Source organism: Neomonachus schauinslandi, chromosome 3, assembly GCF_002201575.2.
Source record: "Neomonachus schauinslandi chromosome 3, ASM220157v2, whole genome shotgun sequence".
Taxonomy (NCBI): Eukaryota; Metazoa; Chordata; class Mammalia; order Carnivora; family Phocidae; genus Neomonachus; species Neomonachus schauinslandi.
The window spans coordinates 135,840,135-135,911,967 of record NC_058405.1 but is presented as its reverse complement, the minus strand read 5'-3'; the positions used below and the strand labels follow the sequence as shown (position 1 = coordinate 135,911,967).

Here is a 71,833-nt window from a genome sequence, read left to right as displayed (position 1 = left end):
TCTGGAACCCAGGCCAGTTCTGACTCCTCTCCTTCCCCCCGGGGCAACCCTATCCTGACTTTTATAAGTGTTTTTCTTGACTTTTTCTCATACGTTTTCCGCTTTTATACACATCCCTAAAAAACATGGTTTAGTTTTTCTTGTCTTTGAACTTTGCATGAGTGGAATAATGCTGTACACATTCTTTTAGGATTTGCTTCACTTGACTTTGTGTGTGTGAGTTGCATCCATGTCCTCGCACCAAGCTGGGGTTGGTACATCTTTACAGACTACAGCATCCCATCGTACAGCTCAGCTTGGTTTATTTAGGGCACGTACGCTATAAATGGTGAGGGACGGTGTGTTGTTTCCAGTTTGGGGCTATTAGGATGAAGATACCTATGCTCATTCTTCTACATCTCCCAAAGCAGAGCATGTGCGTAGGGAGCAGGACTGCTAGGTCGCAGCGCCTGTAGATCTTCACCTCTACCAGCGGACGAATGACCTATTTTCCTAAGTGGTCGTGTCATTCTCACTTTCACCCCAAGTGAAAAAGTGTCTCTGCATCCCAGCTCTCCAACGTTCAACAAATGCTCTGCAAATTCATAGGCAAGGAGGGCCTGCCTGTCCTCTTCTACTAGACCTAAAACCATTCAACAAACATCCTGGAACGTAGCAACCTCCAAACCGGGGGGCCCTTGGAGATGCTTCCACAGGAGCCCCTACCCCAGTTTTGGGGTGTTAGGGGTAGGAGAGACACAGCACAAGAATAAGAATCTCAGGGGCAGGGGGACCCAGGGGCTTGTTGCTGTCCCCCTGGAGCTGTGAACCACAGAGCCCTAGCCAGCTACAGACCCAGGCAGCCGGTCATAAAACATACATCAAAGGCTCAGGATGCCACTGCCTGTGGGTTTAAACAGAGCCCAGGTGTCACCTGCAAGCTCCCTCTTTGCTCCCCGCTGAGCTGTGCACCTGCCCTGACCAGGGCTGCCACCAGCGGGCTCCATGTGACCAGGGGGGCCAGGGCGGAAGGTCAGGATCTCGCTTGGCCTTACCAGCTGGGAGTGCTCACATGAGCTCTGTGACTGGGGCTTACCCCGGGAATGAAGCAGAGATGCTGCACTAATCTTTTTAAAAAGCACCTCATTGTTACCGGTTTCGTTTCTTTCTTTTTTTTAAGATTTTATTTATTTGACAGAGAGAGACACAGTGAGAGAGGGAACACAAGCAGGGGGAGTGGGAGAGGGAGAAGCAGTCTTCCCGCGGAGCAGGGAGCCTGATGTGGGGCTCGATCCCAGGACCCTGGGATCATGACCTGAGCCGAAGGCAGACGCTTAATGACTGGGCCACCCAGGCGCCCCCTGGTATGGTTCCCAGAAAGCACAGGACAAAACCCAAGCCGAGACAGAGCATCTCGTCTCCACAGCTACAAGGCCTTGAACCAAATGTTACAACAAACCTTTGGTAATGGAAACGATCAATATGGTTCTGCTTAACTGTCCCTGGAGCCAGCCTACAAAGTAAGTTGGCCTCCGTCTCCCACCTGCTTCATCTCCATGGCCAACACAGAGCCCAGGAGGCGTCTGGGCCTTTTGTCCAGACCCAGGCTCTTGTGAGAGGTTTTAACAGGGCTTTGGAAAGCTGGATCCAAAGCTTTCCAGCTTCTTCCCCGTGTTATAGAGAGGTGGGGTCAGGCAGCCTGCTGTTGATTCTCCCAGTGGCCAGTCCCTCACTCCCCACTCATTCTAATCTTCTGGTGCCCCTTGTCGCCCAGGAGCCTCGTGTGACCCCCCATGTGCAGAGCACCCACCCCTGCATGCCCTCCGCACACCCCCTCACTAGCATCAGTCTCTCCGGCTCCCACCCTTAGAACTGGACAGCCCAGCCCTCAGTAATCTGATGACCAGCCCTATGGAGGGGATTGAACTGTTTATATGTTACTGTTCTCAGGCAACATGACTGCATTTCACCTGGGCCCTTCTGAAAGCAAAACTGTCCTCCAGAAACGTGGCCCCCACGAGGGGCTGCATGCCCTGAGCCGGGTTCCTGGGGCTCTGCTTGGGGCATCCTGACTGCGGGGACCCTTGGATCATACCGTGTAGGGGGCTACCTAGTCCCCCCACGCCTGAGACCATCCCATTTCCAAGGCATTGGGGACAAGGATACAAGAGAGAGGGCTCCTCTCTGTGGGGGCGCAGAATAAGCTCACTCTGTCCAGCCCAGCCGCAGCACCAGCTGGTGAGCTTGCCAGATCTTTCTCTATCCCCCATACCACCTCCTCCTCTCACCTAAAATGGGAGGAGAGAGGGGGAGGAAATGCTGTCTTTTCCTCCTGCGCTGCATTTATCCTAACTGCAGACCGGCTGCAGAGCTGGGGAGAAGATAAACAGGCAAGTCTGGTTCCAATCTTTCAACATCTCCCAGCGTCCCCCAGCCCGCTCCGTTTCCCTCCTACCTTGTTGGAGGGGGAACTCGGCCTGGCCTCCACCGCCCCACCCTGCATCTGAGACCGTCTCCTTGGCTGGAGAGGTTCTCCTGCTCCTCGGGGGAGCCTCAGACCCCAGCTGAAGCTGTTTCACCTGCTGGGCCTGGGAGTTTTGACAGGTGCTTAGCGTTTTCTAACCAATTCTCACCTTGGCCTTGGCCACTTAGTTAACTGCTAGTTCTACCCTGTCCCCCCCCTTTCTCCAGAGGAATGGCACATTTGGTGTTGCCTCACCCCCCCCCCCCTTGGAGAGTCTGAGGAGAAATACAGAAATGGCAACAGTCTGGAGAGCCACCAAGGAGAATGTCAAGTCTGGACCAAAGCCAATGGGGTATAGGACAGGAGGGGAAAACCTCTGAGGCTGGGACATTGTCTCCTTTCATCTTCATTATAGCCCATGGACGATAAAAAAAGCAGTCAGTAGTCTCCCTTTTGAAAACCGGAAGAATCTGCATCGAACTCAGGCGTGTGGCTGTGTATTACCCACGGGCTTGAGTGAGGAGCCAGAGCTGTGAGGGGGCAGGACCATTGGGGGGAAGGGGGACTGTGAGGGGGAGGGGAGTCCTGGGCCTGCACGGGCTCAAAGGCAGCTGTTCCAGGCCCCGTGGCCAGCCTCAGCCCCAGTGGTCCCTGCAGGGTCTGCAATGTCCAGCCATCCCCGTGGGGTTGCCCAGTCCCCGGAGGACTGGGCTTCTGGGGCCGCCTGTGGGCCTGGCTGGGCAGAACCTCATGCCTCTGTTTTCCTCGGTTCACTCTGCAGTCCTCCCTGAAATTCTGAGCCCTCGCATCGCCATTCAACACACCCGCTTCTGCTTAAATCAGCCAGAGTTGGTTTCTGCTGCTTACAGGTGAGAGCTCGGGCTGATTCCCCAGGGCTCTGGAGCTCTGAGTCCAGAGACTTCCATCCTACTCCTTTCCAAATGCTTTCTGCCTGCCCCAGGCCAGAGTAGACCCCTTCTGCTAGACCAACCGAGCACAGCACATGGCAAAGGGGAAGGAGAAAAGCCTTCAAATCGAGCACCAGTCCTGCCATCCAACACTGAGAGCCGGGCTTCCTCTACCCACGGGCTTTTCCCCAACAATCAGCCGAGCAGACTGAGGAGTAACGTGTCCTACGGACTGCTGAGGGCACCCGAAACAACGAGAAGCATGCCATCCTGAGGAGCCCCCTTATAGCCTCCTGTGTGGCTTTTGACTGATTGATTCAAGCTCAGCTGCTTAAGTCACAAGGTACTTCTAAATGGGATTTTCATTACTAAAAGCCAGGTGCCCAGAGCCTAGAGTTACAATCCGGTATTATGGTCTACACTGCCATGTTAGTAATCACCATGATCCCATTATAATAACAATTAAAAAACCAGGCGAGTATTTCATGGGCTTGCTCTCTTGCATTGGTGGTTTTCTCTCTGCCTATCCTTTAAACACCTGCCTGGCAATGCTCCCTATTTAAACTGAGGCAGGGGTGGGCCAGAGCATCCCTTTGTGCCTTGAAATGACTTGTTTGCTTTTACTCAGTGGAGTCGGAATGTATGATTCCTTAGCCCTTGGGAGAAGTTTCAAATAACAAGAAACAAAAGGTTTCTTAAATCCATCCAGAGATGTGGAGGGGGTCGTGGGCCGTACTTGAATTCAGACCTGGGTGACTTCTTTTGAGTATCTCTGGCCTCAGAATAAAAGTGTGATGCTCCCACACGCAGGGACCTTGAGCAGACAGAAGCCAGGCTCTGACTGTTAGTCCCCGAAGGCTGCAGAATCCATCCAGCACGGGAGGCTGGGCCATCCGTGAACATGTGCGCTCTGCGAGAGTCCAGCCCCCTGGGGTCCCCAGGATCCCACCTTCCTGGCAACATCCCGATGTGTCATCATTCCAGGGGTCTGATTAGCTGTAGAACGTGCGGTTTCCTTGTTCCCAGGATTCATCTGAGTTAACTCTGCTAATTGGGTTTGTATCTGGCAGTGGTGACATCGAAAAAAGGTTTTGTAGTCAATTATGTTCTCCTGGAACACACGGGCAGGGGTTGTCCTGTCAGCGCTCAGGTGGTCTCTACCGTAATGAGCTGCCCCAGACAAAGGCACCAAAGGACATTATTGTCCCTGAGTACCTGTCTTTAGTGGCTTCTGTTGAACAAGAGAGCGGGCTTTACTGCACTTTCCAATTGCCTGTTTTCTGTGGAACACATCTGAATGTGATCAGGTGCATTCGAGCCACTTTAAAAAAATCATCCCCGAGGAAATAAAATGCGCACACGCTCTTCCTGCAGCCGAATGATGGAGGGTTTGGTTTAACTGCACCAAAGCCAGGAAACGGCCACTTACGGTCCCCACTACCCCCAGAACACAGCCACGTGGCACACACCTGGAGGAAGAGAAATGGAATTCTTCCTGCAGGTTCTTTTTCTGGTTGAGAACAAATCATTCTTCCAGTGCTCTAACATCCTGAGTGTGGGTGAAAGCGATGCTTACTTATGTCTTGTGGGAAAGATGGTGTGTTTATAGAAGACTCATCTGGCCGGCCAGGGTGATCGCAGGAAGGGCCAGTGGTCACTCAGAGAACACAGCAAGGCCTTGCCTTTTTTTTTTTTTTTTCCTTTTGCTTTGAGTCTTTGGGGGTCTTTTTCTTTTCTTTTTTTTTTTTTTTTTTAATACCGGGGGTTTCCAGTCCTCTGCCTGGAAGACCTGTTCACAGGGAAACGGGAAAACTCTACTTAATGGCTCAGAAACAGGCCACCAGGGCCTGGGAGTGGCCTGGGAGGAAGTGGGCTCTCTCTGGGCCAGGGCCCTCTGGGCAGTAGGGGTCCCTGGGGGAGGGACCTTTTGAGGAGATGGCTTCAGTCGCAGGCTGTGGGGAGAGTGGGCAAGGTGGTGGTCAGTCGGTGGTGAAGGGCGGATCCAGGCAGGGCGAGCAGCACTCCGTGTGTGCAACGCCAGACCGGCCCCCCTGAGGTCGGCCTCCAAGAGCCCGTGACGGGACCGTAAATGCCATACAGTGTGGCCAAACCACTCCTGCTGTGGGAACTGGAACTGCACATTTCCTGCCTTTCATCTTGCCTGTCAGGGAGGAATCTGTCAGATGAAGCAAACCGCAACCCCATCTCCGGGGCAAGGGGCAAGGCTGTGGCTCCGGGGCCACAGGGAGGGCTGGCGGTGCGCTGTGCTGAGCAGCCTGCCCGCGACAATAGAGAAGAGCCTGGGTGGCACGTCGGACCAGGCACCATCTGCCCGCACCAGGCCAAGTCAGACCAGGCACCATCTGCCGGCCGGGGACGGAGCTGTTGCTCAGACAAGGCGCATGGCCTGTGTGGGGACATATGCTGCAGTTGTCAGAGCCAGACTGCCAATTCTGGGTTCTTTCTGGGTGATGCTGGGAAAGCTGCACTTCGGAATTTTGTCATTAGCTGGGGAGCATTGGGCCCTCCCTTGATCTCCTGCCAGAGTGGATTTCTGGAGAAGAGCCTGGCTTTGGAAAGGCAGAGAGCACAAAGCACAAATTCAGAGAGCACAAAGGCATGCACCATGAACACACCACACGTAATTTGGGGGTGAGGAAACCGAGTTTTAAAACTCAAACACGAGAATTTATGCCTGCAAACAAGTTGTCCTCGCCTCCTCTCCCTGGGGGTGGCCAGGAGAGCCAAAGGGCGTGCACGCGCCCTGCTCTCTTCAGGTGGAGGAGTTACTTGAAGCGGGAGAAAGTGCAGGACACGATAAACACGGGCCGGTCACGGGTCCTTGTCGAGCTAGCACTGCCTGGCTTGCTCAGTTTTCTCCTCAACCCCAGTCTGCTTGGTCCCTCCAGCTCCCCACCTTCACCCCGCATCTTCAGCCCCCACACCGCCCCCCTCCCCGCCAGGCATACAGCTTTTCCCTTCAGCCTCTCCTCCTGGAAGGCATGGGTTATTTTCCCTCATACCAAGTCCCATACAGTGATTCAGGCCATACCAGGAAGCTCCCTGGTGTGTCCCTTAGAATTAACCCAACTGGATTCCCTTGTTCTCACTTTCTTAGCTTAGTTCCTCTGAATCTTTCTTTGCCCTTCCTAAGCCATCTGGGAGGTGGCAGATGATCTCTCTTCATCTCAGGGATGAATTTCCTTCTGCTAGGTGTCGGGGCTCATGCATACAGTGCGAGAGAAGGCTCTGGTTTAGGGCAAAAGGGACACGTAAGCCCTGTGCAACTGAACGGTGGGGGGGGTGGGGGGGTGTTTACCTCAGAGCCAGGACCCTGCAAACACGCTCTTAGGGTGACAGTTCTAATAAATGCACAAGAGCCTCCTAACCAACACGCTACTTAGCTGCCAGGGTAGAAACAGATACAGAAGTATAATCCTCCAAATTTGCCAGCTTCTCTGGGAAACACATGCCAAGATCGGTCTCTGGGAAATTTTATGTTTGAGGGGCAGAGCTCGAGGGGCTGTCTGGGAAGGGTCAGATCCTTCACTTAATCCAGAATTCACTGAATTAGACCTACAACTGGCCTGGCTGGAACCAGACTATTGTAATCAGATCTCAAATTAGGGACCCCTTGTGGTGCATTTCTTCCCACTCAAGATGTACCCTGAGCCCTCGGGGCAGGAGAAGAGAGGAAAAGGCCAGGGAATGGCACAGCTGTTTGTCCAGGACAAGGAGGCCCCTCCCTGTCCTCCTCAGACGCTTCCAGAGTGACGGCCTCATGCTCAGAAAGGCTCTCCTGTGTCTACACGGGCAAGGAGGGGGATGGAGCTGAGGGCGCGGGGGCTGCAGTACAAGCATCTTGTGGAAGCGGGAGGTCCCTGGACCCTGCCTCATGCCCTCTGAGCTCAGGTTCCCCAGCATCAGCCAGAGCTGCCTCTATCTTTCTGGAAATGAAAAACAGGCAACATAAAGTTGAATTCTACAAACAATTTTAAATGCTTCTGAAAACAACTTTACAGAAAAATAGAAAAAAGCAGTCTGTACAAAACTGGCACATTTTATGAGCCCATTAAGAAACAAAACTAGTTTTATTCCTCTGACATTTTGCACGGATTAGGAAGGGGGCATAAAGGCATGGCCTCACACTCAGTTAGGAGGCCAGCTATCTGGAACTGTATGGAATTTCCACGTGCCTTCTGAAGAGCACTGTCTCCGATTCTGAGGGAGGACTTCACATGCGGGCTCCTTCACCTCATAGTGATGTTTCTCAGAGCGGGGCTTCTCAGACCTGTCTGCTGGAGATACTCTAATGGCAGGGAAGGATGAATGCATCCCCAAGGGGCTGAGGAACTGTTCGAAGGCACCGTGAATAGCACCCATCATATCTGAGGTCTTGTATCTTAGACACCCACGTAAATTTTGCATTTGTATTTATTTTCACAGAAAAATCTGGCTTTAAATTCTTCATTGGTTGGACCCAGTCTGCAGTCCGGGGAGTGGGCCACATGAAGACAGGAACTGGAAGCCTGGACCAGGGTCAAGGCCAGGAGCTCGCTCACAGGCTAGGATTGGACCTGAGCAAGGCTGCATTGCCCACAGTAGGCAGGCTAGGGAGAAGCAGGAGGTCCACTGATGGGATGCTCAAGGGTGGTCTTCATTAAAGGTAGAGACTCAGGCACTGGGAGTTGGGAGGTGCCATGGCCAGGTCAGGTAGAGTCATGGGGACAGTTCTTGGAGGATGTCTTTGTACCTCAGAGAGCTCCTGCCCAGTGCAGTCTTTGCTGAGGTAGGAGGAAACTTCCTTAATGGTGCCACCCACATTCAGCTGGTCCAGGTTTTTCAGGATCTCTCCTAACAGAATCAGTCCTATTCCCTATTCCTTCTCCAATAGTCCTTAGAATTCCTGTCCAACCACAGAGGACATAGACAGGAGATGGGAGAAGTAGGCTTTGGTCTGCCTCACCTGGCGGCCCAGCGGGGTCGTGTCTCATCACCCTCCCAGGACCAATGTCATCCTATTTTTTCCTCAGCATCACGAGTTGGCTTCTGGCTGGAATTCTGACAGCTAAACACACACACTTCTTGGTTTACAAGTTGTTATTCTATCACTGTAAGTATTAGTCAACATTTGGGTTTTAGTCATAACATAGCTAATGCATAATTTTGTTTGCTTCACAGCAAATTAAATAAAGAATTGGCAGCACATTAAATAAATGGTTAAATTGATTAATTTTTTCCTTCCAAGTCTTCAAGTAAAACTGGAGTTCCAGACAGATGCACATATCTATCCACGAGCTCCAGATACACCTGAGGTCTGCCAGTGTGTCCAGAATTGTGACAAATTAGGTGGTACCACTAACACAATAGGTTGGCACACACAACACAGAGATGCTGGAAATTTAAATAGTACCGATCATGGCCATAGAACAGGCTAATGTCCTTAAAATAGTGCTTGAATAAAATTCAGTCTTGGCTAGCCAATCTTTAAAAGTCTAGCTAGGTAACAATGAAGCTGACCAATGTTTTAAGTTGTCGTAAGGCCTCTATAACAAAAAGATAAGGTAAAACTCCCTAAATATTCAAGCGCATCCAGACTCTCTGTCACTGAACTACAGAATACTAAATAATTCTCTCAGTTGTGCAGCAACACACAAGGCCCATCCTGTTCATCTGTAATTAGCTAAGTGGTCCCAAAACCAAATTAAGAAGTACTTAAGAAGATGATGAAAATGAGTCTGGAAACAAGATCCCCGTTGGTCACTACACTTGGAGATTTAGCTTACATATCACAGGCTTGCTTTCACTAAAGAAACCTGCTCAGACATTTATGTCTTTACCGGTTTTTGAACTAAACTAGAGCATGCTTGGATTAGTGTCATGTACAGGATCCTCATGGCGTATTTCCTTGATGTATCAGAAATTCTCTTTGACTTTTGCCAGATTTTTACCCTGTAGGATTCAGAAGGTTTTACTCACTTTGGAAAAGACAAAGGGCTGACCCCAAGATTACTAGCTCTTTGATAGTGGGTCACTTTTTAGACAAAGGGATGTTTGAGTCTTTGTTAGAATCATGCCCTAAGGATTAGGGGACAACTGAGGGAAGAGGGGGTGTTTGACTGAAAAACTCCAACACTATTCTTGAATTCCTTGTATTGTCTGCTTTATGATATTCTGAAAGGCATGACAAACTTTTCTTTGGCGATTTTTATTTTATTTAAAAGATTTATTTATTTATTTGAGAGAGAGTGCACAAGCAGGGGGATGGGCAGAGGGAGAGAGAGAAAGAGAATCTCAAGCAGACTCCCCGCTGTGTGTGGAGCCGGACACGGGGCTCAATCTCAAGATCCCTAGATCACAACCCGAGCCAAAACCAAGAGTCAGACACTTAATCGACTACGCCACTCAGGTGCCCCTTCTTTGACAATTTTTTTTTTAAAGATTTTATTTATTTATTTGAGAGAGAGAATGAGAGAGAGAGCATGAGGGGGGGAGGGTCAGAGGGAGAAGCAGACTCCCTGCCGAGCAGGGAGCCCGATGCGGGACTCGATCCCGGGACTCCAGGATCATGACCCGAGCCAAAGGCAGTCGCTTAACCAACTGAGCCACCCAGGCGCCCTCTTTGACAATTTTTAAGGGGAAAGGATTTACTGCTCCTCATTTTTCACTGAGTAATAGTCACTATCCAGCAAAACACAAAGTTTCAAAGGCTCCATACAGTTACTAATTTGATTACGTTTCTTGCACCCGTGCATTCATTCCACTGAAAGATAAAAGAAAAATTCCATTGTGAAAAATGCTTGCAGGTGAAAAATAATGTTTAGGTAACCTTTTAACCAATATGATTATGGCTTTGAGGAAAATCATCAAAAAATGAAATTTAAAAATGTAAATTAGCTGTGTCTGCTGAGATAGACATTATAAAATACTGTAATATTAGTGCAAGTTTTTTTTGAAGTGAGTTCTTCATTAGTTTTTGATAATTCCTGTCACTGTGTCAACAGTAGAACATCCTTGGTCCAAATTAAAACTAATTAAAAGTTATTTAGGGAACACAAGTGAATAACAATGTTTAACAGTTAGCACCTCTCAGAATAGAAACTTAAGCAGCTGACAAAATGGAAGCTGAAAAACACTCATGGTTTTGACTCTTCCAGATCACAGCAAAAACTGGTTTGCTTATATAACCGATGCAAACCCAGGATCCTACATGGGTCTAGTCTTGGCACTGGTTCAGACCTGCAGAAAAATATAATTGAAAACAATTCAAATCTTTCTCTTAAGAAAATGTCAAAGGTGGGAGTGTGTTTTAAATATCCAGCAAACTCCTTAAAGATACTGTTTGCACCTGTCTCTCGATCTCTGGTTCTCTGATCAGAGACCCAGCCTGAGGCTTCTCTCCCACTCCCTCTTTTCTCTGCCTCTGTTTTTCATCTGTCATTCAGCCTGGTCTCCCGGGCTTCTTTAGTTTTCCATCCGATTGCTATTACCCAGGATCTGTGTGACAAACTTCAAAACACGCCCCTCGTTCCAGGCAGGGGGCAGGGGTACACGTTAGATTTTGTATCCCACACATTGTTCTGTGTCTGCTGCAGAGGAATTTTGCCACCAAAGCATTTCCTGAATGAGTCAAGTGGTTAGACCCTGGAGCTGCAGGGGCCGAGGCCCTGCTTCAGTCCCCGTGAGCTTTGCTTTGTCTTACATCCACAGCTCACACTTGACCGTGACTCCGCAGTGTCAGAATGTCCCAAGACGACGACGTATGCTGCAAGAGGATTTTCAGATGTTTTTTTCTTCTTATACTTTACGTATTTATAAAATCTTTCACTTAAGCTTTCTTTTTATTTTCTAAGCTTTTATTTATTTATTTTTAAAGATCTTATTTATGCATTTGACAGAGACACAGCGAGAAAGGGAACACAAGCAGGGGGAGTGGAAGAGGGAGAAGCAGGCTTCCCGCGGAGCAGAGAGCCTAATGCGGGGCTTGATCCCAGGACCCTGGGACCATGACCTGAGCCAAAGGCCACACACACACACACACACACACACACACACACACACACACACACACGTATTTTTTTTTTTTTTCCTTTTAAGTCAAAGTGCAGTTGCTCTAGATGAAGCAAGGGTGGGAAACAAGAAGCACCACCCTTAGGGCACGTGCTCCCCTTCCACCTTCTCCTCTCTGCCCCCTCTCTCGTGGCCACCTCCGAGGGGCTTCTTGGAGCACACTTTGGACTATGAGCATACAGATGGAGCAACATAGAGTCAGCAATAGCCGACTCCTGTCCTGGTACTCTGCTACTTACAACCTAAGTGGGCTTGGCCACCGGGACGCAACACCCACCCACTGGGTTGCTGTGAGAGGGAACTGGTGCACAGTGGGTTCTCAGCAAATGGCGATTTCCTCCCTATCATCAGTCGCAAGGGAACAAAGGAGAGAGTAAAGGTCCATGCGGGCAAATCCATCCCTGCCGCTGGAAAAAAGCAGCCGCAAGATGGGGTGGACCGGACCCATGGTGAGTGGGCCGCAGTCTGTTTGGTAGGTCCTCAGAAGCATTTATACGATCCGATGAGTACAGATCCAGCACGGTCGTATGAAAGTATCAGCCTGGGGCGCCTGGGTGGCTCAGTCGGTTAAGCATCCGCCTCCGGCTCAGGTCATGGTCCCAGGGTCCTGGGATCGAGCCCCGCATCGGGCTCCCTGCTCGGCGGGAAGCCTGCTTCTCCCTCTGCCTGCCGCTCCCCCTGCTTGTGCGCTCTATCAAATAAAAAAATCTTAAAAAAAAAAAAAAAAAAAAGGTCAGCTTGTCTGCAGGGCACTGAGCTGGGCTGGGAAAAAAAGAAGAATTAACAGAAACTGATTACTTCAGACTGAGACAATGACAGAGGCAGGTCACTTGATGTGAACTGGATAAAATCTCAGAGCCCGAAGAAGTCCGGATTTTCAAATGCCCGTCCTGGCTCCTGAGCCGTCACGTACAGAGTTGCTTGGGAATGTAAACCCTGTAATATGGAAGCGCAGAGTTGGACTCTCTTAGGGGCTGAGAAGTGACCCTGCTGAGGGGAGACCACGGCTCCAGGGTCCCGGGGAATGCACCTGAGCAGCCTGCCTCCCGGGAAGGAGCCTGCCAGGCTGGCCTGCAGGGCATTTCCGGGTGACCGGAGCCGCGACAGAGCCCGGTGATGGCAGACAGTGCTCCAGCCCAGACAGGGTCCGGCCAGAGGGCCTCGCGCGCTCCGCGGCCACTTCACCGGCCGACTGTCGCCGCCTGCTGGCGACTGGAAGGAGGTGCTCAGCACTGGAAAAGAGGATTTGTTTGGCGGCCGGAGGCCAGGCCCCTGAGAGCTGCACCAAAATATAGACGCAGACTCAGTGTTTTCTCCAAAGACGTGACCTGGGGAGGATCTACAACCATTCCACTCATTAAGCCACACAAGAAGGTGGACTTTTACAAAAGTGATAACCTCATTCATGCCTGATTTAGTCAATGACAAACACGTTTATTGCTATAAACCAGGTACCCTGCAAGGCACTCGGGGTGATTGATAGTCACACCTCATTCTACCCCCACATGACATTATCCACTGGATCTTCTACCCTAATCATTGAATTAGGCTTTATATCTCGTCATTCACTCATGAACCCATACTGACTGAAGGCCTACTATAATGGCAGGCTCGGGGCCAGAAGCTGAGCATACAGTGGTGAGAAAAACACGTACTGACTCCCCACTCGCTGGTCTGCTGTCTAGTAGGAGAGACAGACATTAATCAGATCATCACACAAATAAACGTAACAGTATGCAATAGGTATAATATAAAAATATAACTGCGATAAAGGATTAGTCTAAATGACTTTGATCGATTCTAAAATGGAAATTTGGGCTATTTGATATGCATTAAAATTATTTAAAATGTTTCATTCGGGATGCCTGGGTGGCTCAGTCCATTAAGCGTCTGCCTTCAGCTCAGGTCATGATCTCAGGATCGTGGGATTGAGCCCCATGTCCAGCTCCCTGCTCAGCGGGGAGTCTGCTTCTCCCTCTCCCTCTGCCTGCCGCTCCCCCTGCTTGTGCTTTCTCTCTGGCAAATAAATAAATAAGATCTTTTAAAAAAATGTAGAGCCACGCTATTTGACTAGGAACATATTTATTATATACTTTGTAAGTTATAGAAAGGTAGGTATAGTAAACCCCATTTTTGAAAACATTTTTCTGGGTGTTTTCTTTGAGCTCCCTACTACATAATCAATTTATTTGATTGTTACTGTTGGATCATTATGATCATCATACAAATATGCTGTTATTTTTCCCATCCCCCCCCCCCCCAAAAAGGGCATACAATGGAAAAACTTGTGTTGGCTCTATTTCCTCACCACCTCATTTTTTTGTTACCCTTTCAGTAAAGCCACTCTAATTGCTCCCCTCTTAAACCTACTCCAGTCAGGTTTTGTATGTGTCAAGGTCCCCAGTGGCCTTCATACTGCTAACCCCAGAGGCATTTCTGTCCTCCTGTCATGGGCTCCCTGAGCAGTATTTAACACAGCGGCTGCTCCCTCCTCCTTGTATGAGTTCTTCCTCTGGCTTCCAGGACACCATTCTCTGGGATCTCCTGCCTCATTGCTTCTGCTTTCTCAGGCTTTTCTACATTCTTCCTCTTCTTCCCAGTTATTATTTTTTTAAAGATTTTATTGATTTATTTGAGAGAGAGAAAGCATGACTAGAGGGGAGGGGCAGAGGGAGAGGAAGAAGCAGACTGCCGGTTGAGCAGGGAGCCCGACGCAGGGCTCGATCCCAGGACTCTGAGATCATGACTTGAGCCGAAGGCAGACGCTTAACCAACTGAGCCCCCCAGGCACCTCTCTTCCCAGGTTTGTTTTTTTTTTTTTTAAAGATTTTATTTATTTGACAGAGACACAGCAAGAGAGGGAGCACAAGCAGGGGGAGTGGGAGAGGGAGAAGCAGGCTTCCCGCAGAGCAGGGAGCCCGATGTGGGGCTCGATCCCAGGACCCCGGGATCATGACCTGAGCTGAAGGCAGACGCCTAACAGCTGAGCCACCCAGGTGCCCTCTTCCCAGGTTTTTAATGTTAGTTCTCTTCTCTTCCCTCACTCCTTTGACCGTATCCAGTCATGGCTTTCAGCACCATCTGCCCTCGCCTAGACCTCTCCCCTAAACTCCTGACTCATAAAGCCAACTGTCTACTCAGGTTTCTCATAGACATTTCAAACTCAGCATGTCCCTAACAGAACTTATGAGCCTCCTCCCCATTTAACCTGCTCCAGCCACAGCCTTCCTTAATCCACTTGTTGGCACCTAAATCCTTCCCAATGCTCAAGCCAGAACCCTGCAAATCATCTGCAGTCATCATCCTTTCTTTTGTATCCAGATCCAATCCTTCAGGAAATCCTCTTAGCCTGTGTCAAAATATATTTCCCCAATCCAGCCACTTCTCATCACCCTCCCTGCAACCACTGTGGTCCTGTCTGCCCCCACCTACCACCTGGATTACTGCAGGAGCACCTCCCTTGTCTTCCCTACAGTCTCTTGCTACCACAGGAGCCAGAGTGATCCTTTATGACGTACGTCAGACCACGTCCCTCCTGGTCAAAACCCTGCAGAGGCTCCCAGTCTTGCACACAGTAAAAGTCTACAAGACACACTGTGTCCTCTCTTCCCCGGCTGCTCTCCAACATTATCTAGCCATCTCCCCGTCGCTCACTCTGCTCCAGCCTGGCCAGCCTCGTTGCGATGTCAGGAGCACACCAGGTGCACTCCACTTAGGGATGTCTACTGCTGTTCACTCTGCCTGGAGTGTTCAACCCATGGATATCTGCACCTCCTTCAAGTCTTTGCTCAAATGCCTCACCCCTGCTGAGGGTGTTTTAACACTTGTGCTTCCATGCTGCAATCCCCTCTCTAGCCATCCTGATTCCCCTCACCCTGCTCTACCTTCCTTTTTTTCCATAACATTTTCACGATAAGATACTAAACAATTTATGTTTAAATTTATATATATATATATATATATATATAGTTTATTTTCTCTAACTAGAATGCATTTTTCTTGAGGAACAGAAATCTTCATCTGTTTACTAATGTATCTCAAACGCCTAGAACTATGCTTGGTACATAGCAATGCCCAAGAAAAAAAAAATTCACTTTTTTAAAAAAGATTTTATTTATTTGAGAGAGAGACAGAGAGAGCACAAGCACAGGAGGTGCAGAGGGGGAGGGAGAGGCAGACTCCCTGCTGAGCATGGAGCCCAACATGGGGTTCGATCTCAGGCCCCTGGGATCATGACCTGGGCCAAAAACAGACGCTTAACCAACTGAGCCACCCAGGTGCCCCTAAATACGATGAATTTCACAAAGCATATGTATATCAAAATCATTACATTGTATACTTAAAATATCTTACAATTTTGTCAATTATACCTCAATAAAGCTGAAAAAAAGATTAATATTCTCCTGAAAGTAGCATTTCCTTAACAGTAGTTAATCCATGAAAGCCTATAAATTAACTCTTAATTTAAGTAATATAAAGGATTTGGGATAGTGAAAAATGAGTGAATAAATGAATGCATGGAAAGGGTCTGAACAGATAAAAACTAACCCACTAACGATGAAAATTTCTAGTTAGAAGGATAATGGATAATCATTTTTTCTTGTTCATCTGTTTTTAATTTTTCTACAACAAACTTGAATTACTTAGACATTTTGAAAAAATAAGTTTACTACTGAGGATAACAACAGTTTTAATTATTTTTTAGTCTACAGTTTCAAATGTTCATCTATAGAAGAGAATTGGTAAGATGGTAGAAATGTGGGAAAGGCACCCATTTACATTACTGTGAAGCCATTATGAAGCTCCTGCCCAGACAGTGGGAGAAATTCTGTCTTGATTTGGGTTCCCCCAGAAGCAGACCCTGTAAGGGGTCTATCTGGGAGGTACAGAGTGAACAAAGTGGACAGGGAAGTGAAGGAAGCCAGTAAAGGGAGGGCTGTCCAGCCATTTCCACCATGGGCAGTGGGGACTCCATCCATGGATGAACTCTGAGTCACAGCATAGAGCGTGTCTCAGTTTCCCCATCTGACAGGTGAGGAAACTGGGGTATTTGTCCACCTACAGCAGTTGAGGGCTGTTTCTGGAGCCATTAATGCTCTTGCATTTCCAGCTTGTCCTGTGTATTCCTGTAGCCAGAAAAAATCCCTTGGGCAGGTGTTGGCAGTAGGCAGAGTTTTCAGAGTAGAGGTGAAAGACAAGGGCATATGGGGCAGGGGAGGGAGGGCCCTGAGAGGGTCTGCTATGGTTCCTTCATTAGACCCTGACTTTGCTCTGTGGGAGGAGCTCCCTTGTCTGTTGTTCTCTGTGGCTCCTCGCTCCCCTGCAGGTCTTGCTTGCCCATGCATCTCCATGGCCACATCCGAAGTGGGCAGCAGGGAAAGTGCCTTCCCTGGAGTCTGTACAACTGTTGTAGCATGTTTGGGTGCCCAAGGACTGTTTTAAGGCCTGAACAACCTAAGTTTTTCTAGTCTGGGTTCAAGAACTCTTTGGCAATACAATTCCTTCCAACACTTAGTGAGCTTCTGAAATATTTGTTTTCAGTCATTTCCATGTGCCAGTATGCACACATAGGGTTCTTCACTAGACCTAACTCTCAAGCCTGATTTACTTCTTTGCATCCTAACCCCCATGCCTCTCCCCTTCAACTTAATGGCAACCAACTTGAAGCTATCTGGAAAAAAACAGTCTTTTTTTTTTTTTTTTTAAAGATTTTATTTATTTATTTGAGAGAGAGAGAGAATGAGAGACAGAGAGCACGAGAGGGAAGAGGGTCAGAGGGAGAAGCAGGCCCCTTGCTGATCAGAGAGCCCGATGCGGGACTCGATCCCAGGACTCCAGGATCATGACCTGAGCCGAAGGCAGTCGTTTAACCAACTGAGCCACCCAGGCGCCCAGGAAAAAAACAGTCTTGAGTGTGAAGAAAGCATCCTTAAACTGCATTGGTGAAACTATCTGCTTAAAAAGAAGTCTTAATGGGCTTTTGTTGCTCAAAGCCTTTTTTCTATGTTATCACTTATATTTTGGGTTTCAAAGCAGAAGGCTTCAAATTTCTGGACTTATTCTATTTCCTTTCATCTCTCCTCTTAAAGCAGCCGATTCTTGCCTGAGCTTGGCCCTTATGCTGACACACTAAGCAAAGCAAATAAGAATAATTGTGCACTATCTTTGGGTTTTCCAACCTCTTTTAAAGCCATGGCTCAGTAGACATTTTGCTCACCAAGTAATTGAGGACGACAGTTTTATTAAATAATTTGCTATTATATAACACGGGTTTTCATCTTGTCAGCCTCCAATACCAATCTTCTTGCCTCCCTCTGCAATGCTATTTTTTTAGGGTTTATTCTTAACCTCAGAACCCCAATGGAAGGGAGTAAATTTTGTAGTAATACTAATAACACTAGCTACTGTATAAATAAACCCAAGAAATTCAATGGCTTAACCCGATGAAAGTTTTGTTCTCACTCATGAAATAGAGCTGGGTGGTGACAGGTCAATGGATGTCCTTCTCCATGAAGTCATTCAAGGATCCAGGATGTTGAAAGCAAAGTCACCTCCAACATGTGGTTTCCAATGGGCTCATGTCCATTCCAGCTAGTCAGAAGACTAAAGAGCACGAGGCTTAAAGATGGCAGAGCAGGAAGAGTCTGAGCTCATCTCACCCCATGGATACAACTAGGTAACACCCACATCGGTGTAAATAAGCCAGAAAATGACTGGCAAAACAGACTCTCCACAGCTAAATGTAGAGAAAAGGCCACATCAAAGAGGATAGGAAGGGCAAAGAGGTGTTGGGAGCCAAAAGGACCCTTGTAATTGGCCACAGGAGGGAGAGATGCTGCTGGCATGGAGAGAGGAGAGAAACAGACCCTCACCCTAGGCACCCCAGGCACCCCAGGCACCCCAGGCACGGCATGTGGAAGACGAATCCCCATAACATTTGGCTTTGAAAGCTCGAGGGGCCTGGCTTCATGAGTTTTTTATAATCAGTGGGACTTAACACCTGGAACTTGAAAAAATCAGTGGACTTGGTTCTGGCAGAGCCAGGAAAGTGATAGGAAACTGAGTCCCACCCTTAAAGAGGCAGCAAAACAAACAGCCCTGTGGAAACACAGCATAGAAGCAGCAGTTGGAAAATGCCTGGGGTATACAGGAGGGAGGTTTTTTTACTAATCTCAGAGCATGTGCTGGAAGAGCAGGGAAGTTTGGGAGACTTCTCCAAGAATAAAAGAGCTGATGGGCACCATTTCCCTCCCCCACACCCAGCCTAGATACACAGACACCTGCAGGAACCAACAGAGTGCCAACACTTTCCACCTAGCTTGCTAATAGCACACCCTGCCCCTATGCTCTCCTGCAGACTTGTCCCCTCCACCCCAGCCTGGGCAGTTTTCCCAGGCACATGCAGCTCCCCTCCCACAGGGGACCAGTGTGGCCCTTCTGGCACTGCACGCCCTGCTCCCGAGTTCTCCCGCAGAACTGCATTCTCCAACATGCCTTTGGTCAAAGCCTATCTGAAGCAGTGCCACAAGGCTGGCAGTGTGCAAGCAGCCCCAGCAGGGGCCAGCACCACTCCAAAGTGACTCCTGCCCTGGGCAGAGGGGAAGAGAACCACACACACCAGTCAGACTTCAGCCCCAGCAGTGGGTTGGGAGCCGAGAGTTGGTCTGATTGCAGGCCTGGCCCATCCACAAAAGCTTCTCAGAGGACAACACAGGGAGAGTCCTTGCATTTTGGGGCTACTGCATCTCTGGCAAACACCTGGTCTGACTTGACTCAAGCCCAAGATGGCCCCAGACTGGCCCACTAACAACACAGGGTTGGCATGCTTTTCCAACTGATCCAGGCAGGTGCCCCAGATAGATAATTTAAATTAATGGTCATAAAGATACTCACTGGACTTGAGAAAAGACTGGAGGACCTCAGCGAGACCTTCAACAAAGAGACAGAAAACATAAAAAAGAACCAATCAGAGGTGAATAACTCAATAACTGAAATTAAAAATACAAGAGAGGGAACAGCAGATTAGAAGAAGCAGAAGAACAGACCAGGGACTGGAGGACAGAGCAATAGAAAGCAATTAAGCTGAACAGGAGAGAGAAAAATGAGTAATAAAAATAAAAATAGATTAAGAGAACTTAGTGACACCATCAAGCATAATAACATTCACATTACAGGGATCCCAGAAGAAGATAGAGAAAAGGGGGCAGAAAATTTATTTGAAGAAATAATAGTTGAAAACTTCTCAAATCTGGGGAAGGAAAAAGAAATCTAGAGCCAGGAGGCACAGAGAGCCCCCAACAAAATCAACCCAAGGAGGTCCACACCAAAACAAATAGTAATTAAAATGGCAAGAAGTACTAATAGAGAATTTTAAAAGCAGTAAGAGAAAAGAAAACAGTTACATAAGGGAAAACCCAATAATGTTATCAGCTGATTTTTCAGCAGAAATTTTGCAGGCCAGAAGCATGATATATTCAAAATGCTAAACAAACAAACAAACCACCAAAAAACCCTGCAGCTAAGAATATTCTATCCAGCAAGGCTATCATTCAGCATAGAGGTAGAGATAAAGAGTTTCCCAGATAAACAAAAGTTAAAGGAATTCATGAGCACTATATCAGCCTTACAAGAAATGTTAAAGAGGACTCTCTGAGAAGAAAGGAAAGACCACAAGCAGGAGTAAGAAAAGTAGGAAACGCAAAAGTATGTCTATAAAATTAAGTATATCTATAAAAATCAGTCAAGGGATTCACAAAATAAAAGAATGGAAAGTATGACACCATATACCTAAAACATGGTGGGGAGAGGAATAAAAACAGTGCTTTTAGAATGGGTTCAAACTTAAGCAACCATCAACGTAATATAGACTGCTATCGGTGTAAGATGTTACATATAAACCTAATGGTAACCACAAATCAAAAACCAGTAATAGATATGCAAAAAATAGAAAGGAAACCAAGTATATCACTAATGAAAGCCAGGAGACTATGAGAAAAGAGAACAAGAGAAGGCGCAGAGAAGACCTACAAAAACAGCCATAAAACAAGTAACACAGTGGCAATAAATACATACCTATCAATCATTACTTTAAATGTAAATGGACTAACTGCCAATCAAAAGACATACGAATGGATAAAAAAGCAAGACCCATCTATATGCTGCCTACAAGAGACTCATTTCAGACCTAAAGATACATACAGATTGAAAGTGAAGAAATGGGCTAAATGGGTGATGGGGATTAAGAAGGGCACTTGTTGTGTTGAGCACTGGGTGTTATATGTAAGTGATGAATCACTAAGTTCTACTCCCAAAACCAATATTACACTATATGTCAACTAACTAGAATTTAAATAAAAATTTGGAAGAATAAATAAATAAGTAAATAAATAAATAAAAAGGAAGGAAAAAAAAGTGAATGAGTGTAAAAGCATTTATCATGCAAATGAAAGTGAAAAGGAAGCCAGGGTAGGAATACTTACATTGGACAAATTAGACTTTAAAACAAAGACTGTAACAAGAGACAAAGAAGGACACTACATAATCATAAAAGGAACAACCCAATAAGAAGGTGTAACAATCATAAATATTTATGCACCTAACATGGGAGCACCCAAATACATAAAGCAGCTAAAAACAAACAAAAAGGAAGTAATTGACAATAACAGAATAATAGTACAGGACTTTAACACCCCACTTACATCAATCAATTATCCAGACAGAAAATCAATTAAAAAAATCAGTAGCTTTGGGGCGTCTGGGTGGCTTAGTCGTTAAGCGTCTGCCTTCGGCTCAGGTCATGATCCCAAGTCCTGGAATCAAGCCGCGCATCGGGCTCCCCGCTCCACGGGAATCCTGCTTCTCCCTCTCCCACTCCCCTTGCTTGTGTTCCCTCTCTCACTGTGTCTCTCCCTGTCAAATAAATAAATAAAATCTTTTAAAAATAAAATAAAATAAAAAATAAAAAAAAGTAGCTTCGGACCAGGTGGATTTAACAAATATATTCAGAACATTCCATTATAAAACAGTGGGACACACATTCTTTTCAAGTGTACATGGAATATTCTCCAGAGTAGAATCAGATCTTGGGCCACAAAACCAGTATTAATAAGTTCAAAAAGATTGAAGTTATACCATGCATCTTTTCTGACCACCACACTATGAAACTAGAAATCAACCACAAGAAAAACATCTGCAAAGGACACAAATACATGGAGGTTAAATAACATGCTACTAAACAATGAATGGGTCAACCAAGAAATAAGAGAGGAAATCAAAAAATATGTGGAGACAAATAAAAATGAAAACACAACAGTCCAAAATCTTTGGGATGCAATAAAAGCTATTCTAAGAGGGAACCTTACAGCAATCCAAACCAACCTCAAGAAGCAAGAAAAATCTCAAATAAACAACCGAACCTACACCTAAAGGAGCTAGAGAAAGAAGAACAAACAAAACCCCAAACCAATAGAAGGAAATAAGATCAGAGCAGAAATAAATGAAATAGAAACCAAAAAAAAAAAAAAAAAGAGAGAGAGAGAGAGATTGATGAAACCAGGAACTGGTTCTTTGAAAAGATCAACAAAATTGATAAACCTGTAAACAGACTCATCAGGAAAGGAGGAAGGAAGGAAGTCCACCAAGTAAACAAAACCAGAAATGAGAGAGGAGAAATAACAACTGATACCACAGAGATACAAAAGGATTATAAGAAAATATTACAAAAAATTACATATCAACAAATTGGACAACCTAGAAGAAATGAATAAATTCCTAGAAACATATAACCTGCCAAAACTGAATCAGGAATAAATAGAAAATTTGAACAGACAGATTACTAGCCATGAAATTGAATCAGCAATCAAAAAACTCCCAAGAAACAAAAGTCCAGGACCAGATAGCTTCACTGGTGAATTCTACCAAACATGTATTTATTTATTTATTGGAGGGGGTGGTTGGGGCAGAGGGAGAGAGAGACAGAGAATCTTAAGCAGGCTCTACCCCCAGTACAGAGCCTGAGGCAGGGCTTGATCTCACAACCCTGAGATCATGACCTGAGCTGAAATCAAGAGTCTGATGCTTAACCTACTGAGGCACTCAGGAGCCCTTCTACCAAACATTTAAATAATTTTGTTCTTTAAAGAAAATTAAAGAATTCTATTCTTCTCAAACTATTCAAAAAATTGAAGAGAAAGGAAACTTCCAAAATCATTCCATGAGGCCAGTATTACCCTGATACCAAAACCAGATAAAGACACTACAGAAAAAGAGAAGTACAGGCCAATATCTCTGATGAACATAGGTGTAAAAATCCTCACAAAATATTAGCAAATTGAATCCAACAATACATTAAAAAAATCATTCGTTACCATCAGGTGGTATTTATTCTCAATATACAAGGGTGGTTCAATATTTGCAAATCAATCAATGTGATATATCACATCAACAAGAGAAAGAATAGGGGCACCTGGTTGGCTCAGTTGGTAGAGCATGTGACTCTTGATCTCAGGGTTGTAAGTTCAAGCCCTGTGTTTGGTGTAGAGATCACTTAAAAATAAAATCTAAAAAAAAAAAAAAAAAGACAAGAGAAAGGATTTAAACAATATGATCATTTCAATAGATGCAGAAAAAGCATTTGACAACTACAATGTCCATTCCTGATAAAAATCCTTAACAAAGTAGGTTTATTGTACACCTGAAACTAATATAACACTCTATTAATGATACTGGATACTGTATTTTTTTTTTTTTAAAGATTTTATTTATTTATTTCAGAGAGAGAGAATGAGAGAGAGCACATGAGAGGGGGGAGGGGCAGAGGGAGAAGCAGACTCCCTGCCGAGCAGGGAGCCCGATGCGGGACTCGATCCCGGGACTCCAGGATCATGACCTGAGCCGAAGGCAGTCGCTTAACCAACTGAGCCACCCAGGCGCCCTGGATACTGTATTTTTTAATAAAGATTTTATTTTTTGAGAGAGAGAGAGAGCACAAGCAGGGGGAGCAGGGGCAGAGGGAGAGGGAGAAGCAGACTCTCTGCTGAGCAGGGAGCCTGATGTGGGACTCGATCCCAGGACCCTGAGATCATAACCTGAGCCGAAGACTGATGCTTAACTCACTGAGCCACCCAGATGCCCGATACTGGATACTTTAAAGTTTAAAAAGAAAAGACTAGAAGAGCATGGATGCGCTCTGCTGAAAGGTTTGTCAGTCTCAAAATTTCTCCTCACATTTCATTTTCTAGAATCCAGTCACATGGTTCCATCTAGATGCAAGAACCGGGTGGAAGGATGTATTTTTTCCTAGGCAGTCAGAGTGCAATACCTTGGAAAGGAGAGAACCAATTTTTTAGTGGACAGTGAGCAATATCCCACAACTTAAACAGAAAAAATATAAATAATGTCAATGTGTGGCTCTCTCCTGTACCTTCCAAGCCTTTTCTCTAATGCTCTGTTTGGACTCACCAGAATGGGCAGATTTGTCAGGAAGCTGTCCTTGGACTTGAGACGAGGGACCTTCCTCACCTGATTCAGTTTGGGGAAAAAGGAAGGAACAGGCAGGGTCTCTTTAAATAACTGCTTCCTTTCCTGTTTTGGTAAAAATACTCTTCAGACTGAGTAATTACTAACTGCTGGCTTTTAGGGTGGTGGTTGTTTTTTAACAAAGAAATTGAAAAGCTGAACCACTCTACTCTTTGCTTCCCTGAGTGAGAGTAGGCAGAGAATGGATGGAAGAGAGTAGGAGCCTGGAACAAATGTTTATGCAGTGGGACACTTTGTCACTAATTACGCTTCACTTGAATGACAGTACGTGGGAAGTGGGCAGTTAGCTCCCGCTAATGGCGCGCCATGGGACAGGTACTGCCTGATACAGAGACAGAGGCTGGAACAGCCACTCCAGGGGCCAATAAAACCAGTTTTATGGAAGAAGCCATCTTTGTTAAAAACCAAACCCAACCAAACGTGGAATTCTCTGACAGTAGATTCGGCACCAACCCCGCTCTTCTCAAATTTATTCAGCACAAAAGCCCCATGCACTCTCAGTCTAGAATGAACCAAGCAAATGAACTGTCCTGTGTGTGGAATGTGGACTTCCGTGATTTAGGATGATCAGCGTCTTACACAAACAGCTGATGATCTACTCAGCCCTAGGGACGCTGATCCAAATCAATCCACATAGATGAGGGTCTGGTTTATACAAAAAGGAGGGGGTTGCTCAGCATTCAAAATAATTCATTGTCTACTCTAAGTTGTTTCTTTATTATTAAACCTAACTCATGGTGCATTTAAAATACAATGCAGTTCACCCTCAACTTATCAAGGGTATAGCAATTATGTAAAGTGAGGCACCCTGTAATACTGCTAGGCCCTCAGCAAGTCCCTGGGCTCCAGGGCTCTGGGCAGCCCAGCTGTCACTGCCACAAACAGGTGGTGTAAGACAATAGCTCCACTGAGCCGACTCACTTTCCAACCCTCTAACAGCCAAGCTTCCAGCCAGAGAGGGCTTGCAAGCAGCGCAGGCAGGCCACCACTCACCTCCAGTCCACACCAGCGCCCACGGCCCATGGAGCCACAGCTGCTCCTCCTGCTCCTTGGGTTCTGCTCAGGTGAGTGCCGGGGTCACGGGGCTCTCCTGTGAGGCTGAAGCATGAGACGTCCCTGGACCTGTGTCTTGCTTCTGGGGACACAGAATGGCAGGGCTTCATCAGCCTGAGGCTCCTCTGTCAGTTTCTCACTCTTGTTGGCTTGATTCAGCTTGTGGATACAGATTTCTAGTTTGTGTTGTCCAGTGAAAATGGGAGCTGCCTGGTCAGAGGCTACAGAGTAGACAGGCAGGCCCCGCCCGCCATCAGTGCCTAGGGTCGCCTCACCCGTCTGATCAGACTCAGCACCCCTGCTACCATCCAGGAGCGGCTTTCATCTTGGAGCAACTATAGGGACTCAGAGTGGCATCTTATAATTGCAGACAATTTGGGTAACAAGTCCTTTTACTGCTCTGGGAGAATTCTGGTAATGAAGAGGACTGATTGACAGCTGCATGTGCTGGAGAGAGAAACCTATTAATAATTGTAACTAAACTCTTTCCATAAGAGATCAGATATTTGGTAATTTTTTTAACTTCTGCAGTTAAAAAAAAAGCTCGTTTGAATGCACTTCTGCCCTACTGTTTCACTCTATGTAGGTTTGGGTTGGAATTGAAACTATAAAACCTTGCACAGCCCTTGACCTGCATTCCCCTCTGGAATGTGTCACCACACAGCAGCTGAAACGCTACCCTTAATCCCAAACTTCCGGTAGAGGGAAGTAGGAGATGTTTGCTGATTGCTTCATTTAAAAGTTTACTGGTGATATCATCTCACCTGAGAAACAAGACGGCTGACATTCTGTGATTTCTCTTCTCTAATATTGCTCTGACACACACACATACCTTCTGCGCAAAAAAAGGTAAAGAGCTTTATTATTAATGTTTTTCAAGAGCAGAGTTCAGGGAAAGAGCCTAAACTCGGATAAATTACAGCCTGTGGGATTTGGACTTGATCCAAATAAAACTGGCCTTTGTTGGTGTGGTGTGTGTGTGCACGTATGTGTGTGCGTGTACGTGTGTGCGTGCTCACCTGCAGAGACTACACCCGATGAAAATTCTTAAGTGATATGCTTACACATAAAAATCCTTAAGCGATCTCTCTGGACACCAAAGACCTTGGGAAAATGCATGTTTACCTATCTAAAAAGGTATGTAATGTATATTTAGATCAAACCTAGAGTTTCCCCGTATCAATTCACATAGGGGCTCATAGAAATTTAGAGCTAGCTGAGGCAGTGCCACAACTTTAATTTGTTATTACAGGGAAACCGAGGCTGAAAGACATGAACTGACCTGCCCGGGGTCGCTTCGTTTACAAATGTTGGAATGTGATCCATTGGAGACTGTTTATGCTGTGCCTAGTCAGAAAACCCAGCCTGAAATTGCCAAAGGTAGCAAGAGATACAGCACCAGGTTGAGATAAGAATTACCCAAAGTAACTAGTAACATTTCAGAATTCCTTTCGACCAGTCCAGTAGGCTGTTCCTCCATAAAAATGCAAATTGAACCAGTACGGTACAAAAAGAACACTTTGAAACTGTGGCTGGTTCAGTTCTTTGTGGCCAAAATTCTCATTCACATCAGGGCACTTTTTCTTATGTTAGCTTACCACATAATGATCTCTGTTCTAATTACGCAGCACCTTGGATTACAACCTCTTCCTCTCTTCCATCTCTGGAATCCTAAGTACTTCACTGCCATTTTTCTTATGGCATATTACTTTCCAACTTGTTCCTAGCTATTTATGTAAATGACACATGTCAGTCTCCATGAGGGTAGAAAGATAGGATTCGTATCAGATTCACCTCTGAATATCTCAGAGCTCTTAAAGCAATGCTTTGCACACAGTAAGTGCTCAATAAATACTTGACGAATGAAGTAATGTGGACACCATCTGAATAAAGATTACCATATGATCTTGCTGAAAAGACTTTGACATTATTTATTTGTCTGTACGTTTATCAATTTACACCCTGTCTTTAAGAAAGTATTTACTGTGATTCATTGACTCCATGAAGAACTGGTCTGACTACCCAGACCACACTGGAGCTGGGAACAGAATCACAGAATTCTGACTTCAAGTCCTATGTGTTTTCTCTCACTCTGCCTTGCTCTGGGGAGGAAAAAGGAAAACAACACCACCACCACCAATGAACCCAATCTGAGACATGGAGACCTCCACAGAAATTCCTTAGAAATGCATTATGGAAGGAACAGGGTCCCTTGTTATTTGTGAGACTGAGAGAGGAGGAAGCGAATGTCACTGGATTTCTGACGAGGCCTGTCTCCCCGGTCTTCCCCTTCTCCCCAGTGGACCATAGAGTTGGCCTGCATAGTTTTCCTGCTTCATAATGTGGACCATCTGCTCTATCTGATGCTTTCTAGTATGTTCTTCCTGTCAAAGGGGAATAAACAGTCACTTAAAAATAAGCAGCCCAGGCAGTGCCAAAGCAATAGCTTCAAACTCAGTGGCCAAGGCACTCGGTGGCCCATGCCAGGGTCCTGCCCTCCCCCCGCCACCCGTGGGCCAGGAGGGGTCCAGGGTGGACAGGTGTGGAGGACAGAGGATTGCCATGTCCCAGGGGCTCAATGGGGTGACAGCAAAAACTGGGTCTTTGTACAACATGCAAACTTGAAGGGCGCTGAATGCAGGTGGCAGGTGGTTTGGGCGAGATGTTATGTGTAAGTGCCGAATGGATTCTTTTGGACTCAGGAAGTTTGGGAAACTAGAAATGAGGTAGGTGAGGTCAGAGGTTCCATACCTAGAGTCCAGGAAGGTCATAATGCAGACATTTAAGCTATACTGAAAGCTTTAAAAATCCAAATGGAAATGATACATTTATCTTTAGGGAGGTAGTAAAGAGCACAGACCCTGGGGTCAGACTGCCTGCTTTTGTAGTCCTACTTCCGACTGGGAACCATGAACACATGCCAAAACTGTCCAAATGTCAGTTTTCTCACTTGTAAACCAGGAGTAAAGACTTATCTCCTAGGATTATTGTAAGGATTCAATAAGATAATACAAATAAAGGGCCATCAGTGAAGCTCTACCAACAAAATACACATTTTTGTGAGGATGCAAATGTTTCAACTCATTGCATAACACTGGTTATTTCAAGATGATCCAAAGTTCTGGATGTGAACTAGTGGTTGAGAGTATGGGCTGTGGGCTTGAAACCTGACTCCACCATTTATGAAATCTGGACAACTCACTCAACCTCTCTAAGGTTCAATTTCCCCCTCTATAAAGCGAGGACAAGAACAGTACCTACCCCACCCAGTTATGAGGATTGAAAGAGTTAGTACATATAAAGCACACAGAAGATTGTCTGCACATAACAGCTGGATATGCTATTATTTTTATTAGTTATTAAGAATAGAAAAAGTAATTACTTTTTACTTATTTTGTTGACAAACTTTCAAACTGAAGATTCAAGGAGAAAAATAATAAAGAAAAATAATAACGTGTCTTAGAGGCAATAGATTAACACTACTGGGGAAAAAAGGAAAGCATCTCACTCATTCAGTTTTTAAAGTTGTCTTGGCCAAAGGAGAAGGTATGGTGGCTTCAGCAATAACCTGCGGAAAGGAGGGATCTGGTTACGTGCATTAGGGCAAGTGGATCTTGTGTCTGCTTCCTCTCCTAACCCTGAACAAGCAATCCTCAATCCACGTAAGGCTTAAGTTACAAAGTTATGAAGATCCTTCATAAGGCACTTGTTGGAATTGGGAATGCTTTTTCTCATTGGAACAATGCTAGGACAGTGGTGTAATTTCCAGGACAGCCCACGACACACTCATGGTATCTCGAGTTAGTGCGGGAACAGAGCGCAAAATGGCAAGGCTCGCTCCAAGCTCTGCCCTAGCCACAGAACCTTGGACAAGTCTTCCAGCCTCTCGGATCTCAGGTAAGAATGCCGGTCTGCCTGCCTCACTGGAGGCTGGTGAGCCCCGTGTAACACTGGACAGAAAAGGGCTGTGGGGTCCAAGAGTAGTAGATAATATTGCTCAGCATCCTGAAGGAAAATGTAGTAAAGATTCTCAGGAGTCACTCATGCTCCATAGTAGCCCCAAATCCAGGTCAGAAAAGCACATGATTTTTACTCTATGTCACTTAACAGGGACGTGTACTCACCAGCAGTGATTTTTTTTTTTTTTTAATTACAGGAAAATACACATTACATAGAATTTGTCCTGGTAAAATACACATTACCTAAAATTGCCATTTTAAAGTGTATGATTCAGTGGCATTAAGTACATTCACAATGTTATACAACCATCACTGCTATCTAGTTCCAGAACATTTTCATCACCCCAAAAGGAAACCCTGTACCATATACCCATTAGCAGTTACTCCCCTTTCTCCCATCCCCTCAATCCCTAATCTGCTCTCTCTGCAGATTTACCTATTTTGAATATTTCACATAAGTGGAATCCTACAATATGTGCTCCTTTGTGTCTGATTTCTTTCACTTAGCATAGTATTTTCAGGGTTCACCCACGTTGTAGCATAAATCAACACTTCCTTTTTGTGGGTGAATAATATTCCACTGCATGGATATGCCACATTTTGTTCATCCATCTATCTGTTGATGGGCATTCGAGTTGTATATCGAGTTGCACTATACATAATACAGCTATTATGTATAGTGTTTCCACGAACACTGGTGTACAAGGTTCTATGTGGACAGTCTTTCTGGGGATATGCCTAGGCATGGAATCACTAGGTCATATGGTCACTCTGCATGTAACTTGTGTGCCGAACTGTCTCCCCGAGTGGCTGCACCGTTCACATTCTCACCAGCAATATATGAGGGCTCCATAATCTCACCGATATTCACTGCTTTCAATTTTGTGAATTCTCGCCATCCTAGTGGGTAGGAACCGGCATCAATTTTTGGCTGTTCACAGCATTTTGAGATCCGAGGCCGGCCGACCTGAGATTTCATTACCCCGTGCCAAGACCCTGAAATACGGAGATGGGTTTTTGTGTGGATTTTTCTTCTTGCATGTGTGCATCCAGCAAACCTGATTCCAGCCAGCGGCTGTATTAAGGAATGTCATCTGTTTAGAGCACAAGTGTCACAATAATCTGGCACACCCCACTGGGAAGGGACCACACCAGCAGCTGTGACTGGAAAGGAACTTAGGACCATAAAAGCTGCATTGGGAGCCCTTGAACAAGGGGGTCCGTGTGCCTTCCATTTGCTGGTCACGCCTCAGTGACTCATGTTAGTGTTGGTGGCGGCTGGGGAGCAGAATCTGAGTGTATGTCATTTGCTGTCCCAGCTGGCCTCGTCCTGGGCTCCGAACATGAGACCCGCCTGGTGGCAAAGCTATTTGAAGATTATAACAGTGTGGTGCGGCCAGTGGAAGACCACCGCCAGGCTGTGGAGGTCACCGTGGGCCTGCAGCTGATCCAGCTCATCAACGTGGTGAGACAGTAGCACTCGGGGCTCCCGCACCCCTCACCCTGGCCTCCCCTCCTTACCTCTGAAGATGCGGTCTTATCTTTTCTCAGGATGAAGTAAATCAGATTGTGACAACCAACGTGCGACTGAAACAGGTATGCAGCTCGATAAGTGCATTGATGTCGTTTGTATTCACCCTGGGATTGAACCTGGGCCCAGGGGGAATCAATTTGGGTAACAGGGATGCATACCAACATGATGCAAGTAAAATTTCGGTGTTGTGGGATTATGGATCATATTTGTTGGTGCGTGTGTGTGTGTGTGTGTGTGTTTTACTTAGTGCTTTGTTAGGCTACCATAAACAAAGCCACAGACAAACTTATTCTCTTGCAGTTCTTGACGCCAAAAGTCCCAAATCAAGGTTATCAGCAGGACTGGCTCCTTCTGAGGGCTGTGAGGGGGAATCTGTTTCCAGGCCTTTCTTCTTTGCATATAGTTGGCCAACATCATGTCCCCATGGCATTCTTCTCGAATATGTTTCTGTCTTCAAATGTCCCCTCCTGGGGTGCCTGGGTGGCTCAGTCGGTTGGGCGGCTGCCTTCAGATCGGGTCATGGTCCCATGGTTCTGGGATTGAGCCCCACATTGGGCTCCATGCTCAGCGGGAAGCCTGCTCCTCCCCTGCCTGCCATTCCCCCTGCTTGTGCTTGCTCTCTGTTTCTCACTCTCTCTGTGTCAAATGAATAAATAAAATGTTAAAAAAAAAATGTCCCCTTCTTTAAGGACACAATTCCTGTTGGGTTAGGGCCTACCTCAATGACCTAATTTTAACCAAATTACCTCTATAAAGACCCTGTCTCCAAATAAAGTTATATTCTGAGGTACTGGGGATTAGGACTTCAACATACGAGTTTTGGGGCGATACAGGTGAATTCATAAAATTGTGTCATCTGAATAGGCTACATTGGGCATGCATGACTTTTATAATGTAGGAAACAATATAATATTTTTAAAAGATGATATTGTCTGCTTGAGGGAAATGTTCACAATAGGGTCATTCTCTTTTCCTGGGGTGGGCAGTGTGGCATGGTAGATGTGTCACCACCCAGTCGTGTGACTTGGGGTACCTTTGTTTCCTCATCTGTAAAATGGGGTCAATAATCACTCTTCCTTCATAGGATTATTGTGAAGACTAAATCATGGATTTATGTAAAATGCTCAGAATGGTGCATGCATGGAGTCAGTACTATAGAAGTGTTTGCTTTTATCGTTTACTAAAGTGAAACGTGAATTCTGAATCAAATCTTTTTACTGGAGCACAATTTCTGTCAATATCCAAACTATCATATACCATCAGAACTCTTGATAACTTTAGATATTTATTTGTAAAGATTTTATTTCTTTATCTTAGAGAGAGAGAGAGAGAAAGCAGGGAGGAGGGGCAGAACAAGAAGGAGAAAGAGTCTCAAGCAGACTCTGTGCAGACTCAGTGCTCAATCCCACGACCCTGAGATCATGACCTGAGCCAAAATCAAGAGTCGGCTGCTTAACCGACTTAGCCACCCAGACACCGCTTGATAAACTTAGATTTTTTTTTAAATGTTTTTAGCTCTTTTTATTAGTGAAATGTCTTCATTTCTAGCAATGGGTGGATTACAACCTAAAATGGAATCCAGAGGAGTATGGCGGCGTGAAAAAAATCCACATTCCCTCAGAAAAGATCTGGCGCCCAGACTTCGTTCTCTATAACAAGTAAGCAAAACAAATAGGCTGGAGAGGGGGACATTCCTGGGGCAGGTGGAGCCCAAGTGCCCTATCCGAAGGCCTGCCACTCTCAGTATGCTTCTCATCACTGTTCACATTAAATAACCCTTAAAAACCAAGAGCCAAGTTGACATGCTAGGGGTGCCATATGGTGTCTCATGTTATGAATAGAAACAATTATCAGAGCCAAATTGAATCGGGGCTGTGGGGTGGGGGACATTTAATCCCTGAGAGCTCCTGAAGGGTGTATGGCAACTATCCAAGGAACCCAAATTCATATAATTGAGTTCCTTGGAATTAAATGCCCTTCCTACCAATAGGTCTGAACCTCCTGGGGTGGTTATCCATCACATCCTCACGGCATCCCGAGACATCGCGTGCTGCTGATGGCCGGGGAGGCCTGCGTCGCCCATCCACCGGGCTCCGTGACAGACTGCATGTTGTGAAATTATAATGTGATGCAAGACACTCTGGTCTAATGACAGGTTCATTATCATACGCCCTTCATTTGTCAGAGAATGTTCATTTCAAGGAGCATCCTTCCCGGGCGGGAGCATCCGCCATCGGGCTGGAGGATGTGCAGTCTGACAGTCTACACACAGCGCGTGTCTATGCAAGCGGGCTGTGCCTTCTCGCACACTGACCAGGGAGGGCAGCAAGGGCTTGTGAATGGAAAGGACACCCTTTACGGCCGACCCTCCTACTTTGATTTTCTACTACATATTTCCCAGTGATACCTGAGACTCAAGCTTGAGCCCGATTAACCAATCATTTGTGTAAAGTTTTTGAACAAATATGCTGATAGAGCAGAGTGTCTGGTGTTAGTAAGTTTCTCTTTCGGTAAGAATCTAAGAGAAGCAATTAAAGTCCTCAGGTCCTCTTGACAAGCTCGCTCGGGAACACCCTGGTGGGGAGAGAACCCAGTTTTACTAGCTTATAGAGACAGATGTAGATGATCCTGTGGCCCTCTGCTCTTTGGGGCTCTTTTGGGAAGGTCCAGAACCGCACAGTTTTCTGGAGAGTGCCTCAACTCCACTCCAGGGAAAAAACCACTGATTTATGAAGTGAGGCACCAACATATGCCATAGGTCCCTGAAAGTTCCCCAGGGCAGACCCCACCCACCTCTTCAATACCTATTCTAATGCCTTTGGCCGAGGCCCCAACTCACAGGCTGTTTGGGGTCAAGTGGACTGCCCACTGAATAAGGCCCACAGAAACGGCCTGTTATTTTTTATTACCTACCATGGTGGATTATTTATTTGTTATTTTCTAAAAAGATTTCACTCATTTATTTGAGAGAGTGAGAGAGAGAGCACAAGCGGGGCAGGGAGAGGCAGAGGGAGAAGCCGACTCCCCGCTGAGCAGGGAGCCTGACTCGGGGCTTGATCCCAGGACCCTGGGACCATGACCTGAGCTGAAGGCAGATGCTTAACCAACTGAGCCACCCAGGCGCCCCTCTACCATGGTGGATTTTTAAAATGAGAAATTAGTGCCAACACTTGAAAATTGAACAGTATTACATTAAACTCTGGAGTTCTAGTCTCTGTAGAAAAATCCCTTATTCAAAAGCATAGAAACTTTGGATTAAAAAAATTCCAGATTTCCAGGTTCCAAGGAAGAACCCCAATATCTGGCAGCATCATCCTTCCCTCACAAGAGGGCTCCACAGCAAAGCTGAGTGGCACTTTCCTTAGAGGAGAGAAGGCTCTCCTCTCACCCCTCACCCCTTCCTCACCTGCCTGACCCAGGAGCACTCTGAGTTTTCGACTCTACCCCACTGAATTCTAGATAGTTCTGAAAAAGATAACAGAGCCTTTCTTTAACCTGCTTACCACAGTCATGAGCCACTGGACTTTTTATTTAAAATTCCCGTTTTTTTTTTTCCCAGTTAACTTTCAAAGTATATTGGGGAAGGGATAGATGGAGATTAACATTACAAATACTACTGAGGACTGGGAAGAAAACATCTGGTATATAGTATCACCTGTTATTTCTTTAAAGCCGTAGATTCCTAGGTTCTTCTCTGGATATTCTGATTTAGTGCTTAGATGGTGCTGAGAAGTCTGTATTTTAAACAAGCACCCCAGTGATTATCAGGTAAATTTGGGAAACGTTGCCATGAAAAAAAAGTGACGCTCCCCGAATGAAAGCATCTATAATTAGCACCTGGATAATTAACAGCTGTCTCCTGCTAACATCCCCACGCAGAACTGACGGCTCATCCGTCACTTGGAGTCATATTCCTCTTTGATCCCAACTGCAGTGCAGATGGCGACTTTGCCATTGTCAAGTTAACCAAAGTGCTCCTGGACTACACCGGCCATATCACATGGACACCCCCGGCCATCTTCAAAAGCTACTGTGAGATTATCGTCACCCACTTTCCCTTTGACGAACAGAACTGCAGCATGAAGTTGGGCACCTGGACCTATGACGGCTCGGTGGTGGCCATCAACCCGGTAGGTGCTGACCTCGCAGGATGGGGCTGGATGCAGGAGGAGTGTCATCCAGGTGTCCAGCTCTGTCCCTCCAGAATCCCAGTCTCTCAGCACCAGTTATACCTTTGGGGATCATCGAATTCAACAGTTCGGTGTGTGCACATGAGAACCACCTGGGAGCTCACATACATTCCTCTGCCCGAACTGGGTCCCAGGAATTTTGGCTGAATCAGTCTGGGGTGGGAGTAAGGGACCAATATGTTGTCAAGTTCCTAAGTGACTTGAAGGTGTGTTCAACATGGAGGATCCCAATGGTCCAAACCCCCCTTATTTTATAGGAAAGACCCCAAATTGGAAGTGACCCTCCTGGGTCCCATTCCAGTCCCAACAGCACTGCAATCTGTTGCTTTATTACAGCTGAGTTTGAAACCCACCCCTCCTCAAGGGGGACACAGCTGGGGTTTCAAAGTTTCATTTTATCTTCTCAGGAAAGTGACCAACCAGACCTAAGCAACTTCATGGAAAGTGGAGAATGGGTGATCAAGGAATCCCGGGGCTGGAAGCACTGGGTGTTCTATGCCTGTTGCCCCTCCACCCCCTACCTGGACATCACCTACCACTTTGTCATGCAGCGCCTACCCCTCTACTTCATCGTCAACGTCATCATTCCCTGCCTGCTCTTCTCCTTCTTAACTGGCCTGGTGTTCTACCTGCCCACAGACTCAGGTGGGTGCCATTGCCATGGCCGCTGCTGCTGACGCAGACACATCTTGTGCTGCTATTTGGGGGGAAAGCAGAAATAATCATGGGCTAATAAACAAATACAGGCAGACACGCCCAATCATCATCCCTGGGAGGACGCATTTACTGAGTGGCCATGTTCCATGGTGAGTCACTGTGGCTAGAGCTCACAGCTGGAGCAGACTACAGGGCAGGCAGAGTTGAACATGAGCCCGGAGGCGCACATACACAGCTCAGTCTAATGTGAATAACCACCAGTACTTGCTTGCTGAATACCTACTGTGTGCCCAGAAATGTGCTGGGTAAGGCTTGCGTCACAGACACTCCTCATGTCACTTCCCCTATGAAGCCACTGACTATATACTGATTAATCCAAGTCTTGCCTCTTTTGCTCACTGCTTGCCACTTGAAAATAGCTTTTGTGTGTCTGTTTTCCAGATGGCAGTATCTTTATACACAAGACCATACTTCCCAAGTGGCAATTCTTTTTCACATATCAGCCAGAGCAACTTCCTTACCTCCTACTGGGTAATTACATCTGTGACATAATTTCACCAAATACCAACAATCTGCAGAAAAGGGGAAAAGGGTACAGGAGTGCCTGCTTGAAGTCACTGCTCATAAACAATTTAGGGCAGACAAGTAGGGAAAAAGAAAGGTGGTACAGACAGTCCTCAAACTTATGACAGGTAACAATTATATCAAAATGATAAACACACACACAAGTCTAAGTCCAGCTTTCCAACAAGGAAAAAAAAGATTCATATACACTCACTCATTCAACATATTTGTTGAACAGTTGTTATGCGACAAGCCCACAGTAGAGAATAAGGCAGAATTCGCCCCACAAGGGTTCCTGATTGGCTCACTCAGTAAAGCATGTGACTCTTGATCTCGGGGTTGTGAGTTCAAGTCCCACACTGAGTGTAGAGATTACTTAAAAAAATCTTAAAAAAAAAAATTTGCCCCACAGAATGCACATTGTATTTATGACTGTATTTATTTTTAAATAAATGATCCCAAACACAATTTTTTTTCAACTTTCTAATCAAATGAAGCTTCTTAAAGTGAAGAGAGAAAATGCCAGTCAGGGCAATATGGAAACGAATCAGACTTTCTGTAAATGTGAAATGGTTTATGCTTGAAGAGCATTTAGAACAGTGAGAATGCATGATATATGCGAGCTCTTATTCTCATTATTATTAATCGAGAAATTTGATGTAACTCGATCAATATTTCGTATTTATAATTCTGTCCCCTTTTTCACTTTTAAAGACTTTCCTACCCACTAGGTAGACTTGTCCTAACTAGGTAGAATTGGTCATTTCTTGTTTGCATCCACTCTGTATCCTGTAGATACTCATAGCATCTGGAAGCATCCAGTATGGGAGGAGAACAGGGTAACACACGGGTGTCCCAAGGCAAACAGCAGGACCGGGCCAAGGAAAGTCCCTTCCAAAGGCTCTCTAACTGCATCTCAGGTGGTCAGTCCCCACAAAAATATTCCCATTCAGCCCCTCCCTCCTCACTTGCCATACCAAAACTCTAACAGGGAATTGTTCACACTGAAATTGTAGGGCCTGGTGAAAAGAGGTTGGGGCAGGGAAATCGCTGATCCCTTAATATGAAAAACAGAACAAGAAAAAAACCAAATTGTCCTCTTAGATGAATGTGAAAAAGTAAGTAGTTCATTGGTTTTGTCCTTTTCTTGGTTTTGGTGCTGCAGCTTCCTCCTATAACGAGAAAACTACACGTGTACTTCTGGTTTGCCCATCCATCTGCTGGGTAACAAGTAGGTCAGGTTCCGTTTTGGGAGGCTGATGACATTCTGCTGCAGACAGAAAACTGCCACCCAGAGTCTAGCCCGTCACACAGCTGGGTGTACTTGGTTCCCTGAATTCCAAGCCTCAGAATTCTGGGACATGAGATCAAGCAGCCACTGGTTGTTCGGCAGCCTCTCATGGAAATGCCTGCCACTTGCCTCTGTCAGCAGAGCTAAGGTGCGTAAGGTCTCAAAGGACCAAATTCTGCCCAGGAAATTTCCCCAGCGTCACGCAGGTCACATTGCTCTCACCCTTGGGGTCTGTGGTATATGAGCTGGCTGGGGCCGCCATAACAAAGTACCCCAAACTGGGCAGCTTAAATGCCAGGAATTTATTTCCACGTGGTTCTGGAGGCCAAGGTGGCAGTAGGTTTGGTTTCCTCTGAGGCTCCTCTCCTTGGCTTGCAGATGGCTGTCTTCCCTGTGTCTTCACCTGGTCTTTCCTCTCTGTGGGTGTCTCTGTCCTAATCTCCTCTTCCTAGAAGGACACCAGTCATCCTGGATGAGGGCCCTCCCTAATCAACTCATTTTGACTTAAGGCCTCATCTCCAAATACAGTCACGGGGGTGCCGAGCCTTAGGACTTCCATGTATAAAATTGAAGGGTACGACGATTCAGCCCATAACACATGAGTGGCTGTATTTCTTCTTCATTTTGTCCAGGAGAGAAGATGACGCTAAGCATCTCAGTCCTGCTGTCCTTAACCGTGTTCCTCCTGGTCATCGTGGAGCTGATCCCTTCCACCTCCAGTGCCGTGCCCTTGATTGGGAAATACATGTTGTTCACCATGGTGTTTGTCATAGCGTCCATCATCATCACCGTCATTGTCATCAATACACACCACCGCTCCCCCAGCACCCACGTCATGCCCGACTGGGTACGCAAGGTGAGTGAGCAAGGCCCTGCAAACTCTTGCCCGTAAGAACATCTCTCCTTCCACGTGGCCAGTGGAATTCTGGTTAACCACTGTGGGTACTTAGGAACTGAAAGTCCTTTCTGGGGAAATTGAGGGGATTTCCGGAAGGAACTTTCTTTAGCCTCTTTCTAGGAATAAATAACTCATGTAGCCTCCCCAGGCACAGAAGAAAAACAGAATTAACAAAGCCCCCTCCAAATTCAAGCTTAAATAATCCCTTTGATTAGAGAAGGTGAGTAAGTCACTCTCTTTTTAGTCAAATGCTGTGAAATTCTTGAGATTTCTGTTTGTATGTCTTCCAATCTCTGAACAGACTGCTTATTTTTTGCTGGGAGAAATTATCTGCTGAGAATAGAAGAACTAGAGATGGAGGGAGTGCTTGACAAGAAATTGTCAAGAAGTGAGTGTCACTGAGGAACTTGGTCTCAAATATTTACATTATTGAAATTTAAAGTGTGTTAACATTTCCAATATGTCAGTTTTTAAATAAAACTTCACAGAGACACTAGCTTCCAGGGTCTTTTCTGTAGCAGGCAAAAGATTTGTCATGAACTGACAGAAACACTACTGCTTGCAATGTATTTTTTTGGGAAGACAATCAGTCCCTGTATTTATAAAGACTCACATGACTCCTGTCAACACCTATGTTGCATTTCTTCAGGAACAAGAAATGGAAGAAAACAGAGTCGCTGTTTTGGAGACTTATATATTCTTTTAGCCAGAAAGACCTTTTCTTTAACCATATTATCCTGCTAACACATGGCTTTGAAAACAGCGGGTACCTATAGCAGGGCTGGAAGCTTAAGCATCAATGGCTTCTCATTGAGTCCAATAGCTGCACACAGGCTCCCCCCAGTGGCGAACTCCTCACATTACAGAATCATCTCTACTCACCGTAGTAATTTGACAGGCCACAAGATATGCCTGAAGAAATCTTTAAGAAAATTTAGTAGAGTCCTTTTGTTTTAAGGACAAAGAGGCTAAGGCCCAGAGAAGCCAAATGACTTGCCTAAAGTCACGCTGCTAATTCAAAGTCAGAGTTTGATACTTGCCCTGTTGGCAATAATTCTCATGCATGGATTTCTTCTTTATGTTAGGTTTTTATCGACACTATCCCAAATATCATGTTCTTCTCCACGATGAAAAGACCATCCAGAGAAAAACAAGACAAAAAGATTTTTACAGAAGACATTGATATTTCTGACATTTCTGGGAAGCCAGGGCCTCCACCCATGGGTTTCCACTCTCCCCTGATCAAACACCCCGAGGTAAAAAGTGCCATTGAAGGAGTCAAATACATCGCAGAGACCATGAAGTCAGACCAGGAGTCCAATAACGTAAGTTCCGTGCCTTGAGACCCACACCTCCAGGCTTAAATGATCAAATACTTGAGCACAGATGGACGGGTTTGTCTTGACGGGTAGGTTGGCATTCACGAGGCAGCTGCTGACCTCCGATGTGCCTTGGTGACCACCTCTAAGCCGCCTTCGTGAGCCATCCCATTGTGAATAATCTATTGGAATGATAAAGATCACCATGCCAGCCAAGGGATGTTGAGGGCTTTGAGATCTGCAAATTGTGTGGACCATAGACAATGCATAACGTGAACACTGTGAGTCTAATGACCACCTGAAGGAAATTCTAACACTTTTCTCTCTCCCAGGCGGCCGAGGAATGGAAGTATGTTGCAATGGTGATGGACCACATTCTCCTTGGAGTCTTCATGCTCGTCTGTATCATTGGAACCCTGGCTGTGTTTGCAGGTCGGCTCATTGAATTAAATCAGCAAGGATGAGCAGCGCTGAGCACTAGGCAGAGCAGAGAAAGGCGGGGAAGACAGAAATATCTGTCTGCTTTGATACAAGCTCACTTATCAGACATCAAATTTTCTGTATTTATGATTAATGATAATGATTTTTATTTACATAAGGTGATGGCCTCAAGTATTTTCACAGTACTTCTTCAATCCGGCTCTATCTGCCTGTAGAGTGAGCCCTTTGTAGTACATGAAACGGGATCACTAACAAGATGTATTCGTTTCCAAAGGCATCTGGAAGAGTTTTGCCCAGAATAACAGGTTTTCTATTTTTTTTTTTAAGCAAAGAATGTGTCCTTTGCTTAAAAGTCAGTTTTGTACATGCAAGTAAGCCCATCTGCCAGTCCCCAAAAGATAAAGCATTTGATTCAGAGAGAAAAGGAAACTGTAGAAAGGCAACCACTAAGTTCTAAAACAGCCACCAAAATGCAAATTGCATCAAAAACGCATGCTATAAAGCAGATTTCTAGAGCTGGGAGGTGAGGGAGGGGCTTCCCAATCTAACACAGCACCTGAGTATGCTGCTCAAGGCTTGAGGAACACAGCCAGCTAGCTTCCTGAGCTATACTGAGTGTGAGGGCCAGGCACTGTGGGAATTGTCTCAGGAATGTGGTTTTATTCCATCCTCCTGACTTTCATAATGTCCCTAATTTTACAAATGAGAAAGCCGAACTTGAGAAGCCTAAGTTCATTGCCCAAACTAGCAAGGACAAGAACTGAGAGTTGAACCCAGACCAAATGTGGATTCAAAGCAGCGCAGGGCTGGGTCAGTTCATCTGCTCATTTGCTCCCCTGGCCCCTGCTCACCTGATCTAGGCCATCCTGTAACTCTGCTCAGGGTTTGGAGAGCTTCAGTCTTAGTGTCAACCACCTTTCTGCCCTTCCCAATTAAACCTCCTGCCCTTTCCCCCAGTCCTCATCCAGTCCTGCTTGGGGTTTTTGTTCTATCAATGAAATCAGACATGTATGCACATACCACCACCATTCTTAAAATTCCAGACAAGTGAACAGGAGAGAAAAGGATGTTTCTTCATAGCCACTTTCCAGCCACAATGTAATTCACTCCAGAAGTAGAAAGTGGGCAGCCCTGGGCTCTGGGTGGCCTCTCCGATCCCAGGTGGTTTCGAGCTACCTCTCCATGGAATTCTCGAGCACACACCCATGGCAGGACAGAGTGCTTTCATTTTAGAGTAAACTCAAGGGAAAACAGTTTGGTGGTTCCTCAAAAAATTAAACATAGAATTTTCATAGGATCCAGTAATTCTACTCCTAGGTATATACCCAAAAGTGAAAGCAGGGACGTGAACAGACATGTGTATGCCAATGTTCACAGAGCATGAAATCACAATCCCAAAAGGTGAAAACAGCTCAAGTGTCCAGCAGTGGAAAAGCAGTATATACATACAATGGAATATTATTCAGCCTTAAAGAGGAATTCTGATGTATGTTACAATATGGATCAACCTTGAAAACATACTTGGTGAAATAAGCTAGACACAAAAGGACAAATCTTGATTCCACTTATATGAGGTACCCAGAAGAGGCAAATTCATAGAAAAAGTAGAATAGAGATTGCCAGGGTTTAGAGGGAGGGGTGAGTTATTGCTCAATGGGTAGAATTTCAGATTGGGAGGATGGCAAAGTTCTGGAATGGACAGTGGTGATGGTTGTACAACGTTGTGAATGTACTTAATGCCACTGAATTGTACACTTAAAAATGGTCACCATGTTAAATTTTATGCATATTTTACCACAATTAAAATAAAGAATGAAAACAATGGTAAAACTGTAACTGTCATGTTATATATATTTTACCACAATTAGATGTACAAAAAAGAATCTGCTACTTGCCTAATCTGGCCTAGTCTCCCAGGACTGACTGTTGATTCAGAGAAGGACCTGAAAAGTCACTTCCATTCTCAGGACACAGAGGCTTACAGAAGTAACCTCCCTCAGGTCACAGAGCGATTTGGTGACACACCAGACCTCACTCCGCTCTTGTGCTATGTCCATCACACCAAATAACCCCTCTCCCAGCAAAGCAAGGCCCTCAGGCACATTCCCTCCTGGCCAGGAGAGCCAGCCTGAGTGGACACCACAGTGCTACAGCGTGTAGTTCCATCAGCCCCTAAATATCGATCCCATCAGTCTGTCACCACATCAAAGGCTTTCACCTTTGGACTCTCCTCCCTTAGTTTGGGCTGGTCTCCAGAAGACCACTGACGCAATGGGAGGGGAGGCAGGGGGTGCTGGGATCTGTCTCCCCCCGGGGAGGCCTTTGCTGAGGTCCCGGCCTGCTTGTAGCTCTGTGGATGAGCGTGTCTGCATAGCAGGAGGACTTCCTGGGAAGTAAGGAGCATCCTGCAACTGGGACACAGGCAGGTACGTGCATTTACAGACTGAAACCAGCAGCAGAACTGTTCAGAGCTCAGCTCTCTAAGTCTTCTCTTTTTCTACCCTTGGTTGTCAGAACTGGGAGTTTTTTTTTTAAATCAGAAATTATATTAACATTTAAACAAATCAGATGGGGTCATCAGGGAGAGATTTTTGAGGCTGGGTGGGAGGTAGCAGTGTTGGCCCCCGTCACTAGGGACCACAGTGCTGCTGTATTCCTCCTGGGGGGTAGAGGGTCAGGCAGAGGGGCTCAGGCAGCGGCCCTCTTGCCCGCTGCCCAACTGATTTCACCCCACTCTAAGAACCGGGTCCTGTCTTCAAGCCTGAGTTCCCCGCTCCTGGTTCTCAAACCACCATGTTCAAGGTCATCTCTCCCATAGCTGCTGCTTGAGTTCTAGCCCCACATTGATTCTTGAGCCACCGTAGCCGCTTGAGGTCTCTCCCACCACACCCTCCCTCTGCCTCTACCCAAATCCCCCAAGCCCTACCCCGCAACGCCTTTGGGTTTTCCAAGTAAGCCTCCTTGCTACTGGTTAAGGGCTTTCCCCAATACCACCCATGTTCCAATCACTGCTGCCCGAGGTTTTGTTCCTACAGCCCGAGTTCTCCAACTCTTCCCCCGCAAATCGCCCCATGCTGCCACCCACCATTGCCTGGGTTTACCAATTACCCCAGCCATGGTCTCTTCTGCACCTCTGCCTGGGTCCGACCTCTGCCAGTGCCTTAATTTATTCCCACCGCCCCTGCCTGGGTCTGTCCTGACTGCAGCCCAAGGAGGGTCTCAACACTCTCCCTCACAGCTCTTCTCCCCTTTGCTGCCTGCTGATTTACCCTCACCCCCAAGCCGGGCTGATCGGTCTTTCCCCTGACTCATGCCCTCGTCCTCACTGTCGCCGTCACCACTGCCGCTGCAGGAGCCAGGCTGTCGTCCTCATCCTTGGGCTCTGGGGCTCCGCGTGTGCAGAGGTAAGCAGGGATGGGGTGGGGCTGGAGCCCAGGGATGCCTAGTGGGGTGCAGCCACAGAGAGGGGTCAGCAGGGTCCGAGCCTGCCCCCCGGGAGAAACTCTAGCAAGTATGCTGGGTGGGCCTCCACTGCCAAGTGCAGGCTGCCTGTGGGCTCCGGTCTGTTGAGGTCAGCTTGGGCCTCCTGGAGGAGCCAGACCAGGTCTGCCTCTTCGAGGATGGCAGCCACATGGAGTGGGCCGTGGTCCTTGTCATTTTCAGCCTGCAACTGTAGCTTCCGGTCCTCCTCACTTTCCTCCAACTTCTCTAAGCTGGTTCTTGGGTCGATGTTGGGGATGTGTTTTGGGCCCTGAGCTAGGTAGGGGTCAGGGGCTCCTTGGGGCAGCCAGTGGGGACTGGAGCCATGCCTGCAGCAGGCCAGGAGCAACAACTCAGTGTGTGCCACACACTTCTGCAGTGTGGACCCCTCCACAGGCTGGCTGCTAGCTGCCGGGGTGTCTGGCCCAGCTTGTTCTGTGGGCCCAGGTCCTCAGTGCCAGCCACAAAGCCTAGCAGCAGATCCAGGAAGGGCTCGTGATGAATCACTTCCAAGTGTAGTGCCGGGGCCCCATCTTCAGGGGTGGTAGCTGAAGACGAGGGGTGCCCACAACAGCCCCGGCCTGCCTCTGCCCAGTGCTGGTCCTCCCAGGGTCACTGGGTCTGGACCCTGTGAGCCCAGGTCACTGGCACGCCATTCATGCACACCCACAGCCTCTGCAAGCCGGTGCCCTGGCCGTGACACCCCAACCGCAGCCCCTAAGTCTTCTTTTGCATTGGTGGTCTCTGGGAGGAGGGGGCCTAGAGAAGTGGGACACTGTCTCAGTGTCCCAAGGCTGCATAACCAAGTGCCACAAGCTGGGTGGTTTAGAACAACAGAAATTCATTCTCTCCCAGCCCTGGAGGCCTGCTGTGGACTGAACTGCATCCCCCCAAAATTTGTACAGTGAAGCCCTACCTCCCCCGCCCCCCCCCCACCTCCATGTGATGGTATTTGAAGATAGGGCTTTGGGAAATTTAGGCTTAGATGAGGTCATGAGAGTGGGATCCTCATAATGGGATTAGTGCTTTTGAAGAAGAAACACTCTCTCTCTCCCGCTTGCTGCCCCGTGAGGGCCCCAGAGTGAAGGCGGCTGTCCACAAGTCAGGAAGAGGGCCCTCACCAAAGCCCACCCACGCTGGCATCCTGACCTCGGATTTCCAGCCTCCAGGACTGTGGGAAAATACATTTCTGTCGGTTAAGCCACCCACTCTGTGGTATCTGGTTATGGCAGCATGAGCTAAGACAAGGCCAGAGGTCCAAAATCACGGTGTTAACAGGCTGATTCCTTCTGGAGGCTCTGAGGGGGAATCAGTCCCATGCCTCACTTGTAGGTTCTGGTGGCTACTGGCAGCCCTTGGTGTCAATTGGTTTGTGGCAGCAGGACTCCACTCTCTGCCTCCATCTTCATGTGCCTTCTTCTTGGTGTCTTCTCCTTCTCTGTTCTTTAGAAGAACACCTGTCATTGGCTTTAGGGCCTACCCTAAATCCAGGATGATCTCATCATAAGATCCTTAACTTAGTTACAACTGCAAAGACCCTATTTCCAAATAATGTCACATTCACAGGTACCAGGGGTTAGGACTGAGACACGTCTTTTGGGGCCACTAGTCAACTATAAGCACTAAGCAGGAAGGAGGGTGGGAGAGAGTGGCTGTGGGAGGATGGGAAATCCTTCTAGGAAACGCCAGAGGGGGCCAAGTGTGGAGAGGGCATGCCGAGCTAGACTCCTGCAACCTCCCAAAATAGACTCAGCACTTCACCCCTGCACCCTCAACCCACCCCCACTCCCCTCCCCCAACCAGGAGAGAATCGATAAGCAGCTGAGCCAATGCAGGGTGCTCTGTGGCCTGCTGGCCCTACGCAGGGCATTTCAAATGCCCAGGAGAGAGCGGAGTCTGTAACCTCCAGCCTCCTCCACCACAAAGCTTGAAGCTGGCAGCACCCAGAGGAGCTTTGCAAACAGACAGGAAGCAATGGGAGGAGGGTCTGCCAAAGCCCTTGGTCAATCAACGAATGAGGCGAGGTCCTCCCCTCAATCAGCCTACAGGGCCTGGAGCACCAGGAGTACCCCGGCCAGGGGAGGCCTGGTAGGAAGGCCTCCTTCCAAAGCCCATGGCAGCCGCGTCAGCAAGAGGCCCCCTAGTGGCAGGCCAGTGGTGAATAGAGGCCACCGCGGGCTTCAGTAACAATCCTTTACATTGGCCTGAAGCTTTACAGCTCACAAAACGCTCTCCCCTCTTCCACCTCCTTCAATACTCACTGCACCCCATGAGGTGGAGGTTGCACTCAAATTGTTCCCTCTGGACACGAGCGACAGCTGAGGATTAGAGAGGAAAGTGGCGGAAATGTCTCAGCGAATACAAAGCAGAGCTGCTACCCGCAGTGTGGTATTCTGGATTGGAGTCTGGGACAGGAAAAGGACCTTGGTGGAAATGAGGTGAAACCTGAATAAAGTCTATTATTTAGTTAGTTAGTATTGTACCAATCTTAACTGTTTAGTTTTGACAAATGTGCCATGGCTATGTGAACACTGAAGGATGCTGGGTGAAGGGCATTTGGGAACTCTCAGTTCTATTGCTATGGCCTGAATGTTTGTGTCCCTCCAAAACTCAAGTTGAAAACTTGTGGTCAATGTGATGGTATAAGGAGGTACGGCCTTTGGGAGGTGACTGGTTATAAGGGTGGAGCTCTCATGAATGACATGAATGACCTTGTTAAAGAGGCCCCCGGGAGCTAGTTCACCTCCTGCACCACATGAGAACAGAGCAGGAAGGCTGCAGTCTGCAACTCTAGAAAGGGTCCTCACTGGAACCTAGCGATGTCATGTCAGCATCCTGATCTTGGGCTTTCCGCCTCCAGAACTGTGAGAAATAAGTTTCTGTTGTTTATAAGCCACCCAGTCTCCCAGTCTGTGGTATTTTGTTATAGCAGTTTGAACAGACTAAGACAACTATATTTGCAACTTTTCTGTAAATCTAAAGTTGTTCCAAAGTAAAAATTTTATTAAAAAGCAAAGCTGGGAAGGGAATGGAGTAAAAAGAAAAAACCAAAAATGGTACTTGACTTTTTTCAACTCAAGTTCAGGAACCCTTCCACAATCTTCTATAGTGGCTGTTGACAAGGACATGAAGAAATTGAAACCCTTGTGTGCTGTTATTGATAATGTAAAATGGTGTAGCTGTTATGGAAAACAGTTTGGTATTTCCCCAAAAAGCTAAACAGAATTACCATATGACCCAGCAACTACACTTGTAGGTATAGGCCCAAAGGAATTTCAAGCAGGGACTTGAAGTGCTGACTCTTAATTTCAGCTCAGGTCATGGTCTCAGGATCGTGGGATCAAGTTCCATGCCAGGCTCCACACTCAGCACAAAGTCTGCTTGAGATTTTCTCCCTCTCCCTCTGCCCCTCCCCGCCCCTGCTCTCTCTCAAATAAAATTTTTTTTTTTTTTAAGATTTTACTTATTTATTTGGGAGAGAGTGAGCAAGCATGAATGGGGCGGGTTAGGAGCAGAGGGAGGAGAAGCAGATTCCCCACTAAGCAGAGAGCCGGAGGTGGGTCTCCATCCCAGGACCCAGAGATCAACCTGAGCCAAAATCTAGAGTGAGCAGCTCAACGGACTGAGCCACCCAGACAACCCTAGGTTCTGATTACTATACATACTGTGTGTTCTTATTCAAGATATACACCTGGATTTTGGCTATTTCATAGTTTATTGTTTGCAGCTCCTGGCAAAAGAAGTTGCACATCCCGGGGCGCCTGGGTGGCTCAGTCGGTTAAGCATCTGCCTTCGGCTCAGGTCATGATCCCAGGGTCCTGGGATCGAGCCCCGCATCGGGCTCCCTGCTCAGCAGGGAGCCTGCTTCTCCCTCTCTGCTGCTCCCCCTGCTTGTGCTCTATCCCTCTCTCTCTCAGATAAATAATAAAATCTTTAAAAAAATTAAAAAAAAAAAAAAAGAAGAAGTTGCACATCCCAAGTTTGAAGGCCTGGACTCAGCCAAAATCTCAGCTAGACTTTGACCCTCATTAAAACTTGAGATTTGGAAATGGCTGTTACCTCAGATTTGTGGCCTCCGTATGAGGCCCTGAGGCATTTTTATAAGCAGAGCGTCCGATACTGGGAAACGTTCGTTGGATTTATTTAGGGCTCTGAAGACCACCCCCCCAGCCTGGTGTGAGGTAAATACCTTTTTTGTTTTGTTTTAGATTTTATTTGACAAAGAGAGAGAGAGAGAGAGAGAGAGCATAAGCAGGGGGAGCAACAGAGGGAGAGGGAGAAGCAGGCTCGCCGCTGAGCAGGGAGCCCAATGCACCAGGACCCTGGGATCATGACCAGAGCTGAAGACATGCTTAACCGACTGAGCCACCCAGTTGCCCCTAAGGTATCTGTTTATAATACATTTTAAATGTTGCCTTTTTTTCCTAGTAATCATGTAATTTAGGAGAAATACCTTTAGGAAAACAATGCACCACTGATAATAATCCTATCGTACAGTGATAGGATTTTTTGGTTGGTGGGCCATTCTGGGGGAGGATGGTTAAATGGCACGATATACTGCACTGTAATTTGAGAAGAGAGGGGCAAACCTAGAGCAATACCATTTTAGTTAAATAAACTAGGCAGCAGCTCCCTCTTGTGCTGAAAGGTAAGTATCACAGCCACTGATTTAAGAGGGAAAAGCATCCCTTAATACACATAAAACTTGCTTAAATGAAGAGCTGCTCCCAAATATTTTAAGTCTAAGAAAAGCACAGTGCTTAGTAACTCATTTTAACCAGAACACCCACTGCCAATAAGATTTAATTAATTCTTCAGACATTGACTGAGCACTTACTGTGTGGCAGTCACTAGGGACGCTAAGCTGATCACACAGTTGCTGCTCCCAAATTGCTCACAAACGCTTGTCCACTGAGATGCTACCTTTCTCATAATGCTTTTTCTGCTTCCCTGTCAACTATGCCCCCTGTCTCCTCTGAACTTCCCCCTGGCACCCTAAGATTGGGTCTTCTTGTGCCTCTCCCCTCTTCTTCCGGTTATCAGGCAGCTTCTTGTCTCATCACCCTACTGGATTGGAACAGCTTTGAGGGCAACAGACACATCTGATCCGCTCAGTTTTCCCACAGCCCCTCATTCTGCATTTGTCCAGTTGGTGTCCAAACACGTATTTGTTCAATTGAATCTAATTCAACCAAATCAGAAAGCAATAAAGCTCACAGCTAATGAAAAGCAGGTTCCAGGGTGCCTGGGTGGCTCAGTTGGTTAAGCAACTGCCTTCGGCTCAGGTCATGATCCTGGAGTCCCAGGATCGAGTCCCGCATCAGGCTCCCTGCTCAGCAGGGAGTCTGCTTCTCCCTCTGACCCTCCTCCCTCTCATGTGCTCTCTCTCTCTCTCTCTCAAATAAATAAATAAAATCTTTAAAAAAAAAAAAAAGGAAAAGAAAAGCAGGTTCCAACGGAGAACTGTATTTTGGCTGCTCTGTACACATAACTCTCAAAAACGGAGATGTAGTCATTGTTTGGTTGCTGCCAAAATGCAGGTTGAATTCCTCTAATCATTTTTCTGTGCTAGAAGGATGCAAAGGGAAAATAAGACTTATTTTATCCTAGAATCTGTGATGTCAGCAAGGGTGCTCCATACCTTCCTGTATTCACGACAGGATGCTGGACTGCACAGGTGTTCCCTGTGGGCACCATGTCAGGTCCCCGAATGCCTGCTCTGGCCAAGCCACCTGGGGCGGACAATGTTTGAAAGCAGTGGTTCCCAGACTTTGGGATTTCACATAAAACGTATTTTTAAAATCTTTTTTCAGGGACTGACAGGCGTTGCCAATATCATATTTTACTGTAAATAGTTTTTTATTTTTTATTAATTTTTAATTTTATTTTTAAAAGATTTTATTTGTTTCAGAGAGAGAGAGAGGAAGAGAGAGAGAGAGTACAGAGGAGAGGGAGCAGCAGACTCCCCGATGAGCAGGAAGCCCGACGCAGGGCTCAATCCCAGGACCCTGGGATCCTGACCTGAGACAAGGCCAAGGCTTAACCCACTGAGCCACCCAGGTGCCCCTGTGAATAGTTTTTTAAATCATCATTCGAGATCTTCATTTTATGAAAAAAATTAATTTTAACGCCAAGAAGTAAGAAAGTCATAATCTCTGAAGAATTTTTTTTAAGATTTCAAAGTAATCTCTGTACCCAACGTGGGGCTCGAACTCACAACCCCAAGATCAAGCATCGCACACTCTACTGACTGGGCCAGCCAGGCCCAGAATTCTTTTTCTATTGACTACATTTAACTCTAGATCTGGACCACGCCCTTGGATCAAGGAATTGGAGAAAGTGGAGTGTGCCCGAAGGCACACCCCTGACACTCACCCTCTGCCCCCCCTTTTCCTCCACTGGATTCCAGAGTTTCTTTTCATTTGCTAATTCTCTCACTGGGGGTTGCCTTGTATGTGAGAATGATCAAGAAATCGCCTCCTGGGGAACAGGAGCTAGAATGGAAACCAGCTGATGCCAAAACCCCAGGGCAAAGGCGGGCAGAAGATGGGTGTCAGGTACGCGTCCTTCTGTGCACCCCCTACTTTCTCTCCACATCCAAGTGTGTGGTCTGGTTGGCGGGCAGCAGGGGAGTTCGTGGGAGGGCCTTGTACAGGTGAAGGGGAGGACCGGGAAAGAGAGATAAGGGAGTTGATCCCACTTTGGGGAGTGGCATTTCTCTCCTGACCATGAGGTAAACAGCACAGAGTAAGAGCTTGCAGCTGCCTCATGCTTTGCTTTCTCAAAAGCCTTTCAGATAGCTTCTCCCAGATCACCACCACACAGCCAAGCCGGCTAATTTCAGGAAGGGGCTGAAGTTGGCCTTCTCTCCTTCCCACTCCAGGACTCAGATTAGAGAAGGAAAGGTGCTCAGTGGCTGCTCTCAGACAGAGCCTAAGGGGATGCTTGCACATGCGTGTGTGTGTGTGTGTGTGTGTACAGGAGCCTAGCCCACATTGAAGGCCTGGGGGCAGCAGTAGGAAAGAAACCCACTGGGAAGTGCTAAAGAACTTTAAGTAGCTTGCATCCCTCCCGGCACTCCTTCAATCACCCTACACACACCACCCTCTCCCCAAGAGAGACGTCCCTCTGTGAGGGTATCAGAGGGGCTGACGGCCCCACGCCCCACCAAGACTGAGAGGCCAGCCCTCCCAGGGCCCTGCTCCTGAAAAAAATGACAGCCTAGGTGCTCACATTAGTCATGGCTCTGCAGTGTCTGGGGAGAGCCCCGCCACAAAGGGCAGGTGTCCCTCGGACTCAGGACTAAGGCCTCGGAGCAGTTACACCTCCTGAGTGGCCCACAGAAGCCCCTCCGCAGTGTCCACTCCTTCCCACAGCCTGAGGCTTTGCAAACATGTATGGCCTAGTGTGGCCATGGCTCATCTCCCTCCTTTTCTCACCATCTTTTCTCACACAACAGGAGAGAGAAAGCTCTTCAATCACCGTTGAGCTGGAAAAAACAGGTGAAGAAAAAGACCTGCTAGTCTTCTCTGAGCACTCCGGGTGAATAACTTGTGCTGAGAACGTCAGGTTCCAGACCTTGGTCTCAGGTACCAGCCACCATCCTCCCACCTTCATAGCATTGAAAATGCAACTCATCACCTTGACCCTTAGCTTTCCAATCTCCTCTTCATTCTTCCCCCACATAGGGATGGTTCTGTCATTAATTTCTTAAGCAAACCTCCAGGCCCTGAAATGGAGGGGGGTCCTCATTTGTTCCTCAGCAAGACCTCTTAGTCCCCTTTCCCTCCTATTTCCCCAGACCCCTCCATCCCTTCCACCACCTCCCTCCCCCTCATGCTGGTCCTCTTCCCCTTCTCCAAAGACCAGCCTCAAAATAGCACCAGGGACTAGCGGGGAGAAAAGCACCAGTGCAACAATTTCCAGGAAGTAAACCCTTCGTGGCCTGAGTTGTAACATTTTATCATTTAACTTCCTGTGATGCAGTGCTCTTAAACAAGAGTTGCCAGGTAAATTAGAGAAACCGTATGTGCCGCTTTGTCCGGGACAGCGTGGGCGCGCTGGCGGTCCCGGTGGGATGACTAACAGCACTCCAGTGTTCGACCTCACAAACTTATAACGTCTCTTCCACTTTAATTTCAATTCCCGTGACAGCCTTATGCAAGGAGATTTTATTATCTTCATTGTGCGGACAAAACAATTTTCAGAAGAAATAAGTAAGTAACCTAATTCCTAATAAGGAAGCGAGGAACCAGCAGCACCAGGATTCACGGGCAGGTCTGGCCAACTCAAAGCCCTTCTTGGCACAAAGCTCCCCTTTAAGAGGGAGGCTGTGGAGCTGGTACAAACGGAGGTCCCCAACTTCCACAGGGGCTCACCCCCTTGACTCGTCATGGTCCCTTCAGGACTTGGAATCAAAATTGTGCACAAGCTTCTTCTCCAAGCAATGGATTCTGCCCACCCACCCCTCAAATTTAGCTGAAAGAGATGAAGGATTTCCGCTAACCTCACAGGGAAAACCCAGCTGGGGTCTGGGAAGACTGTTCATACCTTAAAAGGACATGCTTCTCTAACCGGGTGATGGGGCTTACGGAGGGCACTTGTTGCGATGCGCACCGGGTGTTGTACGGAAGCGATGAATCACTAAATTCTACACTTGAAACTGTTACACCGTTATGTTAACTAACTGGAATTTAAATACAAATTTTTAAAAAAGGGCATGCTTCCTGTGGTGACACAGAGGTACCAAGAGGAAGGGTGAGAGAGGGTGTTAGAGGCAACAATGAGACGGGGAGAACAGCTGTCTGTCCTTCAGTCCTAACATGGCAGTTTGGCTGCTCAAGAAAGAGGACAGGGAAGGGTCCGCCTCTGGCCATGCTTGTAACTACAGTAATCTTATTCACACGGCAGGCCTAGAATATGCACTTGTTTGGGTTTTTTTTAAGATTTTATTTATTTATTTGACAGAGAGATAGAGAGCACAAGTAGGCAGAGCAGCAGGCAGAGGGAGAGGGAGAAGCAGGCTCTCCACTGAGCAGGGAGCCTGATGTGGGGCTTGATCCTAGGACCCTGGGATCATGACCCGAGCCGAAGGCAGCCGCTTAACCAACTGAGCCACCCAGGCGCCCCTAGAATATGCACTTGTTATGTGGCAGGCAAAGCTAGACATTCCCTAAACTTGATGGCGAGCTAGACAGAGGTGGCTCTACCCTCCTGGACTTAGGGTCTACTGGGGAATCAGGCGAGTCGCCTGGGGAGGGGGCAGACCAGTTTACTCACCTGGCCCAGCCTGCCTTCGCTCCCTTCTTTGCCTATAATGGCATGCGTCCTGGCCTCCTCGGGACCGGAGTTCTAGCCCGGGAAGGTCCTGCACTGGCTGGGTGGGCAGCAAGAGGCAGAGAGCTCCCGCGGGGCAGAGACGCCCTTGAGCCTGAAGTGTGGCCTCTGATCAGTACATGCCCACTGATTAAGCTGAAGTGTGCCTGGAGCACCAGCCTCAGCCTGGCCTCTTGCCACACACCTCACTCTATGCTTCAGCATCCCCAAGAGCTGGGCAGTCTTTGTGACAATTTTAACACATGGGAAACTGAGCCCTGGGTCACTGAAGTGACCGTCTACGTGGCACAGGCAGACCTTGCTCCAGGTGTGGGAGCTGGGATGTGAACCTGGCGGTCTGGCTCTCGCTGAACCCAGGCCCAGGAGGGAGGCTCTGTGAAGGGCCAAGGCGGCACGCTCCTGGGGCTGGAGAGCAGAGACAGCAAACACTGAAGGGTATTTACCATGGGTGGGAGCCATCCTAGGTTCCCAGCATATAGAGTCAGTTACGTACCACCACAACCCCATGAGCTGGGGTTTCACGGATGACAAACAGGGGGAAGCTAGAGAACTTATCCAAGTGACACAATGAGCAAGTGGCAGATAGGTCAGGGCTTCTATGTCAGCGCTTCCTGACTTCTAACGTGTGTATGAATCACCTGGGGAGTCCTGTTAAACTGCGGGTTCAGACTCAGTACGTCTGGGGCTGGGCCCCAAACTCTGCTGCGGTCCCATGGGATGCCGGCGCTGCTGGTCCAAGGGTCATGCTTTAAGTAACAAGGCCTTATGCTATCTCACCTCCTAGTAGTTCAGCTGGTTTATTCTCAACTAAGCATTTCCAAATGACTCCATGTGTTAGCAGTTATCATTGTAGCCAATTTCCATTGAGCTTATTCTGTACCAGGATCTGCATTAAGAACTTTCCATTAAATGAAGTAGGATACAATTAATGTCCTCATCTTATACACGAGGAAACTGAGGCCCAGAAAGTTTAAAGAACTTGCTCATGGTCACAGAGCTGGGCCCACTTGTTCTTGCAAGGTGCCTGCAAAGCAGAGAAGTGGAAGCATTGTTAGCTGCTGTTGTCTGTGGACAAGACCCAGGTGGAGAGTGTTCAGTGTTGTAAAGCAAGGCCTAGAATCCGTCTGGTTCTCCTAACAAAAAAGTCCACTGCCCCTTCCACCTGCCCCTTCCTTAACCTCAAATGAGTGATTCCGCTAAGAGATGTCTTCCCTCAGACACAGCTGAAGGAGTCCTTAACCAAGCCAGCATCATCCCTCAGGGACTTGAACTAGCTTGCCTCACTCAGCTGTCTCCCTTTTCAAAGTCCATCATGCTGGTTAGAATCCCTGGAGGCCTGTAGCATGGGGGGGGGTAATCGGAGGCCTCCAGAGCTCCGGGGAGCACCTGTCCTTGCAGACCAGAGTACGTCTTCACCGTTACTTATCACTAATTCAATTCAGCAGCAATGGGGCCAGCTACTCAAGCCCAAGACCCGATGTGAACTTCCAGTGATTCCGTGCTTTTCCTGCCCTGACCCCTTGGTCCCCAGCTACTCTCCCCTCTCCTCTCCAGTATCAGTACTGAATTCCTCGGTTCTTTATTAAGCACACCTCCCTTCTTTTCTCAAACTGGCTTTCCAGAAAGGATCCTTTGAATTCTAAACTGATGCCAGATAATGCTCAAACAATTGCATCAGTTAAGTCAGGTGCGTGGTGGGGGTAGGGGGGATGGGGACAGAGGTCTCAGAGATCCCACAGATTCCTGCACTTGGGAAGTTTACAGCTTAGTGGGGGTAACAGATACAGGAGGAATTTCAGTAGAGAGAGGGAACTTCTCAGATGTAGGCACATCAAGGGCACTGTGGGGGCCCAGAGGCATCAGAGGAGATACCATCACAGGTGAATGCTGAAGACCGGGTCAAAGGCAGCCAGTGCAAAGGGATTCCAAGCAGAAGCAACAGCATGAGCAAAAGCACAGGAGCACAGACAACTCAGGTATCTTATACTTCGGGGCAAAAAACAGAAAGCAAGGAGTGGCCAAGAACAAGACGGGAGAACAAAATAAGGGTAATGTCAAGACGGTCCCCGAATGCCACATCAAGGAGCTCGAACTCGCTTCTCCAGGCAGTCGTGCTCAAATCCTACCCGAGGGTCCATTTTGGAGGGCTGAGCGCGGGCAGACATCGGAGCTCCCACCCTGCAGTCCCCACTGTCACTGCATCATCCCTCAGGGACTTGAACTAGCTTGCCTCACTCAGCTGTCTCCCTTTTCACTGCCTCCCTGCCCAGCCTCACTGCCAGGCCCAGTACAGCGTGAAGAAAAAGTCCTATTGCCCAAAGGCGTGCAACCACTTCTGTACCTGATGGACACGGTCTCGGAGGAAATCAGCACTGCAGGGATGAGGGAGAGGAGGCCCTTGGGGGGTTTCGTCTAATTGGAGGGCGCCCCGGAAACACCCTCTTTCCATAGGCCAGGACATGGCTGTTTCCTTTTCTGGCTCGATTCTGTGATGAGTAAGCAGGTGCTGCTCCCTTCCCTCCTCGCTGGGCCCCACAGTCCCCAGCGGCCCCCCCGCGCCCATTCTCTCCAGCCCAGCCTGCAGCCTGCAGGGTCTTAGCGCTCCAGGGACCCTGGATACGACGCTGGTGATTACAGGAATTGGCAGGCCCCACGGTGCTGCTGACCTTGCTGACAAGATCTATCCATTGTAAAGCTTTTCTGGGTCTCCTGGTGTCGGCCATTGCTTACCTCGCTGATTGACAGCACCGTTAAGCCAGTCTCATCTTCCCCTGCTGCCAGAGAGCCTGGCTCTTCACGGCTCCACGCCTGCCCCCGCACCCCCCACCCCCCACCCACGCCCCATCCCTTGGGCAGGTAATGATTACTCCAGTTCTTTTAAGCTCACCACATAAACCAAGTCCCTCAGCCCCTAATCATAGCTGCGGCTCAGCCTGACTCCCCCGCCACTCCAGGCTGCCTGGCTGGTGCTGCCTGGGCCCCAAGGAAGGCAGCCTCAGTAAAGCATCCCCCAGCACCCCCAAGGATTCACTGAGCCAGCTGAAGCTTACTTTCTCCGTGGGAGAGCACCCGTCCAGACAGCAACAAACCTTCTGAATGTGCATAGTATCAATAAAAATGTCAGAGGATGCAACCCCCCAATAAACTGAGATTGATTTACTTATAGATTATAATGTATTATTGTAATAATCTGTTACGGACATTATTAAATATATACAAGTACAAATTAAAGCAAATGAGTTAAACAATATTTTTTCATGTTTTATTAATGGTACATTTTTGCTCTCACTAAAAAATGGAAATGTTTTAAGAGGGCTAGAATTAAATATGCCTCGCTTAAAAAAATTAATAGACTTTAGTTTGGGGAGCAGTTTTAGGTTTACAGAAAAATTGAGCAAAAAGTACAAAGAATTCCAATGTACCCGCTCAACACTTTCCCTCCTCAGTGGCCCCTATTAATAACATCTCATATTAGTGTGCTGCATTTTCTATAAAATTATGAGTCACTGTTGATACATTATTATTAACTAAAGTCCATAGTTTACATTAGGGTTCACTCAGTGGTGCACATTCCATGGGCTTTCATAATGTATAATATGTATCCACAATTATAGTATCATATAGAATAATTTCATTGCCTTAAAAATCCCCTGTGCTCCACCTATTCATCCCTCGCCCCTCCCCTCAACCCCTGGCAGCCATGATCTTTCATCTGCTCTATTATTTTTTAAAACTTTGGTTAACCCTTTGTGGAAAAAGTGGATTTGAGGATCCAGTTCTAAATCCACGCCTTGCTTTTGAAGCACGTAACTGGCATTGCAGAAGATGAGGCCTCACAAAGGTTAGTGGCTACCGATGGGGAAGGGCAGCAATGGGTGCATTTAGGAAATCACAATTAGCTTTTCAGTCCCATTCACCTGTTACGTAAAGATCTTTATGAAATTTGGCTGGTAAATTTCTCTCCTCCTGAAGTCAATCATTTACTCATACAAGCTTATTAGAAGCTCATACATTTTATAATTTTAATAAAGGGCCCAGATGCCCCGCTTTCTTCTATAATACTTTGACTGGAAGATTTCAAGCAGATTCAAAATTCCTCTCAAAGTTTTTAAAGTATACAGATATAAGAGTTTTTATAGGTAGTAAAATTGTTTATTTTCTTTAAAACTAAACCACTGGATGATGGAAACATTTCTAAATACCTGTCAGTTTTAGACAGGCTCAGTCAGTTAAACGTCCAACTCTTGATTTCGGCTCAGGTCATGATCTCAGGGTCCTGGGATTGAACTCCGTGTCAGGCTCCATGCTCAGTGGGGAGTCTGCTGGAGATCATCTCCCCCTCCCTCTGCCCCTCCCCCTACTCTCGCTCTCTAATAAATAATCTTTAAAAAAAGATTTAAAAAAAAAAAACCACTCTTGGGCTATTTTAGCAAGCACTCCTGTCACAAAGAGTTGTCTTCCAGATCATATTTTAACAGCATCTTCATAAAGCACTTTTTTTTAAAATAAAGAAATTAATCAAATAAATTTAGCCTTTCCTGTCCCCTTCCAGTGTCCCCTGCTTCAGCAGGCTGAAAGCATGAAAACAACCATTCACCGTTGCCCAGATTCCCACAGGGGCTCCTTGTGAATGCAGAAACAGGCCCACCCTAAGTCTTTAGGTTCACCCCATTTCCTGGTTATGGCATTAAGGTTTCACTTCTTCAGCTGCACTGCCTTATCTCCCTGAAGGGAAATTCCTGGATCCTCATTATGGGAGGAGAATGATGTCTGGAAAACCATTTGCCTTTGGATGCACCTAAGGTCTTCATTGGTAACTGAGCTGGTACCTGACCAATAAAGCAAGGTTTAATCATCAGTCAGAGTCATCAGACAGTGTGAGCAGAACAAACATCTTCCATGTCATTAAGTTCATTCCCTGAATAAATAAAACCTACAGCCTGCATGAGCTTCCTGAGACACTTACTCTGGGCCCACCTGCCAGCTACGAATTTAAATCCCTGTACCTTCCTCACTGGCCCAAATGAAAGCTCCTCAGGGGCACCATAAACCAAAAATTGAATCAGATTCCTCTGGATCCATGCTCCCTGCCACCACCCCTCCCTGACTCCTATTCTGGAAACTTAGGATTAAGTAACTGCCTTTTTTTTTTTTTTAAGATTTTATTTATTCATTTGTCAGAGGGAGAGAGAGAAAGAGAGATACGCACAGCAGGGGGGAGTGGCAGGCAGAGGGAGAGGGAGAAGCAGGCTCCCCACCGAGCAAGGAGCCCGATGCGGGACTCGATCCCAGGACCCTGGGATCATGACCCGAGCCGAAGGCAGATGCTTAATGACTGAGCTGCCCAGGCATCCCAAGTAACTGCCTTTCAGTTCCTCTTCTATGTGAAGAGACCATAGTGTCATGTTCCCAGGAAATATCCCATTGGTGAATAGCTGTGCCTGCCCATGCTGGATATTTTCCACTCACCCCTCCAGTCCTGGGGGTGCTGACCTCTATGGGCAAGATGGTGGGTTTCCTTGTCCTATGGCTCCTGGCTGGGCTCAGATGATGGGAGGCACCGGCAGGAGAAGAGTAAAGTCAGGGTATTTATTCCTCTAGCGTCACCCCACTGGGTCACTGTGGCTTGGGACCTTGTTCTCCTGAAGGTCACAACTCCTGCCAGGAGCTCTCTCCTGGAACTGAGGCTTTCCTCTCCTGGTTCTGGTTAATATCCACCCCCCACCCTCCCACTTCAGGCTTAGGAGTAGTAATGGCTCCCTGCTCTTTCAGCCTTGGAACATGGCAACATCCCTTGTTCCTCTTCCTAAACATCTCTGTAAATAATTCCTTTATTAGGCTTTCCTATATTATCTCATTTGAAAAGATACCTAATTCCTGATGGCAACTGCCTGCTATACTGGCCAGACAGCAGCTTTGGTGTAAATGCCATTCTTTGGTTCTTGATGTGATACTACGTCAAAGAGAAAAATGGATGTGAGTAATGGATGCTGTTGTTAACAATAATGATAATCAGCTTCTCTTGCATGCTAGGAGTCCGATACCATGTGTGTTACTTTACACAAGTTAATTCACTTTAACCTACAACACCTTCATGAGGAGACTGGTAGGTGAAGATGATCCCAGTGGCCACTGCCTACTGATATTACCACCCTGTTAACACCCTCACACTAAGTGTGGACTGGATTTAGCGACTTGCTGCTAATGATTAGAATATGGCAAAGTGACGGCATATCACCTGAACATCATAAGGGTCATATATGACAAACCCGAAGCTAACATCATACTCAATGGTGAAAAGCTAGAAGCTTTTCCTCTAAAATCGGGAACAAGATAAGGATGCCCACCCTGGTCACTTTTATTCAGCACCGTACTGAAAGTCCTAGACCAGCAATCAGATGAGAAAAAGAAAAAGGCATCCAATTGCTAAGGAAGAAGTAAAACTGTCAATATCTGCAAATGATATAACACTACATATAGAAAACCAGAAAGACTTCACCAAAAAAATTATCAGAACTAATAAATGAATTCAGTAAAGTTGCAGGATACAAACCAAGTGAATATAAGAAACTAGTTGCATTTCTATACACTAATAATGTACTAGAACAAAGGGAAATTAAGAAAACAATCCTGGGCGCCTGGGTGGCTCAGTTCGTTAAGCGACTGCCTTCGGCTCAGGTCATGATCCTGGAGTCCTGGGATCGAGTCCCGCATCGGGCTCCCTGCCCAGCGAGGAGCCTGCTTCTCCCTCTGACCCTCCCCCCTCTCATGTACTTTCTCGCTCTCTCAAATAAATAAATCTTTAAAAAAAAAAAAAAAGAAAAGAAAACAATCCTATTTACAGTTGTATCAGTAAGAATAAAATACTTAGGAGTAAATTTAACCAAGGAAATGAAAGACCTATTCTATGAAAAATGCAAGACACTGATAAAAGAAATTGAAGATGACACAAATGGAAAGACATACTGTGTTCACAGCCTGGAAGAATTAATATTGTTAAAATGTCCATACTGCCCAAAGCAAGCAATCTACAGATTCAGTGCAATCCCTATCAAAATACCAATGGCATTTTTCATTGAACTAGCACAAATAATACTAAAATTTATATGGACCCATAAATAATTCCAAATAGCCAAGGCAAACTGAGAAAGAAGAACAGAGCTGAGGTATCACAATCCAGGAGTGGGGGGAGGTGGAGGGACAAGGAGACTGTGCTGAGCCTGGAGCCAGCTGGATCCCATGATTCTGAGATCAGGACCTGAGCCGAAAATAAGAGTTGGATGCTCAACTGACTGAGCCACCCAGGCACACCACAATCCCAGATTTTAAACTATATTACTAAGCTACAGTAATCACAACAGTATGGTACTAACCCCCAAACACACACATAGATCAATACAACAATACAGAGAGCCCAGAAATAAATCCACGCTTATATGGTCAATTACTCTACAACAAAGGAGGCAAGAATATACAATGGGGAAAAGACAGGATCATCAATAAATGGTGCTGGGAAAACTGGGCCCCTTTCTCACACCATTCACAAAAATGAACTCAAAGTGGATTAAAGAGCTAAATGTGGGATCTGAAACCATAAAACTCCCAAAAGAAAACATGGCAGTAAACTCTTAGACATCAGTATTAACAATATTTTTTTTGGATCTGTCTCTCAGGCAAGGGCAACAACAGCAAAAATAACAAATGGGACTACATCAAACTAAAATGCTTTTGCACAGCAAAGGAAACCATCAACAAAACGAAAAGGCCCCCTACTGAATGGAAGAAGATATTTGCAAATGATATATCTGATAAGGGATTAGTATGTGAAGAACTTACACAACTCAATACTAAAAAAACAAACAATTCAATGAAAAAAATGGGCAGAGGACCTGAATAGACATTTTTCCAAGAAGACACAGAGATGGCCAACAGACACATGAAAAGTTGCTCCACATCACTAATCATCAGGGAAATGCACATCAGAACCACAATGAAGTATCACTTCACACCCGTCAGAATGGCTATTATCAAAAAGATAAGAAATAATAAGTGTTGACAAGGATGTAGAGAAAAGGGAACCCTTGTGCACTATTGGTGAGACTATAAATTAGTACAGCCACTGTGGAAAACAGTACGGAGGTTCCTCAAAAAATTAAAAATAGAACTATGGGAGCTCCTGGCAGGCTCAGTCAGTACAGCCTGTGACTCTTGATCTCAGGGTTCTAAGTTCAAGCTCCATGTAGAGATTACTTAAAAATAAAATCTTAATAAAAACGAAGAACTATGATATGATCCAGCAATTCCACTTCTGGATATTTATCCAAAGAAAACAAAACACTAATTCAAAAAGATATATGCATCCCTATGTTCATTGTAGCCTTATTTACAATAGCTAAGATATGGCAGCAACTTAAATGTCCATCAAGAGATGAACAGATAAAGAAGATGTGATACGTACACACACACACAGGAATATTATTCAGCCCATAAAAAAGAATGGATCTTGCTATCTGTGACAACATGGATGGACCTAGAAAGAATCACGGCAAGTAAAATAAGTCAAATGGAGAAAGACAAATACCATATAATTTCACTTATATGTGGATTCTAAAAAGCAAAACAAACAAACAAAACAAGCAGATTCGTAAAGACAGGAAACAAGTTGGTGGTTGCCAGAGGGTAGAGAGGTAGAGGGACAAGTAAAATAGGTGAAGCGGATTAAGAGGTACACACTTCAGTTTTAAAACAAGTCACAGGGATTTCAAGTACAATACAGGGAATGTAGTTGATAATACTGTAATAACTTCATATGTTGACAGATATTAACTAAACTTATCGTAATCATTTTATAATGTGTATGTCAAATCACTATGTTGTACACCTGAAGCTAATATAATATTCTATGTCAACTATATTTCTTTTTTTTTTTAAAGATTTTATTTATTTATTCATGAGAGACAGAGAGAGAGAAAGAGGCAGAGGGAGAAGCAGGCTCCCCGCGGAGCAGGGAGCCCGATGCGGGACTCGATCCCAGGACCCTGGGATCATGACCTGAGCCGAAGGCAGACGCTTAACCGACTGAGCCACCCAGGCGTCCCGTCAACTATATTTCAATTAAAAATAAAATAAAGGGGTGCCTGGGTGGCTCGGGCAGTTAGGAGTCTGCCTTCAGCTCAGGCCATGATCTCAGGGTCCTGGAATCAAGCGAGCCCTGTGTAGGGCTCAGTGCTCAGCATGGAGTCTGTTTGTCCCTCTCCTTCCCCCTCTACTCCTCCCCCCCCCCCGCCCGCTTGGACTCTCTCTCTCAAATAAATAAAATCTTTAAAAAATAAAAATTAATAAATAAGATTGAAAATAATTAGTAAATTTCCTGTCCCAGACTAAGATTTAAATTTCATCATATTCAACTCTTTTTTAAGTTTTTTTGAAATAAGGTATGGTACAAATAAGCAAAATATTCAGCTTTTAAGAGCTGAGTCTTTTCAGTTCTGGAAACTACTAACTCCATTAGATATGTACTGACTTTGCACTGGATGCAAAGCAGTGGGCAAGGCTTTTCCCTCCCCACGCACACCCTAATTCTCAGTACCATCCCCCGGCCTATCATGGATGTTCCACATAGCATTCCATTTCCTCCCTGCATTAATTCAGAAGAGAGAACCCTAAACATTCAAGGTAATATAGAGCCTTTAACCAGATCTACCTGAACCTCAATAATTCTCTACAAAAATAAATATAATATTTTCTTCTTTTGATATCTGGCACCAAGGATGCTAGTCAATTCAAGCCATTCACACCAACAGAAGCTCAGAGGTGGAATAAACACAGGAAATCAAGTCAAGAGACAGTATGCATAATGTTGGAACAAGGGTGTCAGGGTCAAAATAATATGGGTACACAAGCTGAGTGATCTTCAGCAGGTTTCCTAAGCTCTCCAAGTCACGGTTCCCTCATCTGTAAGATGGGGAAAAATAGCTATTTCACAAAGTTGCTCTGAGAATTAAATGAGACTCTATACGTACAAGGACCCAATCTTGTCATGACATTCATTTATTAAGTGTTAGTAAGTACTAAGAATGTGCCAGGTGCTGGCAACATTGTGATGAACCAGGCAGACAGCTCCCTCCCTCCACATGCCTCTCCCCCCAGATTGGGGCTACCGTCTGGGGGAAGACAAGCATTAAACAAGTACTTACAATACACAAATAATTGCTATAAGAGGAGAAGTTCAAGTCACCATAGCCTAATTTAGAGTTCCAAAAAAATGGAAGCTTATGAAATGGTAAGCAAACCTATGTATTTAATAATATTCTGCTCTGGTAAACTTGTCTTTGTCAATCTCAATGTCCTTCTCTCTCTCTCTCTCTTCCTTCTCCTTATTTCCCAGTATCATGACAACATTTCTAGCCTACCTTCATCTTCAAACAGCAATTAGCCATTTTTTTATTAACTCATTTATATCAAGTGTACATGACTGCAAAGGTTTAGCATAGTACCTCTGCCTGCTACTAACTTCAGTATCTTCATTTTAAGCTACAATTTGGCATTCCCCAAGGGAAGAGTGTATCTGCGATAAAATTTTGTTTTTTTGTTTTGTTTTGTTTTTTTATTTATTTGACAGAGAGAGAGAGCGAGAGCAGGAACACAAGCAGGGGGAGTGGGAGAGCGAGAAGCAGGCTTCCCGCTGAGCAAGGAGCCCGATATGGGGCTCAATCCCAGGACCCTGGGACCATGACCTGAGCTGAAGGCAGACGCTTAACGACTGAGCCACCCAGGCGCCCCTAGGTTTTTGTTTTTTTAATTGAGAACATTAAAAAAACTTTTTCAGCTTCGAATTATTTCAAATTTATAATTAAGTAGCAAAAAGCAGTAAAAAATGTTTCCAGATACACTTTACTCATCTTCCCCAAATGTTACCATTTTACATAACTACAGCCCCCTTAATTGAAAATAGAAAATTACCATTGATAAAATATTATTCAGGTTTTGACTTTATTGAGAAAAGTAATGGGGTCTGAGAGAGAGTCAGAGGCACTATGTACAACTGATCACTGGCTTCATGGGTGATTTAAAACAGCAGACAATTGAGCTTTCCATCTATTTTGGGCTTCCAATGATGGAATGATGGGAGGGGGCATGTATATTACCTTCCTAATTTCCTTTTGTGCATACTAATGCTAAAATTTATGTGGATATTTGAAAGACATAAACTCAAGAGAGTTCTTTTTCCAGCAAGTATTTAATCAATTCCCTATAAGGTCCCAGGAACTCTGCTCAACTTGGGGGAATCAAAGATCTGATTCCTGTTCTGCTTGGGTGCCACTACGGCACTCATCTTTGGAGGAATAATCACATTTAATCTTTACAACAATCCCTAGGAGGTAAGAACTGCTGTTATGCCTGTTTTTTTGTTTTGTTTTGTTTTGTTTTAAAGATTTTATTTATTTATTTGACAGAGAGACAGCGAGAGCAGGAACACAAGCAGGGGGAGTGGGAGAGGGAGAAGCAGTCTTCCTGCAGAGTGGGGAGCCCACGCAGGGCTCGATCCCAGGACCCCGGGATCATGACCTGAGCCGAAGGCAGACGCTTAATGACTGAGCCACCCAGGCGACCCTGTTATGCCTGTTTGACTGAAGCCAAAAATAAGGCTCAGAGACCTAGCAAGGAGACCAGACAGCTTCTCTGCTTAACTTCCACGCCATGCTGTGATGAGTGCTATTGATATGTTTTCAAGTCTGGAACAGTATGTTGATATATGAAATCACCTGCCCTGCTTTTATATAAAACATAACATGGGCATACTACCATAGAAATGGCTTAGAAAGAAAAGCAGCTATATAATAAACCTTAAAAAGATGGGTACATTTAGGAACAAAAGTTTGTCATTTGGAAGGGTTTAGAACTTACCAAATGTTTTTCCAGAAGGGCTGTTGTCCCTGTTAAGAGCAGGTCAGGATACAAATGTGCACATGGGAATGGTATAAAAGAGACAGCTTCAAGTCATGGATCAACAATCTCCTCAGCCTAGGACGTCAATACTCTAGTGCACATATTCCCACCTTTTCTGCTTTTATTCATAAGGGATAGACAGCCTTGGAATTTTAGCATATGATTAAGTGGTTATTATACTGATCATACCTTGTTGTTGTTTTCAAACGCACACGTTCTAGTAGCTGTGTCATCATGGTGAGTGTTAACTTTTCTTTAGGTCCTGGGGCTTTCAGAGCTGGTCCGAGCCTGGTAATGAGAGTTAGCTTTGGCAATGGAGTAGAACCTTCCCTTTCTCCAAATGTTTGCTGTGATCGTGCGGTATCTGAGGACGTGGGTGGCTGACAGATCCATGCCTACTTAGAGGCAAAACTACTCAAAGAACCCCGCCCGTTTTGTGGGGAGGAATGGCATCTCCCCACGGGAAGGGCGGCACTGTTGTCCCCACACAGTGGACGGGGAGACAGATGCACATGCACGTGGGCTTCTGTGGGTTCCACTCCATTTTGAAGTTCATTTTAAAAATGAATTTGAATTTAAGGTGTCTCAAAGCTGAGCCCCCTCTTTTGAGAACAGAGGAGAGGGCGATGGGAAAAGGCTTTCCCTCGGGTGGGACAGGAGGCGCCCCAGCGGCGGGAAGCTGCAGAGGAAGCAGTGTTTGGGGAAAGGGCTCTCGGTTGTACACACCTTCCAGATCCCGCTCCTCTGCAGATGCTCGTCCTGGACCCCACGGCCGCGTGCCTTCACCGCGCAGCGGAGGGGACGGAGGAACCCACAGCCCCAGCCTCCTAGCACTCCACTCTCGCCACGCTTCTCTGGGGGGAGCCGAGGCTGCGGGGCGCAGAGCCTCGGAGGCAGGCGGGGCGGGCACGGAGCCCGGAGGAGAGCGCGAAGGGCCGGCGGCGGCCTCGCGGCGCGTCCACATGTGGCGGGGCCGCAGGGGGGGGGGGGGGGGACGGGGAGCCGAGGGGGAGGGTTTACATCTCCGCGAAGTTCCCGGATGGTCGCAGCCTCCCGGCGTTGAGCGTTTTTCCTGCCCGGCCGGCTCAGCCCTACAGACCCGAGAGAAGTTTCCCAGAAAAAAATGCCCGGCACGCCGCGGGGCCCTGGAGCCGCCCGGAACCGCTGCGCGGTAAGGGACGCGCCGCCGCCGCCTCGGGCGCGACCGGAGCCCGGGGACTTAGGGCGGCGCCGGGGGAGACCCCAGAGGCCGCCGGGGACGCCGGGGAGGGGCAGGGCTCTACGGCGGGGTGGGGAGCGCCGCGCGGCAGCGGGCGGGGGCGCCCGGGGACGTCGGGGCTGCGTCGGCGGCGGGCGGTGGGCGCGGGCGCGCGGGCAAGGGGGGGTTGGGGGGGAAGGGGCCGCGGACTGCGGGGCTCCGGACGCGGGCGCCTCCCCCCTGGGCTCAGCAGACCCGAGGCCGCCCGCGGGACTCGGGACCCGCTGCCGCCGTAGTTCCCCGAAGCAGGGGCTTCGCGGGTATGCGCTGGAGCCGCATCTACACCCCCCGACTCGGGCGGATGGGGACTTTGCGGCATCCCCGGGCCAGTTCTTGCCCAGGAACCGCCTCGCTTTCTTCGCTGGCAACTCGGCTTCCCAAACTAGGCTCCCGCCTGCAGACTGCTGCTCACTCTCTGGTCGGTGTAGATGCGCGCGTTAGATGTGCGCGTTAACCTTAGAGGTACTTCCAGTCCCCGTCAGCGCTTTTCCCCCAGCCCGGGGCCTTTCCCGAACTTTCCGGGCAGCCTCACTTCAGTCTCATTCCCCCTTCCTTTTTCTACTAACGCATTTTTTCCAAAAAAGAACTGTTGAAGAAAGTTGCAAGCGTAAGAGAAACCAGCTGACCCAGTCAAGGCGACCCAAATCTTCAACGGGTGTTTAGTTAGACTTTCAACTCTTTGAGATTAACAAAGGGTGTGTCTGTGTCAGCCAGCTCTTCTGGTCCTGCGTTATCCCAGAGAAATATTCGCTCCTGCGCCACGGTCTCCTGGCTTTATCTTATTTCTTCGGGAAGCCTATCAAGTGGTTAGCAGTGACTGGGTGGACTTAGTCCCTTTTTCTGAAAATTACGTGTCACTACTGTTCCCTGGATAGTCACTGGACCCCACCCCCAATCGCTGGCCCTGTACAGCCCCAGACTCCGGGCGATGCAGCCGCGGAGCCCCTGGACACAGTCCCGCCCTGGGTGGGTTTTCTTTTGCCAGTTTCCCAAGACAATTTCAAAACAATACTGTAGCTTCACTTTGAGTCATTGGCCTATTTTTCCTCCTCAAAAATGCCTTTTCTTATAATGGATAAAATAATCAGAAGGACGTTTTTTGCTTTTTGTTTTAGTTGGTATAAATTACCTTTTGACTTTTTGAGATGAGAGAGCCCCGTACGCCATCAGCATGTTGCGTCTTAACCCCTCCTTACAGTGCTTCTGCCTTCCGCTCTTGCCGTGTACCTTTACCTGGCTGTCATCCCCATAAGGTTGAGTTTCTCAGGAACCAAACCCCCGTTCATCTATCTGTAGGAGCCCATTACCTGTTATGGAAGTGTGCAGACTAGACTCTGCAGATGTTATTAAACATTTTAGTCCCATCATCTTCTTCTTGGGACCTACCCAACCATGCCATCACTTTGACTCCCTAGGAAGCACATAAACTCTTTTGGGTTTGTGGGGCACCTGGGTGGCTCATTCAGTTCAGTGTCCAACTCTTGATACCGGCTCAGGTCCTGATCTCACCATCCTGAGGTCCTGAGTTCGAGCCCTGTGTGGGGCTCCACACTGGGCATGGAGTCTACTTAAAAAAACAATAGTTCTGGGTTTGTGTGATGCAGAGCAAAGGGATTTGTAAGCAAAGTAAGATCAAATTCTGGGACATTTACAATGAGATTATTTCCAACTAGAGAGATTCATGCCTTCCTCCATTTGCTTGTTCACTTCAGTTAAGACAATTAAGTCTCTAGTGGGCGTTCAACAACTTGCTTGTGCTGTTAGGCATATCATAGAACTTGAGACTCATTTATCTCATCCAAGAAATGGGGTTGACAGCGTTTGCTTTTTGCCCATAACATGATGTGAGGATCAGGTGGGGTGATGGAGTTCAAAACAGCAAAAGCAGCGCAGCACAAGGCATCGGGGCCACCCAGACACCATGCAAGGTGTAGCATCCCAATAAAAGCGCGATAAAGAGCTGAAGTGGTGAGGGGGAGGAGGTAGTGAGTGAAGAGAAGTTGGTCTGCTCTTATCTTTCAGATTGACTGTCTCAGGTGCTCTGGCCAGGGCTGAGTGGGAAGAGTTCATTCCTGAGTCTGTGTCACTGTCTGATATTTCAGGGTGTTCCTAACTATGGTTGTAATTTTAGGAAATAGATAGTTTCTGCAGAGTATACCAGGAGAACAAAACTAAAGAAAGGCACCTTTTCTTTGTTGCTATAACCTGGTTTGTTTTTTAAGTATTTCCTATTCAGGATTCTATCTCCCAGAGCCGTGGTCTTCCTGAAACCTGCCCTCCAACAAGGTCTACCAAATTCCATTATGATTTCCATACAGAGGTCTCTCTGCCACTGTGTCCCAGGAGCCCGCAATGAGGCCAAGTGTTGGAAGGTTGGTAGGCGTGGCCTTGAGAATAGCCAGGACCCACATCTGTGAGGCAGGTCTCATATGGACTCCAGCCAGATACTCATTTGGCATGGAGGGTCCCTGCTAGGGGTCGCTGCTGTGGCCTGTGCATGCTGTGTGTGGCAGAGTGGGAGGCATTGCTCAGAAAGAGGTGGGAGTTTGCCCCTGAACGCTTACCTTCTGGTAGAGATGAGCCAGGTTTCAAACAGTGGAATGCAAAGCAGAATGTGGTAAAGAAGGTAAAAAAGATACAGATCAAATGCAAGGAATTTAGAGGAGAGTGAAATTACTTCCACCTGGAGGGAGTCAGTCTTTTCACTCGTTTGTCCATTTAACAAATATTTATGAGGTGTCTACTAAGGGCCAGGCATAGGAGGAGGAGTGGGCCCGTTCACACTGCGTTCCACCTTCACTGCTCCAGTGAGGAACGGTTCCAGTCCCAGCTCCCTGCTACAAATGAATACTTCCTCCCTCAGCCTCATTGTATCACCCAGCCCAATATTTGTCGATTGTTCCTCACCCTGCAGGGATTACTGTCAGGTCAGAATAATTCTGGCCCTTGAATACTTTGGAATAGTTAAAAACTCTGGTCACACCAAAGCCCCCCAAATACCTTCAGTTAGTTGAGTAATGCTGTTCTCTTTGTGTTCACTTTGACTAGTATTGAGGTATGCTGGTCCTTAGCCATGGGTGTGACTAGAAAGAAGCTTATAAAAGGCTTGATTCTGTAAATTTGTGTGAGGCCCAGAAATCTATTATTTGAGAACACCCCCCCCCCCGTAATACTGATGTGCTACTAGGTGCAGAGTCCCCTAAAGGTGAAAGCATGGGTCAGGAAGTTGGGCAGATCTTGCTTCCCGTCCCATTTCTGTCTTTTGCAAGTTCTTTAACCTCTGTTTCTTGGCCTTTAAAATGAGAGTAACTACCTCTTCCTACAGGGTTGTTGTGAGGGTCCGATGAAGTCATGGATGTGGATTGCTTAGCCCATTATCCAGGACAGTGCTGCTGCTTGGTATTTGTGGGCCATTATGATTACTTTTATCAACGTTAGTATATACAAACATTGTTGGTATTCGTCTTTTCAAATGGAAATTCAAGAAGAGCCTACATTGAGGAGCAGCCTTTTATATACAGTAACATATGATAATCCCTTGGTGGTCTGTAGTTGAGTGTTTCACCCCAAACACCATGTGTATTCTCTTACCAACTGGAGAAGGAGGAATCTCACAGAGAGGAAGCTCAGTTTTGGGGGCGACCAGCCTTACACAATCAGGCCTACTCTGCTGAGGTTATCAGGGCAGATACAGGGTGGAAAAGCAAAGGCAAGACCTGCTATACCTTCCGCCATGGCCCCGTGGCACCAGGAAGTGGCATGTTGTGACGTGATGGGGGCCATTACCAGTGTGGGGCTGACTGGTGGATTAGACTGCCTGCCCAGGCCAGGCTGCTTTGCTCACAGGTATAGCACCTAAGCCCGTGGGGTGGGAGTGCCCCTGCTTTTGTGTTTTCCTTTGGCCCAGGATCAGGAAGTGTGGTTCCTGGGAAGCATGCTTAGCATTACAGTCTTCAGGTCCATCGTAAACACTTGCTGAGAAGTCAAAAATAGGTTTTGCTAATACTCAGTAAAAGAGGAATGTAGCTAAAATAGACAGAAGACGCAATTACCCACAATTTTCATTAGTTTAGAAGCGTCGGTAAACATAGTTCGTATTGTAAAAACAAGTTGCTGTGGTGTTATAGAACATTTTAGCATTACTTACTATGGATATATTTTTTTCTCTTCTAGTAAGCCATCTTTCCAGTATAACATAATTTCTGCTTTTTAATTTTCTTTTATCTCTTAGTTATATTAAGGGAATCAAATTCTGCAAAGCTTTCTATGATCTAGCCCAGGCTTTAAAAAAAAAATCTTTCCTTCCTTCTGTCCTTCCTTCTTGTCTTCTTTCCACTCTCCCTCCCTCTTTCACTTGCTTTCTTTAATGTTACCACTTACTATGTGTCATTTAATTGAATCATTTAGTAGCTACACAACCCTGTGAGGTACGTTCTGCTTAGATATGTGGAACCGGAGGCTGAGAGAAGTTAAGTAACTTGCCCAAGGTCACACAGCTAGTGACAGAGTGTGTATTCAGACCTGCACCATTCAGATTCCAAACTCTGCACTTATGACCCTTCATTTCACCTTCATTAATTATATACTACTTTGCGTTTGGTGGGCTCCAGCGTAACTATTCTTTTCCATTCCCAGCTGTATGCTTTTGCGTTGCCATTTCTTCTCCACACTGCCCCTTCTCTTCACCTGATGTTGAATCCTATAGATGCCTCACCTTGGCCTCGAATACTTGTTAAGAAAAATAATAGACTGCTAATAGTCAATAAAAGGAGACTATCCTAAAATAGTGAAGAGACCCAATCACCTATGAATTTCCCTAGTTTAGTAGCTTCGATAAACACGGTTCACATTGTGAAAACAGGCTTCTTAACAAGAACCGTGAGCTGATTCCTGCCTCTTCTAGTAAATTCCTGTAGCTGTTTGTTTGGGCCTCACCTGTGGCTTGGAAGCCACTCTATCTTGTATTGCAGTCACACGTGTGTCTCTCTTCCCCCAATAGATTGTAAACTCTTTCAGGACAATAACTCTTTAAAAAAATAATTTTCTATTCCCTCAGAAGTAGTAGGTTCTTGTATAGTAGGCTTTCAATAATGTTTGTTGAATGGTGGTTTATTTCTGCCACTCTGGTTGTAAGATTTGAGATGAGTAAATTTTTCATAAAGGCAAAGTAGATCTTGATGTTTTACTAAAGATTATGTGGTCTCTGAAGATGCTAAGAAACAAATTTCATCTTAAGAGTACTCCTTCACCATGATTGGTATGTATCCTATGATGTTATTTTTTATTCATATACATAATTACCTTTAAATGCTGTATACTTTTATGTCTTCTAAATTGAACGGTAATAATCCAATAATAAAGGAATGGGATTTTGAATTCTTATGGGGAAGGTGGGAATTACTGTAAAACCTAAGAAGTGATATTTACTGGTCTAATACCTGTATCTGGGTCACTTTGACATCAATGAAGGTTGGGATTCTCCCACCCACGGATTTTCTATCTTTGTCTTTGGACTAAGAGGTGCTACGCAACCTGATAAAGAAGTTTAAGCAAAATTTCAGGATACCAACCTCCCTGTAAACTACCACAGATTTCTTTGTATTTGGGAGATAGTTCTCTCAGATAAGGGGTGTCTGCAAGAGAAAGGAGTGAATGGTGAATAAAATGGAAAATTTAGAGGCAGCTAGTTTCCTGGGACAGTGGAGTCCATTACAACTTAAAAGTTTATTTTTATTTATTTTCTATTTTCTTACATAGGCAATACATACTCCATTTAATATATGTATCTGTATAGGTTTACATTATTTAAATATATTTTTTCTTTCATAAGCAATACTTGATTCCTTTAAGTATGTGTAGTATGTACACCTTACCTCATTATAACAGCTAAACACAGTTGGTTACATTTCTCCAATTCTCCTTCTTCTACCCCCCACCATCTACTTA

General features: G+C 46.5%; 1 protein-coding gene and 1 pseudogene across 1 annotated transcript; one reads left to right on the top strand and one right to left on the bottom strand.

Annotated features, from left to right (window-relative positions):
* The first annotated feature begins 24,975 nt into the window (after positions 1-24,975).
* Positions 24,976-39,967, top strand: CHRNA1 (cholinergic receptor nicotinic alpha 1 subunit). Its single transcript, XM_021703076.1, has 9 exons — positions 24,976-25,022; positions 30,290-30,435; positions 30,522-30,566; positions 32,053-32,162; positions 34,439-34,634; positions 35,102-35,339; positions 37,839-38,062; positions 39,190-39,429; positions 39,756-39,967. The coding sequence occupies exons 1-9, from the start codon at positions 24,980-24,982 to the stop codon at positions 39,885-39,887; spliced, it is 1,374 nt and encodes a 457-aa protein (XP_021558751.1). The 5' UTR covers positions 24,976-24,979; the 3' UTR covers positions 39,888-39,967.
* Positions 39,968-43,083: 3,116 nt separating this feature from the next.
* On the bottom strand, positions 43,084-44,808 carry LOC123324328 (annotated as a pseudogene).
* Positions 44,809-71,833: the final 27,025 nt, after the last annotated feature.

Coding starts and splice junctions, on each gene's coding strand:
- CHRNA1 (XM_021703076.1), top strand. CDS start 24,980: ATGGAGCCACAGCTGCTCCTCCTGCTCCTTGGGTTCTGCTCAG. Junction 25,023..30,289: donor GCTCCTTGGGTTCTGCTCAG/GTGAGTGCCGGG, acceptor TTGCTGTCCCAG/CTGGCCTCGTCCTGGGCTCC. Junction 39,430..39,755: donor CAGACCAGGAGTCCAATAAC/GTAAGTTCCGTG, acceptor TCTCTCTCCCAG/GCGGCCGAGGAATGGAAGTA.